General features: G+C 39.4%; 13 protein-coding genes and 1 pseudogene across 27 annotated transcripts; 5 read left to right on the top strand and 9 right to left on the bottom strand.

Moving 5' to 3' along the window:
- Window positions 1-13,517: 13,517 nt before the first annotated feature.
- Window positions 13,518-27,969, top strand: LOC108870504. 2 transcript variants are annotated; one of them, XM_033283577.1, is made up of 4 exons: window positions 13,518-15,349; window positions 24,552-26,758; window positions 26,854-27,548; window positions 27,628-27,969. In XM_033283577.1, exon 2 carries the CDS (start codon window positions 24,697-24,699, stop codon window positions 24,913-24,915), a length of 219 nt encoding a protein of 72 aa, XP_033139468.1. In that variant the 5' UTR covers window positions 13,518-15,349; window positions 24,552-24,696; the 3' UTR covers window positions 24,916-26,758; window positions 26,854-27,548; window positions 27,628-27,969. The 2 variants fall into 2 exon arrangements, with proteins under 2 accessions (XP_033139468.1, XP_033139467.1); XM_033283576.1 differs by having other exon boundaries at window positions 13,519-15,341.
- LOC103848968 lies at window positions 15,349-16,858 on the top strand. 2 transcript variants are annotated; one of them, XR_004454619.1, is made up of 3 exons: window positions 15,349-15,619; window positions 15,717-16,025; window positions 16,626-16,858. XR_004454619.1 is itself a non-coding variant. In XM_009125804.3 (2 exons), the coding sequence occupies exons 1-2, from the start codon at window positions 15,409-15,411 to the stop codon at window positions 15,923-15,925; spliced, it is 420 nt and encodes a 139-aa protein (XP_009124052.1). In that variant the 5' UTR covers window positions 15,349-15,408; the 3' UTR covers window positions 15,926-16,039. The 2 variants fall into 2 exon arrangements, 1 of the variants encoding a protein (XP_009124052.1); XM_009125804.3 differs by lacking the exon at window positions 16,626-16,858 and having other exon boundaries at window positions 15,717-16,039.
- On the bottom strand, window positions 17,132-24,557 carry LOC108870505. Its single transcript, XM_018655983.2, has 2 exons — window positions 22,329-24,557; window positions 17,132-17,331 (listed from the first exon to the last, which is right to left on the bottom strand). Exons 1-2 carry the CDS (start codon window positions 22,466-22,468, stop codon window positions 17,259-17,261), a joined length of 213 nt encoding a protein of 70 aa, XP_018511499.2. The 5' UTR covers window positions 22,469-24,557; the 3' UTR covers window positions 17,132-17,258.
- LOC117131436 lies at window positions 17,603-22,311 on the bottom strand. Its single transcript, XM_033283574.1, has 2 exons — window positions 21,912-22,311; window positions 17,603-20,395 (listed from the first exon to the last, which is right to left on the bottom strand). Exon 2 carries the CDS (start codon window positions 20,392-20,394, stop codon window positions 19,330-19,332), a length of 1,065 nt encoding a protein of 354 aa, XP_033139465.1. The 5' UTR covers window position 20,395; window positions 21,912-22,311; the 3' UTR covers window positions 17,603-19,329.
- A 272-nt stretch (window positions 27,970-28,241) lies between the features above and the next one.
- On the top strand, window positions 28,242-32,306 carry LOC103848967 (cytochrome P450 94B3). The gene has a single exon (XM_009125803.3). The coding sequence runs from the start codon at window positions 28,895-28,897 to the stop codon at window positions 30,371-30,373; it is 1,479 nt and encodes a 492-aa protein (XP_009124051.1). The 5' UTR covers window positions 28,242-28,894; the 3' UTR covers window positions 30,374-32,306.
- Window positions 32,306-34,674, bottom strand: LOC103848966. Its single transcript, XM_009125802.3, has one exon. The coding sequence runs from the start codon at window positions 34,157-34,159 to the stop codon at window positions 32,387-32,389; it is 1,773 nt and encodes a 590-aa protein (XP_009124050.1). The 5' UTR covers window positions 34,160-34,674; the 3' UTR covers window positions 32,306-32,386.
- Window positions 34,675-35,670: 996 nt separating this feature from the next.
- On the top strand, window positions 35,671-39,396 carry LOC103848965 (protein LYK2). Its single transcript, XM_009125801.3, has 2 exons — window positions 35,671-37,543; window positions 37,633-39,396. The coding sequence occupies exons 1-2, from the start codon at window positions 37,242-37,244 to the stop codon at window positions 39,128-39,130; spliced, it is 1,800 nt and encodes a 599-aa protein (XP_009124049.1). The 5' UTR covers window positions 35,671-37,241; the 3' UTR covers window positions 39,131-39,396.
- Window positions 39,397-39,863: 467 nt separating this feature from the next.
- On the top strand, window positions 39,864-41,993 carry LOC103848963 (transcription factor GTE11-like). Of its 8 annotated transcripts, none has more exons than XR_629281.2 (5): window positions 39,864-40,177; window positions 40,477-40,514; window positions 40,721-40,797; window positions 40,893-41,350; window positions 41,431-41,993. XR_629281.2 is itself a non-coding variant. In XM_033283575.1 (4 exons), the coding sequence occupies exons 1-4, from the start codon at window positions 40,078-40,080 to the stop codon at window positions 40,906-40,908; spliced, it is 240 nt and encodes a 79-aa protein (XP_033139466.1). In that variant the 5' UTR covers window positions 39,864-40,077; the 3' UTR covers window positions 40,909-41,677. The 8 variants fall into 8 exon arrangements, 1 of the variants encoding a protein (XP_033139466.1); XR_004454625.1 differs by having other exon boundaries at window positions 40,887-41,350; XR_004454621.1 differs by having other exon boundaries at window positions 40,721-41,350.
- Window positions 41,994-42,001: 8 nt separating this feature from the next.
- On the bottom strand, window positions 42,002-47,031 carry LOC103848964 (lysine histidine transporter-like 4). Of its 5 annotated transcripts, XM_009125799.3 has the most exons (10): window positions 46,221-47,031; window positions 45,192-45,721; window positions 44,283-44,469; window positions 43,968-44,113; window positions 43,413-43,802; window positions 42,950-43,340; window positions 42,769-42,874; window positions 42,559-42,650; window positions 42,398-42,466; window positions 42,002-42,276 (listed from the first exon to the last, which is right to left on the bottom strand). In XM_009125799.3, exons 3-10 carry the CDS (start codon window positions 44,316-44,318, stop codon window positions 42,160-42,162), a joined length of 1,347 nt encoding a protein of 448 aa, XP_009124047.1. In that variant the 5' UTR covers window positions 44,319-44,469; window positions 45,192-45,721; window positions 46,221-47,031; the 3' UTR covers window positions 42,002-42,159. The 5 variants fall into 5 exon arrangements, with proteins under 5 accessions (XP_009124047.1, XP_009124048.1, XP_018511498.1 ...); XM_009125800.3 differs by having other exon boundaries at window positions 43,971-44,113; window positions 45,192-47,031; XM_018655982.2 differs by lacking the exon at window positions 44,283-44,469 and having other exon boundaries at window positions 45,192-47,031.
- A 229-nt stretch (window positions 47,032-47,260) lies between these two features.
- LOC103848962 (classical arabinogalactan protein 11) lies at window positions 47,261-47,984 on the bottom strand. The gene has a single exon (XM_009125798.3). The coding sequence runs from the start codon at window positions 47,896-47,898 to the stop codon at window positions 47,482-47,484; it is 417 nt and encodes a 138-aa protein (XP_009124046.1). The 5' UTR covers window positions 47,899-47,984; the 3' UTR covers window positions 47,261-47,481.
- A 320-nt stretch (window positions 47,985-48,304) lies between these two features.
- LOC103848976 lies at window positions 48,305-50,913 on the bottom strand (annotated as a pseudogene).
- Window positions 50,914-51,559: 646 nt separating this feature from the next.
- Window positions 51,560-54,958, bottom strand: LOC103848961 (protein SIEVE ELEMENT OCCLUSION B). 2 transcript variants are annotated; one of them, XM_009125796.2, is made up of 8 exons: window positions 54,636-54,958; window positions 54,468-54,563; window positions 53,697-54,139; window positions 53,512-53,621; window positions 53,289-53,431; window positions 52,682-53,191; window positions 52,281-52,577; window positions 51,560-52,189 (listed from the first exon to the last, which is right to left on the bottom strand). In XM_009125796.2, the coding sequence occupies exons 1-8, from the start codon at window positions 54,885-54,887 to the stop codon at window positions 51,815-51,817; spliced, it is 2,226 nt and encodes a 741-aa protein (XP_009124044.2). In that variant the 5' UTR covers window positions 54,888-54,958; the 3' UTR covers window positions 51,560-51,814. The 2 variants fall into 2 exon arrangements, with proteins under 2 accessions (XP_009124044.2, XP_009124045.2); XM_009125797.2 differs by having other exon boundaries at window positions 51,815-52,189; window positions 54,642-54,887.
- Window positions 54,959-57,097: 2,139 nt separating this feature from the next.
- Window positions 57,098-60,635, bottom strand: LOC103848960 (protein SIEVE ELEMENT OCCLUSION A). Its single transcript, XM_009125795.3, has 7 exons — window positions 59,753-60,635; window positions 59,579-59,659; window positions 59,038-59,510; window positions 58,830-58,939; window positions 58,605-58,747; window positions 58,058-58,522; window positions 57,098-57,978 (listed from the first exon to the last, which is right to left on the bottom strand). The coding sequence occupies exons 1-7, from the start codon at window positions 60,395-60,397 to the stop codon at window positions 57,352-57,354; spliced, it is 2,544 nt and encodes an 847-aa protein (XP_009124043.2). The 5' UTR covers window positions 60,398-60,635; the 3' UTR covers window positions 57,098-57,351.
- Window positions 60,636-61,031: 396 nt separating this feature from the next.
- Window positions 61,032-62,380, bottom strand: LOC103848959. The gene is given in 3 exon segments (XM_009125794.3): window positions 61,032-61,428; window positions 61,506-61,673; window positions 61,676-62,380. Coding segments are annotated over 3 exon segments (843 nt in total). The 5' UTR covers window positions 62,033-62,380; the 3' UTR covers window positions 61,032-61,110.
- Window positions 62,381-66,118: the final 3,738 nt, after the last annotated feature.

Below are 66,118 nucleotides of genomic sequence, written 5' to 3'. Positions count from 1 at the left end.
ATAGATGTTAGCCTCTCATTCATTTCCGGAGTGACCTTTTTGGCGAGCAGACCCTGGATTTGTGAAAAGGATTCATTCCCATTCGTTGTGAATATTTGGGTGAAGTAGCCAGAGATAACCCGAGCTATTTGTTCTTCCTCATAAACTGCTCCTCCCTGCACATCCTCAATCACCGAAATGGAGTTGATGGTTCTTCTTGTCCTAGTCGCTGCATGGAAGAAGCCCGTATTCCTATCACCCTTTTTCAGCCACTGTATCCTACTCCTTTGCTGCCAGAATTGTTCCTCGGCCAGGTACGCTTGTCTTAGTTCAGAATTGAGCTTTTCAATCCGTTGAGTATCCGGGTTTGGACTTGATAGAGCAATCTCAAGCGCCTCTTGGTTCTGTTTGATGACCTTGTTACTCTGGATTTGTTTCTCCTTAGCCCAATGTATGATGTTTCTTCTGCAGTTATTCAACTTTCCAATAACAGAATCTAACGGTGATGAGTTCCAGGCTTTTTCGACCACCTCCGTCACTTCTTCTTGCTCTGTTAGTGCTCTGTTAAATCGGAATAGACCTCTTCTTTTGGTCTTATCGGCATTGAAGTAAGTTAGCAAAGGACGATGATCCGAGCCTTCAAACCGTAAATAACGGCATCTTCCCAGCGGGTAAGTTTCGGACCATGCGCAGTTGCTCATGGTTCTGTCTAACCTAGACCTTATGAAGTGCGTGTGTCTGTTACCTCGCCAGGACAGTTCTTCTCCCGAATGTTTAAGGTCCCAAAGACCGTTTTGAGCAACGAAAGACCGAAAGGCTGTGAAAGAACCCTCCGGTCGTGTCGGGCCTCCAACCTTTTCTGCATTGTTGAGTATGTCATTAAAATCGCCCGTGATCAGCCATGGATCGTCTCTTCCTTGTCCCACTGCGCTTAATTTGTTCCAGAATGCTGCTCTATTCTCCGCGGCAGGAGTACCATACACAAAGGATACAAAAGAAGAGGTGCCTTGATATATAATTCTCGTGTCAATAAGGTTGGGAGAGGACTCGAGAATTGTAATATCAGTATCATCATTCCATAAAAGGGAAAGGCCGCCGCTTAATCCTATTGGAGGGACCGAAAAGTAGTGTGCAAAGTGCAAAGGTTGTAGCTTCTTATTAATGAAATCATCATCGTTCTTCGTTTCCATGAGAAACATTACATTAGGAGCCATATGTTTATGGATCTCCTTAATACGCCGGATTGTCTGGACACTCCCAAGTCCTTGACAATTCCAGCTGAGAATGGCTAAGGAAGAGATTTTTGATGGGGCCGAAAATCCACCCCTCCTCTAGTACTGCCCGGTATGAACACCGTAGTTGGCTGACTGATCTTCTTGCGTTGCTTACTTGTTCCTGCCTTATCACAAGGTAAATCTTTTTCTTGTTCAACCACTAGCTTCCTTCTTGCAGATGTGGCGGAACGTACCCCTGAAGTTTTCCTTTGGGTAAGGCCAAGTAGAGGGCTTCTAACAACCCGCTTCCGAATAGGGTTAACCCGTCTTTTACTTGCCGGTTTGCTCTGAGCCGCAATCGGGATGTTGGCTCTTCTAGTTTTTGCTCCGGAAGCACTAGACCCTAGTCGATGTGTTGCTGGGATCCTTTCGGACTCAGTGGGAATTTCCCCTGGGGGATCCTGATCCATGGGGACTCCCTCATCTACTCTACCTTCGACCTCCTGAAGTCGTCCATTCTCAAAGCTAGGAGCCTGCCTAGTAGTCTGTTCCTTCGATTGATTTGATCCAGAGAGGCGTTCCAGTGCTGATCTGCGTTCCTTAGAACCTGATTTTGATCCAGCTTTGGTATTAGATGGCCCTCCGAGCCGTTCTTTGATGGTTCTCGTCGGAGTAGTTTCTGGTCTATTCTTGATCTTTTACGGTTTAACTTTCAGCAGGAAATGGAGATTGGATCCCATTTCAGCTTTCGTACTTTAAGCTTGTTCTATTCTTGATCTTTTACGGTTTAACTTTCAGCAGGAAATGGAGATTGGATCGACAACTTCATATCCAGGAGACTCAGAGATTCTTGATGAGGTTATTATACGAAGCAGAGGAGAATTTAGACACACAAGTAATCCTAAGGTCACAAGTTCAAGTAAGCCTGTTAATAACAGGAGTTTATCTCAAGTGCTTAGTCCGCGAGATGGTGAACTCAGGTCTGGTCAGATGAGTCCTCGTGTCATTGAGTATAGTCCAAACTTCAAACCCGGCTAGTTGTGAGAGGAGTCCCTTGAACCAGTCCTCGTCGAAGTGAGAGTATATATTCAAGAATCTCAATAAAACAAAACCCCAATTAAGATGAATATTTAGTTAGTTAATTTAATTAGATCGTTAGTTCTTATAAGAAACAAAAGCTTCTTGAAAATCTATCTTTAGTTTTTTATGTGTTTGTAGTCTCTGTCCGTGGTGTTTTATCTTTAGAATCTTTGTAAAATGGAAAATTAGGCTCAATAACCTAAAAAAACTAGAACCTAAATAACCAAAACCCCACCATCTTTTTTCTTTTCCTTTCATATCTATCTCTACTATCTTGTTATTCTTTTTCTTTTGGTTATTTCACAAATAAACCTTAGTAAATTCTTACTTTTTCGTAATATAGGTTGCTAAAAAAAATGTAACTCTGTGTTGCAAATATGTATAAAGACTTCAAATGTTAACGGTAAGCAAAGCCAGTTTACAAAAAAAAATGTTAACGGTAAGCAATTTTTTTATATGATCAGCTGTCACACTCTTGTTAATCGGTCAACTTTTACATTTGCTACATCTATATAACATTTCTTTGGGTGACAGAGTATGTTATATAGTTTTGTACGTAAATATTACTTTTGTTCAAGTTTGACAAAAGGAATTTAGAGCATTGCCAAACTACCTTTTGATGGGAATTTTCTTATATATACATTTTAAATTAAAAGTAGGTACTATTTTCATTTTGTGTGAGAAAAATCTTTATAAATAATATGATAAGAAAAAAATAAAAGAAAAAAAAAGATTAAGCCAACGGTAACAAAATTTGAAAAGGTTACTGTTGCTTTAAAATTTAAATGAGACCGTTGTTGTAATAAAGGTAATCTCCACCTGTCAATATATAGCTTTTTTTTTTTTTTTGCTAAATTGTAAATATCATAGATGAAAGAAAGATTTTACAAAGTAAAGACCTTAGTTCTGCACCGTCTTGGCAAAAAAGAATAAAAACAAGATGGGACAAAGGGAATAACATCAACAAAAGATAGCTAAGCTAATCTAGTTTTATCTCAACCAAAGGGTCATGAGAGGCCTGAAGCGCTTGTTGTGTCTCCTGGAGGAAATGATGTTTCTGATCTCCCTGTCTATACCCTGAAACACAATAGACGGTGTAACTGATTTCTGGTTGTGGACCATATTGTTTCTCTGCTTCCAAACATGGTAAATAACTGACTGCACAGCTATCTTCCTTAACAGAGAAAGGGGTGAGGAAACTGGACTTCGGATCCAAGAGAGGAGCTCTGCCCAATCCGTGATCATTGTTCTTGGCGGGTGGCATCTGATGAAGACCTCTCTCCAAATGTTAGCAGTAAAATGACAGGAGAGCATTAGGTGATCTCTCGTTTCAACAGATGATGATGAACATAGAGCGCAGTTAGGGGAGACCGGAATGCCCCATGATGCCAGTCTAGACATTGTTGGTAACCTGTCCGCGTTCGCTATCCACATGTTGAAGGCCAGTTTTGGGACAGCACCTTTGAACCATACAACCTCAAACCAGTCCTTTGCATCTTGCCTTGGTCTCATCACCTCCCATGTTGCAGCCGAGCTGAAAACATTCAAAGAGGAATCACCAGCAATCCAAATATAAACATCATCAATATCAGAGTTTAAAGGCAGAGATATAGTAGTGAGGTGTGTGTGGAGGTCCACTTCCTGCTGGGATCTCGGATGAGGCAGGGACCAAGTGGCTTCTCTGATCGTGTCTGCGACGTGTGCATCTTTACGGACTCTCAGCGCTCTCGGACCCGCAGGTCCAATGTAGGTGATAAGTTGCCCGAAAGGAGTCCAAGTATCGTACCAGAAGCTAGTCTTTTTGCCATTCCCCAAAACAGAGAAGCAGAATTGAGCGGCCAGAGGGCGAAGCTTGAGCAGTCGCTTCCAAACCCAAGAGTCCGATTGAGAGGGGCTTAAGGTCCAAAAGGATCGCGTCGACAGGTGGATGTTTCTATGCCAATCCGCCCATAGTGATGTAGTAGAAGATAGCAAAATCCATATGAACTTAAGACACTGAACCTGGTTCCACACCAACAAATTACGTAGACCAAGACCCCCTTCTTCTTTGGGTAGACAAACAGTTAGCCAGTCAACCTTTGCGATACCCCTCTTGTCTAAGTTGCCAGACCAAAGAAACTTTGAACACAAGGATTCAATAGCCTTAATACAGCCTTTGGGAAGCATGAATGCTGAGGTCCAGAAGTTTACAGTGCCAAAGATGACTGTTTTCAATAACTGAAGGCGCCCAGCGAAAGATAAAAGTTTGACAGACCATGCTCTCATCCTCGCGGTGATCTTGTTTATCAACGGGGAGTACTCTGAGATTTTAAGCTTGCGCGCCATAAGGGGAAGCCCGAGATATCGTATAGGGAGAGCACCAGAGGTGAAACCATAACAGGCCATGGTTGCGGTTTCACGTTGGTCTAATCCCGAGGTGAATAACTCAGTCTTGGACATATTCATTTGTAAGCCCGACCAAGAAGCGAAATCATCCAGACATTCAGAGATTCCATGTAAGCTGTTTCCACTTCCATCAAAAAATAGCATCACATCATCTGCGAACATAAGGTGAGAGATCTTCAGCTGCTCTGTCTTCGGGTGATAGCCTATAAGGCCTGATTCATAGCGCGCAGCTAGTAGACGAGATAGACTTTCCATGGCAAGGACGAACAGATAAGGTGATAAGGGATCTCCCTGCCGGATCCCTTTCGTGCTCTTGAAGAAACCACCAGAAGCCCCATTAACGCAGACCGAGAAAGACGCGGTCGTAAGACACTCGGAGATAAGGCTGATGTAAGATTCCGGAATCGCTAGTGCACGGAGGGAGGCCAAGATAAAATCCCATCTAAGGCAATCGAAAGCCTTTCGCAAATCCACTTTAAGCATACCACGGGGGGAGGAGGTTTGAGTGTTGTAGCCATTTACTAGGTCGGTTGCGAGAAGAACATTCTCCGCAAGGAGCCTCCCCGGAAGAAACGCCGATTGTGACTTTGAGATCATGAGTGGTAGAATGTCAAGCAGCCTTGAAGCCAGAAGTTTAGATATAACCTTATAGACTGTGTTGAGGCATGAAATAGGTCTGAAATCAGAGGTGCTTGAGGCGTTTGGGATCTTTGGGATGAGCACAAGAGAAGCCGAGTTCCACTGCTTGAGGAGGCAGCCAGACTCAAAGAACTCTAAGATAGCATCAGTTACTTCCGGGCCAATAATCGACCACGTTGCTATGAAGAATTCCGCAGAGTAGCCGTCAGGTCCTCCCGTCTTGTTTTTGGGCATTGAGAAGAAGGCGTTTCTAATTTCCTCTGGAGTGAATTTCTTCTCAAAAACCGCAGCTTGATCAGCAGTACACCTAAAATCAAATAGAAGGTCGAGATCTGCTTGTTGAAACAGGGGGTGAGACACCGGGCCTCCGAGGAGGTTTGAGAAGTAATCTACACACAACTGCTGAATGCCCATTTGATCCTCTATGCGGTTTCCTGAGTCTCCCACCAGGAAGTGGATGTGGTTAACAGCCTGTCTGGACTCAGCATATCTGTGGAACAGCCTTGAATTACCATCCCCGAGAGCCAGCCATTTAATGCTGCAGCGCTGGAAGAAAAAAGCCGCTTCAGCATTTGAAAGTTCTTCCCATTCTTTGTAGGCTTGGATCTCAGCAGCGGCATTGATCAAGTTTGGTAAAGTTAATGTTGCAGACTGGGCCAGGAGTAGCTTGTCATGCGCCTGAGCCGTCTTTTTTTCAATCCCAGAGTAGTTGCAGCGACTGAAATCCCTGATACACTTCTTGAGCAGCTTAAGTTTCCTTGACAGTCTAAACATTGCAGAGCCCGTGACATTGAAGGAGAACCAGTTTGAGCAGATCATCGGTAAGAACTCAGGGTTGAGCGTGAGGAAGTTGTAGAACCGAAATGGCTTTTTAAGCTTGGCACGAGTCGGCTCTAAGGAGACAGAAGCTACTGAGTGATCGGAGAAGTCCGGACTACCAAAAAATACCACTGATGATGGAAACAGAAAGTACCAATCATCGTTCACTAGACAACGATCCAGCTTCTTAGCTACTGGAGCATTCTTGCGTTTATTCCACCAAGTGAATGTTGAACCCCGGAAGTTGAGATCTTCAACATCAATATCAGATAGGCATTGGTTGAAGTCTCTGCACCTCTTATCCATATTCAAGGTTACCGGCTTTGAGTGCTCCAAAGGGTCCCTAATTTGGTTGAAGTCACCAAGGATCAACCAGGGCTTTGAGTTCAGATCAAGAGAGATAGCCAGGGAAGAGAGCTCCCTCCAGAGGCCCTCGCGCTCATCAACATCATTCGAAGCATAAACCACAGAGATGAAAATCTTTGAAGGAACAGATGGCCAAGAGACTTCAGCGCAGATCATCTGCAATGACTTAAAAACAACATTAACAATCAGAGAAGGGTGCCAAACGATCCAGATTTTCCCCAAAGGAGAAAAACCATAGTTTTCATCAGAAGACCACCCAGGAAATAAATCCGAAACAAACTTATTCATTTTCAAATGCTTAACATGTGTCTCCAAGAGACCACCAAAAAGGGGATAATTCTTCCTATACCATTTACGTAATCCGCTGCGGTGATTTAGTTTATTTAGACCGCGTACATTCCAACAAAAAAGGTCAGTCGACATATATAATTAATTAATATTGGGGCCACTGCCCCTCTTACCCTTTCTACCTGAAAAAACCTTCCTGGGGCGCACGACCTCAAAGTCAGGCTCGTGCATACTAAATTCCCCCTCTTCCAACTCAGGATCAGATGATTCAACGTCAGAGGAATCAGGCTGCACATCGGAGTGGGAAGCATGAGAGGTACGGGATCCACTTCTTTGCAATGCGGCTTTGAGGTGGGGAGTGGCTTCTGGGGGAGTAGCCCGAGCTCCACTGGATTCTCCCACGGCTCTATCCTCTCTAGTACCCAGTTTTGTCTGAAGAGAGAGCTCAAGGTGGCAATTCTGGATATGGGGATCGCCCTTGTGTGATACCAAAATCCCATCAGTACCTAGCTTATCAGCCTGATCTTGCTGCTGACTGGGGATTGGAGGGGCAGCCACCACCCACTTTTGTTTGCCTCTAGACTTGCTTCGCCTAGTTTTCCTTCCCCTCGTCTCCTGTTTGGATTTTGCCGGGCAATTTATACTAGCATGTTCCGTAGACTTACATAAAGAGCAGGCCTTAGGGAGTTGTGGGCACCGCTTGGAGATGTGACCAATTTCCTTACAGGTTTCACACACCGGTGGCATCCAGGGGCAGGAAACCAGAACTCTGCTTATTTCACCAGACTGGAATTGGACATTTACCGCTTCCGGGAGCGGTTTCCTCGGATCAATAATGGTGAAGACCTTTGCCACCTCAAGATTGGTTTTATTTGCAGTCGTAGGATGAAGGAACTTAGGATGCCCCACCAACCCTGCGATTCTCTCAAGTCCATCTTCATTGAAGAACTGAAATGGAACTTTCCGCAGCTCGAGCCATATTGGGGCAGAAGTGAGCTCAGGCTTCTCCGGTACAGTTCCTGGCTCCCACTTGTCAACAAACATAGTCTGGCCTTCTATTTGCCAGAGCTTTTGCTTAATCACTCTGCTCCTTGTTGCTGCGTGAGGAATCCGGAACAGAAAAGAGAACCCTTCCATCTTGGAGACCGCAATGTCACGATATTGCTTACTCCATATTCCATTCACTATATTATGCAAGGTGCCTTGAGAGGGCGGATCTGAATAGAACTGGCCGATCACAAACGGCTCCCAAGACTTCCTATGCTTCTCAATAACGGAGTTAGGGATTTGGATACAAGCTTCACCCGATGGGAGCGTGAAAGGTTCACCCTTTTTGGACAGACGTTTACCCACACCCTTGGCGTGGTCACACCAGGTGTCAGACGAAGTTGCCGTGGGCACTGGTTTGATTAGCTTGTCCTTATAAGAAGGAACCACACCCTCTTCAGGTACGACACTGGGGGTGACAGTGTTGTCTAAGGCCTCAGCAAGATGCGAGCACGAGGATTTCTTCTCGGCTTCAGCAATGGGAGCTTGAACCGCCGGTTCAAGGTGGGAGCCGTCGTTAGTGGTTTGAAGACTATTCGAGGGCAGAACCGAGGAGCAAGTGGTTTGAATCACAGAGCTCGACTCGAGTAGAATCATTGGAATCACCTCTTGAACAGAAGATGGATCAGCCGACGGGTCAGCGATCACTGTCTTGTCAGAAGACGATACTATTGGGAGGTCGACCTCTGTCTTACCGGAGGGATCTGTCAACGAATCAACGATCACAACTTGGTCTGATGGAGGAACCGGCGGAGAATCCAGATCTGAACTCACCAGAGGAAGTTGAGCAACCACATCGGCATGAATGTCGTTATGGGCGTCGGAAACAAACTCAGAATGAGGAGAATCAGAATCGTAGTCCACGGATTTGACCGGGGAATCCTTCGACGGAGAGGTCTTCGAGGCCGATTTCGAGGCCGGGGATTTGGATTTCTTGGGTTTCTTCTTCTTCATCGCCCTCGGAGGGGTGATAGCTTCGAGATTTGCAAGTAGACGACGCCGGATTAGGCGCCGGTGCGCTGCTGACGGAATATGCACGGTGTCGGCGGAATCTCCTAGAAAGTCGCCAGGAGAGAGAAAATAGCCGTTGTAAATCTTTTTGTCTTGTAATGAGAAAATAGCCGTTGTCAATATATAGCTTTGATGAGAAATAAAAGATGTTTTTCTCCTCTGCTTAGAGGGTTAATGTTCTTCTTTGGATCACCAGCTCCTTCATTTATACTTCCTCTATAAATCGTATCGTGACTCTCTCTCTCTCTCTCTCGATTCCATTATTTCTCTACTTTGTCAACCCAAACAACATTGGCGTCGACCTCTCCTTCAGGTACTGCTACTTTTTTTTTTAATTCGGTTATTATTACAAACTGGGGTTGGTCTTTCACTATGTTAGTGTGTGTCTTGCCACATAATTTGTCTGATTTAGAGATTTCTTAGTTGCTCTTTATTATGGTTTTGCAATTTTTTTCATTTTTGTAACTGATTTTGCAATATTCTTGCTCTGTATAATAAGTCAGTAAGTAGTCTCTGACTTGATTTATTTGGTTATCGTTTCGAAGATGAGATAAGAGAATAACCTCTCATATTGGGTAACCCTTTACTTATATATAAGCCCCTTAAATGTTGTTTTCTAATATCAGCAAGGAGGAAAAAAGATTCAACCGGCTGTGACGTTTCAAACAAAAAAGCTCCATGAGTCCGTATTCTGATGATCTTACATCAAAAAGTGGCAACGTGCTTGTGAAGGAGACCCTTTGCCTGCCACAAACCCTCACATAGAGACCCTTTGCTTCAGGGTATATTCTTATCTTTGTCTGACCATTCAATTTTTCTGCTACCATCTTACTTTATCAGATCCAATTCTGAAACACGGGGGTCATTTTTTGAATAGGAAGCTAGCTAGTGCTTTGACCAGGTCGTCGTGTCAAGCAAAAGACATCAACACACAAGGTGAGTTTAGTTTTTAGCCTTCACTTTATTATATGATATATTATATAATAATGCTACAGTTGTTTTCACTTTGCAGGATCCGACTCCATATGACTTCTATAGTCCACAACAAAATGCTTACGAATCATCAAGTCGTGGTAATTGCTCTTTCTAACTATCATATTATTTAACCATGACACAGATCTCAACATGTCTTAACTTGTAATCTAATTTTTTTTTTTTTTTTGCAGATTGTGAAGGATGATTACTTTGATCGGATGATGCCTTCCTTCTTCACTTGTTTTCTGTTAATCAGGTCTTCTCTTTTACTTTTAACCTCTTTTTAATTTTTTGTCAAACACTTGTTTTAAAAGATAGAAACCAAAACGTTTTTTTTCTTTCTCAAAACTCCTTTTTCAAAGTATTTAGAGAAAAATTTATATAACTAGTTTGATCATGAAAACCTAATTGCAAATTTGTGCTAACAAATAGAATACGATATTTTGTCATTAAGATCGTTTTAGACACTATGTTTCATTTGCTTTGACACTTACTAAGTTTATCCTAAAACATTCTAGCAACTATAAACAATTTTCTTTTTAGAAAAAAAAAACAATTTTCCTTTTATTTTTGTTTGTATTTTTCTGATATTTTTGGCAACAATTGTCTAAAAAACAGAAAAAGGTTTCTTTTCAAAATTTCTAACTTTTCAAGATTTTTTCTAAGAATAAAATTATATAACTAGATTTGATCACAAAGACTTTATGTGTAAATTTGTCACAAACAAATCTTGTCGTGGTGATCGGTAGAGAATATATTTTATTTGAGCTTTATCGACAACCATGCTAAGAACTTCACTTTAGACATGCAACCATCAACCATGATTTCTCCTTCTCTCGCTTCCATTGTTCTCTTTCTTCTCGTCTGCTTCTTTGCTTGACCTCTCCTCTTTAGTTTGACTTTCATCCCAATCGAGACATTATGGTTGTCGAAGCCAATAATAAAAATATTTTCAATAAAAACAATAATATATATTAAAAGAGAATAAACATATAAAAATATAACTTACAAAAATATTAATTATATAACAAGTTTATTTTTGCAAACAATATTAATTAAATATTTATCATTCAGTTATGTAACTATTTTTAAAATAAGATAATCAAATTACTTAATATTTTTGTCATAATTAAATAAAGATAAACCTTTTAACTTATTAATCATAATTAAATAAAAATAAACCTTTTCATTATAAACCCAAGTAATAAATGATATCTTCGATCTTTAAATATTTTTTGTAGCTCTAAACGAAAGTTTCATTTATTTACATTATATGACATGACAATGGAAACACCATTGTTTATCTTGGTTTAAAGTTTGAGTTTTACAGAAGCTAATCTCAGCATTACTTAACTTACTTCATTTGCTCCGCTCATTGCCGTCGCTTCACCTTCACAACTCCTCTCCGCCGCTCAGCTATCAATGGTTACGGGTTCGCCGGATCTGCTTATTTTAGAAATGGGTTCATCGGATCTATATCAGCATATATATGGTATATGTGTATGTATGTATATGCGTAGATATATTCATATTGTGTATATAAATGCATATGTGTATGTATATGCTTATACTTTTATCCCTAACTCTAAACCCTAACTAAGAGTTAACCCAAAACTCCATCCAAACGTAGAACCCTAAACCCTATCATAAAATTAAACTTTACCATGAGGCTAAACCCTAAACCCTAGCCTAGGGTTAAACCCTAAACCCTAACCTAAAGTTAAACCCTAAACCCTAGCCTATGGCTGAACCCTGAACCTAGCCTAGGGTTAAACCCTAACCCTAAACCCTAGCCTAGGGTTAAACCCTAACCCTAAACCCTAGCCTAGGGTTAAACCCTAACCCTGCCCTAGGGTTAAACCCTAACCCTGCCCTAGGAATAAACCCTAACCATGCCCTAGGGTTAAACCCTAACCCTAACCCTAGCCTAGGATTAACCCCTAACCCCGCCCTAGGGTTAAACCCTAACCCCGCCCTAGGGTTAAACCCTAACCCTGCCCTAGGGTTAAACTCTAACCCTAAACCCTAGTTTAGGGTTAAACCCTAACCCTGCCCTAGGGTTAAACCCTAAACCTAGTCTAGGATTAACCCTAACCCTAAACCCTGCCCTAGGGTTAAACCCTAACCCCGCCCTAGGGTTAAACCCTAACCCTACCCTAGGGTTAAACCCTAACCCTAAACCCTAGTCTAGGGTTCAACCCTAACCCTAAACCCTAGTCTAGGGTTCAACCCTAACCCTGCCCTAGGGTTAAACCCTAACCCTAGTCTATGATTAACCCTAACCCTAAACCCTGCCCTAGGGTTAAACCCTAACCCTAAACCCTAGCCTAGGGTTAAACCCTAACCCTAAACCCTGCCCTAGGGTTAAACCCTAACCTTAAACCCTGCCCAAGGGTTAAACCCTAACCCTAAACCCTGCCCTAGGGTTAAACCCTAACCCTAAACCCTGCCCTAGGGTTAAACCCTAACCCTAAACCTAGTCCTAGGGTTAAACCCTAACCCTAAACCCTAGTCTAGGGTTAATCCCGAACCCTAAACCCTAGTCTAGGGTTAAACCCGAACCCTAAACCCTAGCCTAGGGTTAAACCCTAAACCCTAATCTAAGGTTAAACCCTAAACCCTAGCCTATGGCTGAACCCTGAACCTAGCCTAGGGTTAAACCCTAACCCTAAACCCTAGCCTAGGGTTAAACCCTAACCCTAAACCCTAGCCTAGGGTTAAACCCTAACCCCGCCCTAGGGTTAAACCCTAACCCTGCCCTAGGGTTAAACCCTAACCCTGCCCTAGGAATAAACCCTAACCATGCCCTAGGGTTAAACCCTAACCCTAACCCTACCCTAGAGTTAAACCCTAACCCTAAACCCTAGTCTAGGGTTAAACCCTAACCCTAGCCTAGGATTAACCCCTAACCCTGCCTAGGGTTAAACCCTAACCCTGCCCTAGGGTTAAACTCTAACCCTAAACCCTAGTCTAGGGTTAAACCCTAACCCTGCCCTAGGGTTAAACCCTAAACCTAGTCTAGGATTAACCCTAACCCTAAACCTTGCCCTAGGGTTAAACCCTAACCCCGCCCTAGGGTTAAACCCTAACCCTACCCTAGGGTTAAACCCTAACCCTAACCCTACCCTAGTGTTAAACCCTAACCCTAAACCCTAGTCTAGGGTTAAACCCTAACCCTGCCCTAGGGTTAAACCCTAACCCTAGTCTATGATTAACCCTAAACCCTGCCCTAGGGTTAAACCCTAACCCTGAACCCTAGCCTAGGGTTAAACCCTAACCCTAAACCCTGCCCTAGGGTTAAACCCAAACCCTAATCTAGGGTTAAACCCTAACCCTAAACCCTACTCTAGGGTTAAATCCTAACCCTAAACCCTAACCTAGGGTTAAACCGTAACCCTAAACCCTAGCCAAGGGTTAAACCCTAACCCTAAACCCTAGCCTAGGGTTAAACCCTAACCCTAAACCCTGCCATAGGGTTAAACCCTAGCCTAGGGTTAAACCATAACCCTAAACCCTGCTATAGGGTTAAACCCTAACCCTAAACCCTGCCATAGGGTTAAACCCTAGCCTAGGGTTAAACCATAACCCTAAACCCTGCTATAGGGTTAAACCCTAACCCTAAACCCTGCCCTAGGGTTAAACCCTAACCTTAAACCCTGCCCAAGGGTTAAACCCTAACCCTAAACCCTGGCCTAGGGTTAAACCCTAACCCTAAACCCTGCCCTAGGGTTAAACCCTAACCCTACACCTTGTCCTAGGGTTAAACCCTAACCCTAAACCCTAGTCTAGGGTTAAACCCGAACCCTAAACCCTAACCCTAAACCCTGCCCTAGGGTTAAACCCTAACCCTGCCCTAGGGTAAACCCTGACCTAGAGTTAAACCCTAACCCTAAACCTTAGCCTAGGGTTAAATCCTAACCCTATAAATCCTAACCCCTTGGTATGTATATATATCCTTATATTATTTAATTAGTATAATGAGACAAAGATGTATTTCTATATCTAAGGGATTTAGACTAATCTAGTGTTTCTATTATGGGTTAGATTAGGATGATTATGTTGTACATACACCTTGTGGGTGAATGAATAAGATGCACAATTAGGCATATGATGTTTCAAACAAGATTTACTTCCAATGAAACTGACGTCTCCCTGTGTGGGGAGAAATGTTCGTCCTCTAGGCAAGAAAAATAAAAGTTACTTTTAACTGATTTTTATATATGATAGAAGAAATATTAAAGTTTACGATCATAAAATAATTGAGGGTTTTTTATCTAATGTTCTAAAATCTTATCCGGAGTTCTTAATTTAATGTTTTTAATATATGACATCTCCCCACATGGGGGAGAAATGTTTGTCCTCTGGACCCGTGATGTTATACTTACATGCAGAAGTTTCTTTTGTGGTTCATATACATGAGAGAAAAAAAACTCTGAATGATGATTACATACAATTTGAAGCAACATCAAATGCTTTTGAGCATGAAGAGAGTAGCTATCTGGTTAAAGGTAAGTCATCTGGATGAGCAGAGGCATTGGCGTTAAAAGTCATCTGGATGAGCAGCATCGAAACCATACTTGATTACTTGATAAGAACAAAAAACTAATCATAACTAAAGACCACATGTCATCTGGAATATTTTAATGTCTACGTAAGCAAATAAAAAACGCTACCTTTGGAAGGACCATGTGATAAAAAGCAAATATGTAACAGAATATATACATTTATAAGAATCTTCTCAAAAGATATGCCAAGTTAAGTTTTAAAATAAAATATGCCAAGTCTTTCTTCCTTTTCTATTAAAGTGTTCTAAGAAAACACTCATGCGGTTTCATATTGTATACTTTCTTATATAATCCAATGTACACATATTAAAAATAATAATTTAAATTATTTTATTTAATTATAATTTATAATTAGTTTATTTAATTATAAACATACATTAGAATACAATTAGTCACACAACACATTTAAAATTATTTGGAATTTTGTAATCTGAATGGAAGAAACATAGTTTTTCAGTTGAAAACGACATACTAAACAGTAGATATTAAATGTGATGTTGATACTGTGGTAAAATCAGCTCTCTCATTGCTAAACTCATCTTCTTCTAATGGAGTGTAGGCTATTTATTTATGAAATGAAATTGTGTGTTTTATCAAAAAAAAAAGCCAGTAGTAGATATACATCCATTGAGCAATAAAAATGTTGGCTGTGAACCGCACAACGATAACGTTATTCGCTTGGTTTTGTTTATAATATCCTTCTCGAATAAATTTGTCCCCCATTCTTTAACAATAACAGAAAAGCTATCCACATTTTTTTTCTTTGACGACACCGATATGGATGTATCGTCGTGGCTTGTCGAGCATGAAAGTTGAGAGTTATTCATCAAAAAATTGATGCTTCTGAGTGATATCATTTGAAAGGGGAAGGACCACGCGTCTTCGATACCTTATCTCCCTGCATGTCTTGGCTTTAGTATAACGAAACTCGACCCTTTTCCGTATATATATATATATATATATATATATAGATGCATACATGTGAAACGCCAACAACAGGAGAAAAGAACGAGTAGTATACGTAAGTCATTAATTCGATCATGGAGATGAACAGTTCAAGGAGATCAAGAGGGTTCAAGATAGCTAAGCTACTGCCCTTTTGCAAAGCTCTCAAGCCTCCAACTGCCTCCCAAGACCTTTACAATAATGTTCACTACACTTCCTCCACCACAACTTCCTACGCTCCTCAACCTGATTTCAATAACTACGTAACTCCTCTTCCTCCTAAAGTTAGCTTCCTCCTTCAACCATGTACGTAATTAACTTAAATCTTTTTCTCTCTTTATCTCTATATATTTGCTTCATATCATAAACCAAATGACCAGTGGTGTGGTGATGTGTTTGGCAGCCGTGGCTCATGAGGGGGAGGATATGGACAAGAAGCTTAACAAGATGAGAGAAAAGCTGATCGGCAGAGGGATTAATGGTATGGAAGATTGTGTTGACGCTAGAGCCGCTTCTTATATATCTTCGGTTCGAGAAAGGTTCAAGCTGGACCATTGTGAGAGACTGACGACGACTGTTGTTAGCTTAGATCATGAAGATGTTGACCGTTAGAATTTAGGTGACCTATAAATCTGTCAGAACACGTCAGAAAAAAAAACACTCGCCACAAAAGCTTAAAGCCAATCGTCAAGTTAAATACAAGTTTCGTTGGGTTGTTTTTTTTTTTTTTTGAACTATTTCTTGCATTAAAATAAAAAGAAGAGTAGCAAAAGTGACAATAAGCCAATTTTAATACAGACCCAATAGAAACCCATTAGAACCTAATTGCCAAAGGGGAAGCCCAAACAAGGAGAATGAAACAGAGGCCCAACCCCCCTAGTTAGAACAATCGTAGAACGAGATTAAAAACTAGTTAGAACCCTAGTTAGGCTGACGAGAGATGAAATGGAGAAAAACAGAGGAGCGATCAGGCTGGGAACAGAACAAACCAGAGTTGGATCAATTTGCTAGCCAGTGAGTTGCGTTCGGGCCTGAGGGAAGAGATGCGATTCTTGATGGTAGAGGAAACTTTGGAGATGATCCGGTGAGGGGATCTAAAATTGCCTCGATGTAGTCGGTCGTTGCGTTCCCACCAGAGATCATATATCGTGGCTTGCCAAGTCAGGATAGAGAGGTAGATTTTGTGCTTGCTTCCGGTTTGAGACAGGAGAGAGTGAGCTGTATCGTCCCAAGAAGAGGAGATGGGGTTGATGCCAAACCTCACGGAGAAGTGAGTCCAAACCTCAGCAGAGTATGAGCAGGAGAAGAAGAGGTGGTTATGACAGCCTTTTTAGGTTTTTACTGATTTAAAGAGGGAAAATTGAAACTTTAGTTCATACGAGATATGAAGCAATCAGATTTGTGTACGTGAATTATGGGGGAAAGCAGAACACGTCATTTGTTATTTGCTGAATAAAAATAAATAATAAGAGGAATTGGTCAAACCACTAATTTGATTGTAATTAGCGATGTGTTGACTCATTAATACATACACTTCAAGGTTCAGCTCTAATTCTTGAACTGCGTGGTTTATTCTTATGTAACCTCATCTTTCCAACTTTCTGTACCACACTTTATCATGAATAAAGAACATGGTCTTTGATTCAGCAGTTGACCATGTTCTGACTCGTCATATATATATCACTGACCCTAGAGCTAAGAGCTTGTATAACGCACTTATTATATTTTTCCTATGTTAATTAAGTTGTATCAGCCCATCTTCCCATGCATATGTATGTATACGTGGAGTTTATAAAGTTAAATTTACGGACGAATTCATGATAGAAGGATGAATAACATGATAAACCATTAATTAATAAAAATTCGACAAGGGAATCAGAAATCAAGAAGACGCAAATATTGAGAAATTAAAGGAACTAGACGAAGTGAAGCTGGGTTTAATTAATTAGGCCGCGTAGATGTGGATGTTAAGGGCGATGAGAGAGATGGTGATGAAGGCGAAGAAGAGGAGAGTGTGTGTAACAACCCGATCCCCCGGCGTCCGACCGGGGTTATCGAAGGGGCGTTATGGACACGTGTCTACTCATTTAGACAACCCTACGTGTCCCGTTACTGGTCCCGAGAGACGAGCGCATAACCTTCTTTGAAAATACCGTCACACCCACATCCATATACTTCTACTTACAGTCCTGCGCACAAGGAAAAATGGAAATGGAGGGGGTGAGCAACAAGTTACTCAGTGAAGTGGCTCTAGACCAGCCTGCCCGCATGACACTCTATACTACTCTATGCGGGAACTAGGACTGACTAGCCACTACAATCAGTTAATGCATTTTATCATTTCCTATCACCATCTGTAATTTCTACACACACTTCCATTCACTTCTAACAACCTAGTAATCAATCGATACAATGATCTCACTCATTGCCACACACGCCATCCCTAGACTTAACCGACTCATCTTACCAGTCCGACTAAATCCTATGACTTCTTTAACTTCCTGTACCCGACCATGAGCTAAAACCCTACAATGCATATCCTTTTCGTCTTTTCCTCTTTTCATCTTTTCCTCTTTTCCTCTTTTCCTCAGTGGGTAGCCCCCCACTAGGCTTCTACCCCATACTCATGTGGATTCGCCACATCTCCTATGGGTGCCTCCATATTCATGTGGATTCGCCACATCTCCTATGGATACCTAGCGTGGACTACTTACCCCACCTACTTTCCTTAGACTCTCTATATGCTTTCCCACCCATGCTTAACCTTAACAACGTTCTTTCGTACTTTTACTTATCCTTTCACTTCCTTATCGCTTTCACTTAACCCTTTCCATTCCCAATTACTTCCCCTTTTCATTTCTACTTGTACTTGGACTCAATCACTAGACGCCACCCGTTATCGGTGTCACACACAATACACATCGCATTCAAGTTCTACTTCAATAACTTTTATAATCATTGTTCATCTATCACCCTAGCATTTATTTCTCTCTAGCATCCTAACTTCAATCGCAACCACACATGGGACATCACAACCAAGCAACCAAGTATCAGCTACCAATCAGCCATCACCACAACAATTCAATTCAGTTCATCAAGTCCCATTTATCAATATGAGGGTTCTTATGCATCATGATTCATTCCTCTATCATCCTAGCAATACCATGTACTATCAACCTAACTCCCAAACAGGGTCTAATCAACCCAACTCCAACATATAGGAGTATACAGAACCATGAAAGAAGGTTGGGTTCGAAACACTCCACCTTAGTCTTAGATCTGGATCTGGATCTGGAAACGAGGATTGAGAAGGTTGAGATCTGGTCAGCACCACCACTTCACGGCGCCGGCGAGAGGGAGAGAGAGAGAGAGCGTGCGACGGCAAGGAGAGAGAGAGGGTGACGGCGAGGAGAGAGAGAGAGAGCGACGCGCGGGAGAGAGAGAGAGGAGAGAGAGAGGCGGCGCAGGAGAGAAGGAGAGAGAGCTCGACGGCTAGGGTTTTCGACCTCCGGGAATTCTCTGCAGAGCTTCGCTTCAGATTTGTGATGAGGCAGGAAGGGAGACTGCATCTCTTTTTATAGTAAAGGGAAGGGGAAGCCCTAGGGTTTTGCCAAATGGGCCGTAGAGAAGCCCATATTCTTTGGGAAATTTTATGGGCCAGGAACCGGGCCGTTACAATCCTCCCCCGTTAATCGGAATTCGTCCCCGAATTCCAAAGTCCACATCTTTCAGACCAATCGTTCGTTACCAAAATGGATTCACACATTCACACAACAATCAAGGGAGGCATACATGACACGATAACTCTACTGGAATCTTTAAAACCAACGAAGGAATGTCATAAATAATAAAAGGAGTAGGACTACAATAGTTTGTAAAAGAAAACTCAGCACATCTGCACAAATACAGAATACCGTAAATAAGGGGAAAAACACCAACCCCCATAACCAATAAATGAAATAAAACCAATAGCGGAACACGTGTCCTACTCCTACGAATCGTCCCTAGGATCTCGTCTAGCCACATTGACATGGCGAGGGGCAGCGGGACTCGGATCCCAGGTCTTCCTCGCCCTCTGCGACGCGGTCATCCTCGGCCTCCGCCTCCTTTTCCGCCAACCACTCCTCCGCATGCAGTGCTTGGTTAGCCATCCTTCTCACCAGTGCAAATTCCAGAGGCTCCAGGACTCCCACGAGTTCTTCACGAATATCCCCACGTAGCCCAGCCCTAAACAGATGACACCACTCCTCAGCTGGCTTCGGTTGACACATCTTGGCCGTATCCAAGAACTCCTCCAGGTAATCTCTCACCTTGCGTGGCTTCTGAACCATCTGGACCAGTACGTCACAATCACATGTCACTGTAGGTAGTTTTCGCGGACGCCCCCGCTTTCCCTTAGCGGGTGCCCCTACCGGCACCTCATGGCCATCAACGTCCCTACCTGGGTTTCCTCCTTCCATGCTCGAGAGAGCGGCCACATCGGCTGCAATCTTCTCTTCTGCCTCCATGGCGAAGCCTGCCATCCGCCTCACTAGCGCGAACTCCAAGGGCTCCAAAACACCCCTCAACTGCGCCTGGAGTTCCTTGCGTAGCCCGTTCTTATACCATATGCACCACGTCTCTGCATTCTTTGGTTTGCACAGCTTGGCTTGGTTGATGAAGTCCTCCGTGTATCCAGCGACTGATCGGTCCTCCTGAGCATTCTTGCTCAGCACTCCACACTGGCACTTCCCGGTGAACACCCTTGAGGGTCCCCCTGCTGCACTTGGCGTCCTGCATGGACGGCCACGCTTCCTCGGGGGTCCCTCTTCGGTTGCCAGCTGGAACCTCGCATTGCCCTGCAGTAGGCGTTCCTCCATAGCCATCCTCTGGAAATGTGGCATCAACACCTTATGCTTCATAGTCTGCTCGTGCGGGTACCTGAATGGAAACTCCCTGTACTGTTCTTCAGGATCCGGAAACATGGGTAGCACCAAGTTACCCTCCCTGTCGTAGTGACGCCTTTGGGCGTACTCCCTGGTGTTCCTCCGTCCGTAGTGCATACGCGGCATCCTCCACTCGTAATGGTCAAGCGAAAACATCCTGCAATAAAATTTCAATCAGAACCATAATAGAAGTATGGATATAGTGGGATTTTCAATTAATCTTTCACAATCCGAAAATACTCAGTAATTTTGCAAAGAAATTTTTTTTTTTTTTTTTTTTTTTTTTTTTTTCCGAAAACGAAATATATAGAAATGTTTTTTTTTTTTTTTTTTTTTTTTTTTTTTTTTTTTTTTTTTTTTAAACGTCGGAAATGCCGATCCCTTAGGACAGAACTAAGGGATCTTAACCCGCTCTGATACCAATTGTAACAACCCGATCCCCCGGCGTCCGACCGGGGTTATCGAAGGGGCGTTATGGACACGTGTCTACTCATTTAGACAACCCTACGTGTCCCGTTACTGGTCCCGAGAGACGAGCGCATAACCTTCTTTGAAAATACCGTCACACCCACATCCATATACTTCTACTTACAGTCCTGCGCACAAGGAAAAATGGAAATGGAGGGGGTGAGCAACAAGTTACTCAGTGAAGTGGCTCTAGACCAGCCTGCCCGCATGACACTCTATACTACTCTATGCGGGAACTAGGACTGACTAGCCACTACAATCAGTTAATGCATTTTATCATTTCCTATCACCATCTGTAATTTCTACACACACTTCCATTCACTTCTAACAACCTAGTAATCAATCGATACAATGATCTCACTCATTGCCACACACGCCATCCCTAGACTTAACCGACTCATCTTACCAGTCCGACTAAATCCTATGACTTCTTTAACTTCCTGTACCCGACCATGAGCTAAAACCCTACAATGCATATCCTTTTCGTCTTTTCCTCTTTTCATCTTTTCCTCTTTTCCTCTTTTCCTCAGTGGGTAGCCCCCCACTAGGCTTCTACCCCATACTCATGTGGATTCGCCACATCTCCTATGGGTGCCTCCATATTCATGTGGATTCGCCACATCTCCTATGGATACCTAGCGTGGACTACTTACCCCACCTACTTTCCTTAGACTCTCTATATGCTTTCCCACCCATGCTTAACCTTAACAACGTTCTTTCATACTTTTACTTATCCTTTCACTTCCTTATCGCTTTCACTTAACCCTTTCCATTCCCAATTACTTCCCCTTTTCATTTCTACTTGTACTTGGACTCAATCACTAGACGCCACCCGTTATCGGTGTCACACACAATACACATCGCATTCAAGTTCTACTTCAATAACTTTTATAATCATTGTTCATCTATCACCCTAGCATTTATTTCTCTCTAGCATCCTAACTTCAATCGCAACCACACATGGGACATCACAACCAAGCAACCAAGTATCAGCTACCAATCAGCCATCACCACAACAATTCAATTCAGTTCATCAAGTCCCATTTATCAATATGAGGGTTCTTATGCATCATGATTCATTCCTCTATCATCCTAGCAATACCATGTACTATCAACCTAACTCCCAAACAGGGTCTAATCAACCCAACTCCAACATATAGGAGTATACAGAACCATGAAAGAAGGTTGGGTTCGAAACACTCCACCTTAGTCTTAGATCTGGATCTGGATCTGGAAACGAGGATTGAGAAGGTTGAGATCTGGTCAGCACCACCACTTCACGGCGCCGGCGAGAGGGAGAGAGAGAGAGAGCGTGCGACGGCAAGGAGAGAGAGAGGGTGACGGCGAGGAGAGAGAGAGAGAGCGACGCGCGGGAGAGAGAGAGAGGAGAGAGAGAGGCGGCGCAGGAGAGAAGGAGAGAGAGCTCGACGGCTAGGGTTTTCGACCTCCGGGAATTCTCTGCAGAGCTTCGCTTCAGATTTGTGATGAGGCAGGAAGGGAGACTGCATCTCTTTTTATAGTAAAGGGAAGGGGAAGCCCTAGGGTTTTGCCAAATGGGCCGTAGAGAAGCCCATATTCTTTGGGAAATTTTATGGGCCAGGAACCGGGCCGTTACAGTGTGCATGACAATGGAAGGACCGCTTGTTTGAAACCCACCGAACTCAACCGCTTTGCTCTTTCCAGGCAACTGAAACAGAACTCCAGGGCTCAACAATATGAAAAAAACCACCGACATCAACACCGGTCCCCAGTCCAACCCCATTTCGATCTCTTTGTTTTCCTACGTCTCTCCTTATTCTCTATATATATACGTGTACTGTTTTACTTATATGTTTATATATAATGCATGTGTAAATTAATTGAATCTTGGTGTAACAGTTTATTGATGTGGCTTGAGCATAAATAAAAATGCAAGGAGGGTTCTTCTCAAGTTTGGTGGATGAAGGAAAGAACTATTCTTTGACTTGAATTTCAAAATTATATCTATAAACCGTACTTTAAATATATCTTTATATATAATGGCATTGCTTGTTTGAAACCTAAGCATATGATTCTCGTCTTGAGGGAATCGTGTCTCGCAAGAAGACGACACCTTTTGCGATTCTAGGGGTTTAATATTGCTTTGTGGTGCAGATGTACTTAGCCTCTAGTTTAAGCTTATTGTTTGTTAATATACCCGAAAGTTTGATGTTGCCTTGGCTCTTTTCGTAAAGTATTGCAACTAGGGGTGGGCACTTCGGTTATTTTATCGGTTCGGTTCGAGTTCGGTTCGGTTTGGTTGGTTCGGTTCTAGAACTTTTCCAGCTGAAGTAAACCATAGTTAGTTTGGTTTGGATCGATTTCGGTTCAGTTATGTTCGGTTCGGTTTATGTTCGGTTTGGCTTGTATTCGATTCGGTTTGTACTTCGGTTCGGTTCAGTTTAATCGGATTTCTCTTAGTTTATTTATTGTACAAGAAATCATGTTTTAATACATACATGTATGGTTGTCATGAAATAATCACGTTGGACATAACAAAAAATTAAGTATGTAAATTAAATTCAATTTAATTAGACTTGGCTTAGGTTTTAATTTTAGGGTTTAAAAGTATACGCTATTGAAAAAAACTTAACATGAAAATTATGTGGGCTTAATGACGAATATTACAAAAGTTAGACGAAGTGTTATGGAAATCAAATTATATTAAGATTTACTTCGTGCAAAAGAAAATTACATGGGTTTAATCTTAAGATTTTAATATCTTGATATTACTAATATTTTTAATTTAAATAACTATAAAAACACTTCGGTTTATCGGTTCGGTTCGGTTTAAACCAAACTGAACTGAACCGTTCGGGTTGGAAAAATCTCAACTGAAAGATTTGAAATGGACTTTGGTTTGGTTCGAATCGGTTTTGGTTCGGTCGGTTCGGTTCGATCGGTTCGGTTCGGTTTTTTTGCCCACCCCTAATTGCAACCGTCGTCACTCGTTCCTATACGACCAAAAATTCAAACCTAGAACAAATGATCGTCTTGAGGCATTTTCATGCATCCTTTCTGGGATTAGTCCATAAGCCTAAATATAACAAGTACTGTATATGTTGAACTAAATCTTACTTTTTTTTTTAATATATATAACAAATAATTGTTGCTTCTATGTATTTGGCGTAAAGCAACTCTAAATGACATACGAAATCATAAAATTTATAAAGAGAATATAGGGGAATTTGAGAACGTTAACTCTTTTTTTTTTCTTTGGACAAACCTCAATTTTATAGAATCTTACTCTCTAAAAATGGAGAAAGTGTTCACAAGACATGATAACATAGCCATCATGGCCAAAAAAACAACTATTACAAGGAAGCAAATACAACAAATAAAGATAGGGGCAAACACCACGTTTAAACAACCAATGACGTACAGTAGTCCTCTAAACTCAACGACCATCAAGCTGAAAAGTGAGACGAAGCCTTGGGAATTAACGACCACAAAAGTGAGAACGTTAACTCTCTAAGTCAGAAAATATATGTAATCACTAGAATAGACCCAAAACCACATTAACGCTGATATTTTTAATCATGCACTAAACGCGGTTATACCAATCAAATCAAGTAGTTCTTAATTATGAAATGAGGTTAAGACGCAGTAGAAAAGCAAAAGAATCGAAACCAACCCAATATATGCAATCAAGTATATTTCAACACTTTTAACTTTACATAAAGAAATGTATATAGTGGCAATCAAGAAACCACAGACAAGAAGAAAAGAAGATACCAATCAAGCCTTCTGCCTTTTTCTGTCATCCTTAAATAATCCCAAATATTACTGAATTTGAGCAACGAACACCTATTCACACACGTTCATAGATATATATATATATATATACCAAGCAAGTGCAGTAGTGTGTGTATATGCTATACAATAAATTTTGCCTCTAGTTAATTAGTTCTTTGATATCAGATAAAACGATCGAATAGTTTGGAGCGCTCCAACGACTTGAGATCGGTAGAAATGGGAGGAGCTGACTGGGGTCCAGTGGCGGTAGCAGTGGTGCTGTTTGTAGTGTTATCTCCGGGACTTCTCTTTCAGCTGCCGGCGAGGAGACGGGTGTTGGAGTGCGGCAACATGACCACGAGTGGCATATCCATACTGGTTCATGCCGTCCTCTTTTTCGCTATTATCACCATTTTGGTCATCGCCATTCAAATTCACATCCACATCCACATCTAGTTTGTTTATTTCTCATATAATTATAAAAGGTCTACAAGTTAGGCTGTACAAATTCCCCTCATGTGATTTTGGTGTAAAATTATCGGCGGAGATATTGCCTACTATCTATCATGTAATAACAAATAAATAAAAAATATATAGTGCATGATCAAATATTATTATGGTCATCTCAAGAAGAAGAAAAACACCATATGTGGAAAGCATATGTGGAAAGCATCGGTGAATGCTCTCCCAGTGGGAACAAATCTGAGACGCCGTGGAATTGAAGTCGACATCAACTGCACGAGATGCGGAGCCGTGGAGATAGATATCCATGTTCTACTCCACTGTCCTATTTGCCACAAGAGTCTGGAATAATCTCCCGATCTTACATCCTCCAACGGATCCCTCTAGAAACGTCTTCTTTGTCACCTCCTTACTAAATGACTGTCAGCGCACGATCAACTTGCCACCCACCGGACTAGGAAAGGTCCCGCTGTTCCCTTGGGCCGTATGGACACTGTGGACCAACAGGAATAAACTCCTATTTGAAGACCAAGAATTCACAGCCGAAGAAACGGTCCTCAAGATTGTACAAGATGCTAGAGCTTGGAAAGGAGCTAATGATGAATTGTTACCAACTAAAGTGCCACTCATTGTGGAACATGATAGGTCCAGTAGGAATAATGAACACCTGCCTATTGCCTCTGTTTTTTCAGGTCATCAAACTTGGCGTGTGGCATCTGATGCAACCACTGGAAACTGTGGCCTGGGCAGGCACTTTCATGACGCTTCCGCGAAACTGGCAGGCGACTTCCTTTCAGAACGCCAACATATCCCCTCTACCCTTGTAGCAGAGGCCTTGGCGTTGAAAGCTGCTATCTCCACAGCAGTTCTTAAAGGCGTACCCTCTCTACAGGTCTTTTCAGACTCGAAGACGCTCATCACTCTCCTAGTGGCAAAGGAGAACTATCTGCAAATCCAAGGAATATTGTTTGATATCCATCAGCTATGTTCTAAGTTTAATTCTGTTTCTTTTCATTATGTACCGCGAGCTAGAAACTCTAAGGCAGACTCTCTGGCCAAATCGGCTCTTTTCGCTTTGAAAAACTCTCCACTTGTGGATGAGTAAACTTATGTCCTGTTGATTTTAGTAATGAAAGTTGGTTTGATCAAAAAAAAAAAACAAAAAAAAAAAGCTGCAACATCACCACCAAAAGAAGAGATTAGGGCCACAATTTGGAGCTAATTAGAGGGGTGAGTCTAATGGAGGAGTTAAGTGTTAGTACCAAAACAATATGCATGAAGAAGAAGAAAAAAGGAGAGTCAAGAAGCAAAATGTTGGAGGCACTGACTTGCCCAATCGAAAGTTGGTTGGGCCGTAATAGAAGCCTTTTGGGATATTTGGGCTGAGACTCTTCTTTGACAAAGTAACAAAAGCCTTCTTACTCTGACCACCACAAAGACAAGCAAAGGAAGCGTCGTGGTGGTGGTTTATGGATATGCCTGATATTCGCGGGCCGTCGGAATACTAACTATCAGGAACCATCTCGTGACCTCTGTCTCAAAGTCAACACAAAGGAAAGCTCTTCTTTGCTTTGTTTCTGATCTGCTATGTTATGTATTCATTCGATTGACAGGAGAGGAGCCCTTCAATGCGGAGCCTTCTCGCTCTGCCTTAGTGTTTCTTATGTCACTCTTTTCTACAAGCGAATCATGGCCCCGCCCGCTCCCATTGTTGATCACATCGAAAGGTCCTCATCTTCTTCCATTTCTTTCAACTTTGCCTCCCTCTCTCATTCTGGATCTCGTTTCTTCTAACCAGCTACTCCGTGGCCGTCACCCTATTCATCAAATATATCAGGTTTATTATTATTATTATTATTATTATTATTATTATAATATGTGTTTTTTTGTGTAAATATTAAATTCATACCAAAGGTTTTTCAAATTTTACAGAATTGTTGCCTAGCAACTTATTTCAAGAAGGGGGAGGAGAATATTTATTAAAAAAATAAAGAAACCTACGAAGTAAAACTAAAATACAAGCCAAGAAGGGAAACAGAGGCATCCGAGGGAGTGGGAATGGAGAGAAGCCTATCCCTGATAGCTCGATCCACAAGAAGGAAGAAACCTGGTTCTGACAGATACTCATTTCGGAAGATCATAGCATTTCGCTCCTTCCAAGTGTTGTAGACCATTACCTGGAGTATAAGCTTCAGAACGGAGCAGGAAGCGGACTGAGAGGCCTGACTTCGCTGTTGAATGATGGTGATGGCTGTGTTTATGTCGCAAGGAGGTGCAGTAAGGAGGCGTCCACAGAATCTGAGCCACACGGACAATGGAAGAACAGATGCTGATGTGATTCGGTTGCAGCATCGCATAAAACACAAGCATCTGGCACTTGCATTCCCCAAGAGATGAGCCTATCCTTAGTTGGAAGTCTTTGGTTAATCGCCAGCCACATGATGAAGGAACATCTTGGGATCTGCTCCTTAAACCAGACCGCATTTGATATATCTATGGATGGAGGCAGAAGCTGGGTGGAAGGCTTCTAGAACACAGAAACCAGGAAAGCATTACGTACATCTCTGAACACAACTCCAGTGCTGTTTGAAGCCACCATTGATGTCTCCCAGGTCATCGCCAAAGCGGTAAATCCTCTCAACATTATTCTCAGATAATTAGTGGATTATTGACATCATCTCGTTTAACAATTGTGGGGATGGGCAGGTGGATTCGGCGGCCATTGTTCAGCCGGAAAACGTAGAGTCAGTGTGGAACCTAAGAAGGGTGCTCAACACTTCGTGGCACCGTGTCCTGCTCCATCTAGGCCACACTCTTAACTTGTAGACCAAGTTACCACCGCTTTGTATGTCCTTTTTCGACCTTGTTTTTTCGCTTTCAAAAAAAAAACACTCCTTTTATTAAAAAAAAATGTATCCACCTGTGATTACTCTTTTAGCTTTTGGTCGTCGTTTGGTGCATTATTTTTGTATACCACTGTTTTACAGATTTTGATGCATTATTATTATTGTTATAATAAATGTGCATGGAATCATATGGTTGAGCACATTTATCTATAGTGTATGCTCCTTGATTACTTCACAGTCCACTTTCCTCCTAGTCAAATTTGGAAGAAGGCCGGAATGTAACTATTCCTTTACTGAGAAGGAAAAAGGATCAAACTTCTTTAATGATGTATGATCGCTATTTATCCTCTTTTCCTGGGAAGAAAAAACAATAAAAATAGTATCGAGAATAGAAAGATTGGCTGACTATTGTGATGCAGTATTTCAAAAGAAAAATATTTCTCTTTTAGCTGCTCCATGTGTTTTAGATTTGGCATTTTTTCTAACCAACCCAATAGATTGATTCCCTGATTATTTAAGAGTTACGATATAGTGCCACAGCTCGTTTCCTATGTATTTTTATTGATCGTATACCTTGTTTTGTCGGACAATAATCTACGTGTGCTCCTCCTATAGCCTTACTCGTATGATAATATGTACATGATCCTTGCATGTATAACATATTATATTATTCGTCCGTCCCTAGGACCGCAATTCTCGCGTCAATTTGCAACACTTGGTAAAATATCGAACATGGATGTTACACAACCTAAACCACATTATCATTGGATGAAATAAAATAATTTTAGTTGTGTAGAAGATTGAAGAAGCAAGAGGATTATTAAATAATAAGATGATGTCGGGGTAAAAGTTAATGGAACTCCACTATGGGTTATATACTTATATATTTATATTAATGGAAAGCAACTATAAATCATTGACAAAAGTCATACCAATAAACAAATAAATAAGAGAGCAGCATAGATAAATAATATTGCGGGACTGGGATCCGATTAATTCAGGCTCGTGCGTCAAATCTCTATAGACTAAATTTTTGTTGCTTAAAAAAATGAGAAGAAATGGTCTCTTGACCGTTTCCTAATTGTCGTATCCTTTTTTAGAAAAAGTTTTGAAGCTCATCATCAACAATGGAAGCTTTAACTCTTGTTCTTCTTCCTTTTCTCTTCCTCGTGGTTTGGATACTCTCTACTGGAAAATCTCTTTGTGTACGTAACTCTATAACGCCGAAAACATACCCGGTTATCGGATGCTTACTTTCCTTCTATACGAACCGGAACCGGTTGCTGGACTGGTATACCGAGCTCCTAACCGAATCCCGAAGTGGGACAGTGATCATTAACCGCTTGGCTGCCCGGAGAACCGTGGTGACGGCCAACCCATCCAACGTCGAGTATATCCTCAAGACAAACTTTGATAACTACCCGAAAGGCAAACCCTTCACGGAGATTCTTGGAGACTTTCTCGGCGGCGGGATATTTAACGTGGACGGAAAGCTCTGGGTAAAGCAGCGGAGACTCGCTACTCATGATTTCACCCCCAGGTCGCTGAGAGAGTACGTTGACGTTTTGAGGAACGAGGTCGAGGACGAGCTTTTGTCCTTCTTGGACGCTGCCGCCCAAGATTATCAACCCTTCGATCTCCAAGAGCTTCTCCGGAGATTCACTTTCAATATTGTGTGCATTGTTTTCCTCGGGATCGATCGTTGCAGTTTAAACCCGTCTTCACCCGTTTCTGAGTTCGATCGAGCGTTTCAGACTGCGGCTGCCGTTAGCGCTGGACGTGGTTCCGCACCGCTCTCTTTCGTGTGGAAGCTCAAGAGACTGGTCGGTTTTGGATCTGAGAAAGACCTCAGACACGCTGTCCAAAAAGTTCATAGCTGCGTCAATGAGATCATTCGAGACAAGAAGATCAATACCAAGAGCGATTTTCTGTCGCGGTTGATCGTCGCGGGAGAAAGCGACGAGGCTGTGAGAGATATGGTAATTAGTGTTGTAATGGCCGGGAGGGACACGACCTCGGCGGTCACCACGCGCTTGTTTTCGTTAATCTCCAGTCACAAGACAACCGAGTGTGAGCTAGTTAATGAAATCAGATCGGTTAAGGACATAACCGGGGGCTTCGATTACGAATCACTCAAGAAACTGAGTCTGTTGAAAGCGTGCTTGTGTGAAGTGATGCGATTGTATCCTCCGGTGCCTTGGGATTCCAAACACGCCCTAACCGATGACCGTTTACCAGACGGTACCCCTGTGCGTGCGGGAGACCGGGTTACGTATTTTCCATATGGGATGGGGAGAATGGAGGAGCTTTGGGGGAAAGATTTGGATGAGTTTAAACCAAACCGATGGTTTGAGTCTTATGATCATAAGACCAGAGTTTTGAAGAAAGTGAACCCTTTCAAGTTTCCGGTTTTTCAAGCCGGTCCGAGGGTTTGTCTCGGGGAAGAGATGGCGTACCTGCAGATGAAGTACGTTGTGGCTTCCATGCTTCACCGTTTTCAGTTTGAACCGATCGGTATGGACAAACCGGTTTTTGTGCCAATGCTCACGGCTCACATGGCTGGTGGGATGCGAGTCCGCGTTAGCCGGAGAGATGGATCTCGATGAAGAGAACCAGATTTGCATTTTCTGTCAAAATGGTTACTAACAGTCCGAAGAAAGTCAATGATCACTATGGTTCTTTTGAATGTACGTAAAATGTTTCCATGATCGTATTATTTCCTTTCTTCTTTGGGTAAACCAACCCCACATTTTAATTTTTGAGATTTCAATAAACATCAGTAAAAAACTATTACTATAATATTATTGTCTGGAAAATAAATTTAGTTGAGAAGAAATTAAGCACTTATTACATCTTTATTTTTCTTATGAAGTCATACGTATATTAAAAGCAACGTGAGAGTACATTCGTTAGTATTTTTATATCTCAATTAATAATACAATACTATTACACATTAATATTGATATTAAATACTAGATCCAATCAATTCTTTTTAATATTTAAATTTTATACCGTTTGGATTGTCAATTTGGAGTAAAACAATCAACAAAACAAAATAAGTGATATTAAATTTCTGAAAAAGTGCTGGAAAAATTAGAACAAAGTAAATATGCACTTTACAAAAAGAAGGCAAGATATTAATATTTTTAATGATGCACCCGCAGTTAGCACATACCAAAAGTTAAGTATCCATAGCTGATGTTTGATGGAAATAACTGACAAAATAACCTAAAAGAAAGAGAAGCTGAACAGCCATATTAACTGACTTGCATAGTGAAAATAAGGAACTCCTTAGTGATTGTTGGCTTCTGGACCAAAAGTAACGTATAACTGAAAGCAAATTTTCAGTGAGTGTATTAGTATTTTGATGGGGCGACTTTCTTTCTTTCTCAGCATTTCAATCTACTTCTCTGTTGCAGGCTTTGGTGAATTCCAACCGTGAAAACGACCCTTCTCCATGTCTTTTTTCTCTTCAACATGGTACTGGAAAGTCCCTTAGGATCGGGGAATGATACCTCCACCAGCCAGAGCCGGCCCTTGGGCCAAGCCAATGAAGCCCATGCTTCCGGCCGACAAATTTAACAAGATATTTTGGCCACAAAATTACTAAAAACGTCTTTAGTCTAGTGGTATAGCGCAGAGATAATAGACTTCTTTGCATCATCCCGGGTTCGAATATCCTGTAGTATGTATTTTTTTATTTTTTTGTTTTGATAAGTGGCCACACTCTTTTTTTTTTGCTTCTACCCTTCTAAAACTTAGGACCGGCTCTGCCACCAGCACATCATAACACGCTAGCTCGTTGGCGGGATTGCTCCCCCATAGCTTAATCATGTGTTCTAGGTGGATGGTAGGAGGGGATATATGTGCTGAGGCCAAAACTCTATGGAAAGCTGCATGGGCCATTAATTGTCTAACCCTGACATGGCAATCAGAGAAAGAAATGAACCGGTTTACGAGCTTTGTTTTTTCTTGAAACAGACACACACAACAATGCCATGCCTTCTTGATTATTAATTGGGTCTAACCCCGATATGAATGCAATTAGTTTTCTCTTTGCATACCACAAAACACATTTAGATTATGCGACTGAAATCAATTTGAAAGAATTTTTATTTTGAAATAATATTTACTATGTTTTAACAAGATGTATGCTTTGGTGTTTTTATATATATTAAACAAATTATAATAAATTTTGATTATAAATACATTATTTATCAACTATTTTCAGAAAACCTAAGCTAATAAAAGTTTGATAAACACACTTTTTTATTAAAATTTACTGTTTACCATATATTTCATAATAATAAAAGTGCACAGAAAATATACAAAATAAATATGTTTGAAACAATTTTTTTTTCTCTAAAACACTGATTTTCAGAAAGAATAACATTTTAGTTTTTAATACATATTTAGGTAATTTTTTTTTTTGCTAAATTATAATTTTACGTAAAGTTTCACTAAATAGCTTTCTTTCTTTTATCCCATCAAACTGAACTGACTCATATGAAAAAAAATCCACAGAAGGAAAAATCAAAATCAAATAGCCAATGTAGTTTGTTTATTTATTTTAGTTTAATTAAATATGAGGATCCGAGACAGGAATGAGTGAATGAATATTATTCATCAGCGTTCCAAGACTGTTTGACTTTGGGTCCAGTGGGACCCTCTTCTTCAAGGACTTCATGTGGTATTTTGTCAGTGAGCTCACGGAATTTCTTACGCAAAAATCCGGGCAATGTCTTGGCAAAACCGTCAATGGTCTTTTCAAGGTCATGTTGGACGGTTGGTCCCCATTTCCTAAAATAATTTAGCCACGGTGGCTCCACGATTCCTTGTCCTGCAATCACCTCATAACCAGTACTAGTATCAAAGAACTTGTCACTTCTCGCCATGTCATTCCTTATGCCGTTCCCGTCTTGGCCTTGCAACACGAGTCCGGGTCTTGAGAACATTGCGTGTCCGTGAAAAGACGCGTAAGCCACAGGCTTGTTTCCACCTTGGAACTCTAGATCGCATGCCTCCACTAGACTTCCTCCACTGTGCTCAGAGAAGTAGACACGCCACAATTCGCCGTTGAAGTTGCTGATCCGCAAGGTAACGTGTTCCCAATCTCCAATATGTTCACCGACATTCCCTAGGGAGAGGCTCTTCATGAATAAAATCTTGAGGTGGGCATTGCCGTTGAAAGGAAGGAATATCCAGACGACAATGTCAGTGAAAGTGCCTCCAAACATTGGCTTGATGTGTAGATACACTTTTGTGTTTCCTAAGTCTCCCCTCTTAACCCTTTCCCTGGCACTCTCATCGGCTGGATAATCCATCCAGTATAAGCCATCGTCCGAGCCGCCTTGAGGAAGGTTTGAACCGTTGGGTTGAACCGGGACGGGGTTAGATTCGTTACCTTTCTGGTATAACAAGGCACCGTTGGAGAAAACCCAATCGACAGAGGAAGGAAGGAACTCCTCATTCGGATGAAAATAAATCAAAGGAGAATAGGCTCGAAATAAATCTCTAGTCTGATCTTGGCTTGGCATGCTAGACAAGTCAAATTTTGTATTTCTCAGGCAGGACAAAGACGGAAGAGGAAAATTTAGTTGCTGAAAGCTGAATGTCCCTGTGTACACACCAGCTGCCTCTGTTCCTCTGTTTGCAGGTCTCAAACTAGAAACAGTAACTCCTTCTATCCCCCATACCCATGCATCGGCTTCGCTCATCTGTTCCGTATGATCCGATCTGACACAGCTTATTGTTTCTTGTCTTAAAGATGGCTTCACCGGAGAAGTAGTGACAAACACGCCAACCGCTCCATACCCGTTGGGACATAAAGGCTGCCAAAAATATGCTGGCCCCTCTTGCTTGACGACGACTGAGGTAGTGTTACCGAGTTCCATGTAGTCAACTGGTGGTCTCAAGTTATTCCCGGATACGTCTTTTGCAACAAGAACCCAACCGAAAAGCATACGGTTGTTGGGTTGTGCATAGAAACCAAGTGTGAAGAAACCAGCAGGAAGATTGATGGGTTCAAAGATGCTGACTCCCATGTTGTCGGGCCCTCCCTCGAATGCTCTCCATACCCTCTGTGACGTTGACTCTGAGATGGAGACTTGGATCACCTCAAGACCTCCAAGATCTATCTTTCCATTCCCGAAGTTTTTCTCACCACCCGGAGGGATAACAGGCAACGGAGAAGGAAACTTGAAACTTGTCTCTACAGGTAATGGAGAAGGAATCTTGAAGCTTGTCTCTACAGGTAATGGATGCGGAGATATGCTAACTGTGAGATTCAAATCGGAGATGGTTCCATTTCCGTCGCAAAATACATGGTTAACAAATACTATAATCAAAAGAAAACTCAAAAGTTTAGAGGCTTTTTCATTAGACGATTGCATTCTTCTCTCTTACTCTTGGTCAGTAATAATGATAACAGGCCACAAAACTATACATTTACGTTTTGAAACCGTTTGACCTCTATTCTCCAAACAATTATACTAATATAGTGTAAACTATTTTTTTTCTGGTCAAAGTGTTATTAATAAAACGTGTATAAATTGGTTGACTGTATGCAGTCAGACATATATTTATAGACTTTTTACTATAACTTATCAATTTATTTTGGAAATATCTTTTTAAAACAACATAATTTTAGGATGTAATATCCAATTATAGCATAAGATTTTCAAGTTCTTAATCTCACCAATTTTAAATTCCTGATTTCTTGATAAAGGAATCTAGGATTTTAGAGTCAGTCTTCAACTTTTTTTATATATCATAAAAGAAATTTAGTTATTTTCAAAAGTAAAGTATAAATATCTCTGTGTGTTTTTAATTTAGAAAAGTGCTAAATTTATCTTTTGTTAATTAAAAGTCTTTGGGATAGTAAAAGAGACAAATAATTTAAGTGAATCCATGCACGAACCCTTTAATTATTTTTTTTATTTTAAACTTGATACTTAACGTAAGAAACAGTATTGTGTACTATTATAGTTTTCTTAAACATGCATGATTATGAGTATCCGGTTCTCAATGTTTTCATCTAGATGTTTTCTTGAAATAGATCTTATATATTTGAGTCCAGTAGTTGTGTCAGTCATAATTGTTGTGCACTGATTTGTGGGATCTTTCAAATATTGTGCCAAATTTTATTTATTTATTGAAGATTTTTGAATAGATATATTTCCCTTGAACAAATGTTATAGGATTCTAACCCATATCACGAAAACCGTGGAGCCTGGTTTTGGAAGACAAGAAGTTCATGCCTAGAATGATGGACGAAATCCCCTCGATAAGACTAAGGCCTCTCTCATCCTACACAGACAGAGGATTTATCTTTCCCTTACAACTTACTGGTATCGTCGCTGGAAATTCAGTGTTTGGCGCTTTTTTTCTCAATGCGGGCCACCGTTGAAAAAGCCCAACCCACCACTTGAGAGAAGTGTCAATTTCTAAATATTCATTTATGCAATAACAAGGGGATAGTTCTAAAAGTATCTCCAACACATTGTTATTTTTTCCCCTCCAAATATTTCTTTGAAATAGAAATTGCTATTTTTTCTCTATTTATAGGGAAAGAAATAACAATCTCTAATTTTTTTATTCTTTATTTTGAAGATTATTATTATAGGGGAATACTTTTTTTTGGTCACAATTATAGGGGAATACATTTGAGTAAATTTTATCTCTATCATAAAAAATTTCTATTTTAAAGGTAAAAATAGCAAAATACATTTGAGATGGTCTAAGATAAACATTTCAAGTCCTTTTTTCAAAAAAAACTCAAGTGCTTTAGCTAATAAAGTAATAAGTAGTTTTTTTTTGGTAAAAAAGTAATAAGTAGTTGTTTCTGTCTTTGTTGAATAATTGGAAAATATGGAAGCTGCATGTGTTGGGGACCTTGGGGTGGTGCTTAGACGGCACAGTATTTAAAATGTTATATCGTGAATCGTTTAATATAGCCTTGGTTTCAAGAGCTAGAGTGGTTATAATTCTCTTAACACAAGACTATAGTATGTATGTATTTACAGGGACTAGGACATCATGATAATTGTTTTTAGGATTCTATTTCTTCACTCCATAGTATAGGAATTGGGTGATGAGCTTATGGGTAGTATACAATGTATTCGATCGTTTTACTATTGTAGTATTAAGTGTTTTTTTAATAAAAAAGGTAAAATCTTACATTGTTAAAAAAATGCACACTACTCCTAATTTTGTAGTTATCTGTTAAAATTACCCTTTTTGATCTCGTTTCTTCTTTATTTATCTTTTTAGGTCAACTTAGGTGTATATTGCAAAATAGACCTAAGAGTACTTAGCTTTTTGCTCCTAGATGCCTTTGTCGTTGCTTTGTTTTGCATGTCTTTTCAATTTCTTGATAATGTTTTTGTGCCTACCTGTTTTTGTTTCCTCCCCTACTATCAATTTCCACATCATTATTCTCTACACACTACGTTTTGGATTTTACTCGACCAAACCATTGGATCTTAAAAAATCAGTCTAGCTTTTTATTTATTTAACAATATTTTTGTATGAGTTGGCTTGAAATCTTTTTGCAACTAGATATGTACTTGCGGCATTTTGGAACGATTTCTCAATATCCGAATGATATTGGGGCAAGACAATATACTAAAGTCTATTGTCGGTACGCCAAAAGTCCAAACTAGTGTGAACTACAATGGGCAAGTGTGTGCTTGGGTGAAATGCTTATCAGGTCTCAGCCAATAAGGAAGTGTTACTAGATTAACACAAAATGGATATATACGTGTTTGCACCTGTGGTTATTATTTTGCAAGCTTACATACAGTAGATTATAAAGTTTAGGTATGAATCAATTCTCAGAATCTTAGATATCCGACTCTATAAACTAGTGCACATGCTATTGACCCAAAACTTTTTTAAAAAAATTGTAAAAGAAACATGGGGCATGAGTCTAGGATGATGATACCCCCAGCAAAATCGAAAACAGTGGGACCGAACACGGCCTAAACCTTGTTCTTAAACAATATAATCTTCTTAGGACAAAGCGAGAGTGTACCATTGAGATTCACTTAGCTTGGACTTTGCACACTTTGTGAATGTTGTTGAGTTTACGAAGAATAAGGTTCCAAGCACAAGAAGATGTCCTTTCTAATAAATTAATTAATTAGAGAAACTTGAGTTGGGATTCACAGCCACCCCTGCTGTCTGTCGACAAAAGTCACAAAACTCAGAGCCAGGCTCCGATACTCGTTTCTGCTTTCCAATAAAATATCAAAAAACAATACTAGAATGCTTTACGGGTACTTTAACCTTGTAATTAATTTATTACTAGTATATGTATATATCCAAGTGGAGGTCATGTGTACAAAATAATTGATCAAATATTTACTTGCAACAAATCAATCAATTAAAAATCAAAAGTTGTCCCACTTTCTTTTGGCCAATATATACAGACACACCTAAACTGTAAAAGCCGAAGCTAGTCTAAACGTCAACATGGCTGGTTCAGTTAGTAAAGAGTGCATGATAAGTCTTATAATGATCTTTTTCACATGGTCTCTCTGTGCAACTTCAAATGATCTGCTTAGCTGCGACCCAAAAGAATCCTCTTCCTCCTCCTCAACTAGCTACGTTTGCCACTCAAACCTCCAAAAGTGCCGCACTTTCGCCACTCTAAGAGCCAATTCTCCCTTGAGGGGCCATGAGTTACAATTTATCCCGATTGACTGCACATGTAATGGAAGGTTCTACGAGGCTCATCTGTTCAAAACTTGCGTTAAAGGCCTGACCACGTGCCTGTGAGCCAGCCCATACTTGATTTTTCAATTTTAAAATTAGACTTAGTTCTTTTAAATTAATTCCGGATGTTCCCATTTTCATTTTGCAGGTCTATAAGAGACAAGAATCCTCAGGTATCAGAGGAGAGCCTGGAGGAGAAGGTTAAGTTGCGGTTGGGGGTCAAGTGTTGTTGTCCAGAAGAAGGCGCCGCAAGGTTTCTCGTCACATATCCGGTGAGTGAGGGGGAAAGCGTTTCAAGCTTGGCAGACAAGTTCAACACAAGAGAGGATGCTGCTATTGTCTCTGCAAACAACAATTCTGGAGTGGTTCCACGCACCCCTGCTCTCATACCTCTTGATCATAAACCCCAGAACACCCTGCCGAGTCGCCAGAAGAAAAAGCGGTCAAAGATGAAGAAGCTGATGATCGCTGTGAGCAGCGCGATTGCTGGGGTTATGGGTCTTATCACTCTCATAGTGTTGGGTTACTTGCACTGGAAGAAAGAGACGCGTCTGCAAAGCTGGATAAGCAATAAAGATCCAGAGACGCGGCAGCTGAGCCTGAGCATCCGCACCACCAGTGACAAGAAAATCTCCTTTGAAGGGTCGTCACAGGAGGGTTCCATATTGGATTCTGTTGCTGTCGTTGGCACCACAACTCCCCGAAAGCCCGTTGTGGAGATTTACGCGTTGGAGGAGCTGGAGAAAGCCACTGAGAATTTCAGCTCAACCAATCACATCAAAGGTTCCGTTTATTTCGGTTCTCTCAAAGGCAAAGACTTGGCTGTCAAGCAAGTGAGCGCCGGTGTAATGAAAAGATTCGACTTCGGGCTTCTCAACGATCAGTCACACTACTACAGTCACAACCTGGTGAGGGTTCTTGGGACATGTTCCCCCCCGGGCCCGGATGAGGGTGCTTCTTATCTGGTTTTCGAGTACGCAAAGAATGGGTCTTTGTGGGATTGGCTCCAGAACAAATTGGCCATCAAGAATCAATTCATCGAGTCTTGTTACTGTTTCTTGGCATGGAAACAGAGGATCAAGATCTGCCACGATGTCGCCATCGCCTTAAAGTTTATGCATCGGATTAACTATGTTCACGGCAACATCACGAGCAGGAACATTTTCTTGAATGAAGATCTTAGAGGTAAAGTCGGAAACTTTGGCATGTCGTCGTCAAAGGATGACAACATTGGTTCTTCCATGTCTCCAGCTACTGACGTCTTCTCTTACGGGATCATCCTAATGGAGGTTTTGTCTGGACAAACCCCAGAGATGTTGCTTGGACCGCAAGAAGAAAATAGGGCTAATCCCGAGTGGAAGAGACTGAGAGAGTTTATGATGGGGGAGAAGGAAATGCTAAGGGAAGTGATGGATAGCACGTTTGGGGAGAGCTATTCAGTTGATTCTGCCTATGAAATGGCAAGACTTGCAACAGACTGTACAGCAGAAGAAGCAGAGCTAAGGCCGAGCGCGGCTGAGATTGTAGAGAGGGTTTCGAGATTGGTGGATGAAGATGAGTCAGTAACAATAATAGAGAGAGATAATACCACCTTGATTTCAGAGAGTTCTTACAAGCCTTTGGTAAGGAAAGGAGATGAATGCTAAGTTATATATTATTATTGCATCATGACCCTAAACTCATCAAACTAATAATTCCATCCCTATTAATATCAAATTGCGAGATCATAAACTAATAATTGCTAAGTTCTTCATAGATTACAAGGAAAAGAGGGATGCGAGTTTCTATCTTTCTTTTCTTGAATTTTTTGGCTTTAGAAATGTGTAATACTTTTTATAACAAGAGAGAGAGAGAGAGAGAGAGAGAGGATGGGGGAGCATAAATGTTGGACTTGTTAATATATTCTTTAAAAGACGAGAAGAAACGCTTGAATTAATAAGTTTCCGCGGGTTTTAATTTCTGTGTTGACAAAGTTGGTTTCCCATATATTTGGTTAATAAAGAAATTGCTTAGGTGATTTCGAAACTAAAAGACGATGTTGTAACATTCCGGTGGCTTTTGACTATTCTTCTTCTTCTTCTTTCCAGTAAAGAAACTTGGTCATGCGTTTACCATGCTCCTAGTCCTCGCTTTTTATTAGATATGACTTTCTCAAAGTAAGCTCTCTTACCGGTTCTATCCATATTGATTTGGGTAGATCGAAGGTTGTGGTTAAGGCTTATCATAAGACCCAGTAAAGGCCCAATATAAAGTTAAAATCCTTTGACCTTGCGTTTATTGTTCCGCAAATAGGACACGCGCGCTTGTACTGCAACCTAGGGGGGTGGTGGACACTTGAGGAAGAGAGAGAGAGAGGATTTTGGGTATACTGTCTCTCTCTCTAGGGTTTAACTTTATCTTCCTCATACTCTTCAGGGGAGGAGATATACGATTCCGCCTCGGTTTGATCGAATACAGCCAGAATTTCCTTGATGTAGCTTCTGCATGGGCCTGCTTGACCCAACACTATGATGGTGTTAGCCTACACTTTTGTTTGCTGTTTGAGAAAGGTCTCATGTCCTGCTGTATGATTTAAATTCTCACTTGGAGTGAAATGGAGGACGAGGATGTTGACATTGGTTATAATGAGCAACCTATATCCCGCATCTCTCCTGTCAGGACACACAAGGATAAGGCAGTGGGGAACTCTACTCGTGAGTTTTCTTCATCTGATTGTTCCCACTTCTTATATGTTCCTTCTTTCACCCTCAGAACCATCTTACTAGTCTCTTGTCAGAAGTGGTCGACACTCTAAAATACTTGCTCTTCTTATTCCACTGCCCTTTTTACTTTCAGTTGAGAGCAACTTACACGCCTAGTTTGATAGTGAAACCTGTTACATTCTCCGTTTGTATTGCTCCCATATCGCTGTTTTCTTTCTTCTTTAGTGCTCATATTATTATTCCTTGTACTTCTCTAACCTCTATGGTTTTTGGTGCATGTAACCAATCAGACGTGAAGAGTGTGCCAAGACTATTGAGTTCACCAGAGGTAAATATCAGTATGGATCATAACTGATACCTCTGAAAAGGTCGTAGATACCTTGCCACAGTCTGATGCTGGCGAACTATATTGACTGGGACCACAACATTATGAAAACAATTGTTGTTGTCATGATAATATATACTTTAACCAAGTCTTAGATTGGGTCAGACACCAATTATTCTGATTGGTTGTTTTCTTGTTCCTTTCATCAGCTGATACAGGGGCCCTCAATGCGTGGAATTGGAGTCGCATTTGAATGGAGCGACAATCAATTCCCCAAGGAGAAAACGTGAGCAGATACTCTAATTTTGTTGCAGAAGAGGCTATAAGTTTCTGCTGATACTGATTTTGATTCGCTTATTACCTTTCTAAAAGAAGCTCCAGCCAGTGGATTGGGTGAGCTGGAAGATGCATCAACGAGAAGCAAACTTGTGTGGAGGGGGAAGATTGTCGTCGAGATGGAGGAGTGTGGCAGGAAAAAATGTATGTGCTCTAATGTCTGGGGGTGGCATCTTACTTCTTGAACCGTTAATAATCTAGGGAATAGTGCTCATCAGAATGAGAGGCAAGTACCTCCAGAAAAGCTTCACAGGGCTGCTCTATTGAAAAATCAATATGCAGATTTAATCTTGAAGGCTCGAGAGAGAAGTTAGCTTTGTTTTGTGGAGCTCTGTTCTGGTGACCTTCTAATGGCAGCAACAAACTCTGTTTCGAACGTTTGAATTAATATAAGTAGTGCTTCAAAAAAAAAAGAAACTAATTCTTCTGAGACGAAAATAAGAAGGGAGACCCAGAGAAAATGAGACGAGAGAGGGAAGAAGTCGAATTGCAATAGAAGAAAGGTATAACTGGATTTGCTAGTTGTAAGTATTCGATTTTGATGATACACATAAGAGTGATGTTTTTTTTTTGGGGGTACCAGAAAAAGCACGGTTACAAGCAGAAGCCAAGGAAGCGGAAGAAGCTAGAAGAAAAGCTGAGGCTGAAGCTGCAAACTGGAACTTGAAAGAGAAGCAGCCCGCAAAGCTTTGCTTGAGTTAAAGAAGAAGCTAGCTATGAATGTTGGTTGTTATGAAAGACGGAATGAAATATTAATAATGATAATGGGTGAACAACAAACAGATGGAGAAGTCGGTAGAAATAAACGAGAACTCAAGGTTTTTCAAGGACTTAGAACTGCTGAAAACAACAACACAAACAAGGGAGCAAACGAGAATAACAAGAGAGGAGGAGGATGGGTTAGGGTGTTTTGGGGTTTGGAGGCAGCAATCCTCTAGAGCAGCTGGGGCTATTTATGAAACATGAGGATGACGATGAAGAAGAAACTGAGCCGATGGTTGCTTTGCCAGATCATCTTGGCATAAATGAAGAAGTGGAGGAGGGTGAAATCGATTGATTCGGTTGTTGCGCCTTAGTGTGGTGGGTTTGTAACATGTATGATATAGTTTGGTAGGTAACAAATTTGAGTCTAAATTTTGGTTTTAACTGAATGATGAACCAAACCGGAAGAGATATCATAATCTTGTACAATACAAGAACTGAAATTCGTGGAATCCAAACAAGTGAGAGAAACACAATCAGTGAAAACATGAATAGGTGAAGAAGCACACATTGGCAAATGAAACGAAGAAACGTTCACCTTTTTTGTAATTTAGGTGATGGTGCAGTTGGAGTTAGGTAGACGCTTGTGTTTGATCTGATATCTTAATTTAGCGAGTCCTCCAATAGGTGCAATGATCATCAGTACAACCCCAAGAATTATGCAACTCTGAGAACAACAATCAAGAAAAATTTAATGATTTGCTCACATCTTTCCTTGTTGCTTTCTTTATTAGCGCTACTATTGTATAAACAGGGGACTAATTTGAGTAAGAGAATGAAACACATACCCAGTTGATACACCATGATAGACTAAATCTCTTTGGTTTCTTCAGGATCAACCATATGATGCAAGGTATCTGAAACACAAACAAACAAACAAACGGATTGTTTTAACTCTTCTGAATCATCATAAGAATAGCAAAGTATATATATTCTCTTGGGGGCTTACAAAGTATGTGGTTGGGGCAAACACGAATCCCCCAAAAAATGATAGCAAAGCACTGAAATACGGTAATGCCACTGCAATACCCATCGTGGCAGCTACGACCATGATTTAATATTTTTTTTAGAGGACCACCACCACATACGTATTATTAATTAATCTTGAACAAAACACCGATGTAAACTATTCTTTATTTTATGATTGTGTTGAACTTACCCACAAATGTCCATCGGATGCTAAACCTTAGAACCCTTGTAGGCCTGAAGTGCCATTTCCTTATCATTACAGATTCGATCATGTCAAACACGGGCATTGCGTACACCTTTTTTTTTTCAATACAAAAACATAATTAGTTTCCCTGGTGTGTGTCTGGTTTTCTATTCATATAAGTGTATACCTGGTAGCTTCCGAGGAGGTGTACGACCACAAACATGTTGGCAAGAATGATAAGTGCCTTGGGATCATGGAGTGATGTCAGAATATTTTCTTCGACATTGTTCCCAAAGGTCTTAAACCCTATAAGAGCCACAGGGAAGTAGCAGAAAGCTACGATGAGATAGGCTACGATGGCTCCCTTCCACATGGGTCGTTTCGACGGATTCTCTGGTGTTGATGGGATCGTTGCTTGAATTTCTAAAACTACGTTATGACCTGCGTACGCAAAAGCAATCTCTCCCAATCCACCTAACAAGTCTAACGGAACCGAGTTTGTTCTTTTTTTGTAACCGTACTCGACACTCTCTGGGGCTTCCCTTGCCAGTGAGGCTACCCAAGCTATCGTGGAGTAGCTGCATGCATGCAAAAATATTTGATTATTGGTTCTCTCTTTTTTTTCCCAATAAATAATATCGGCCCCTTACCTTACAGACATGACGGCAGCCACCAAAGAGACACCGGAAATGGAGTTGAAGTTCTTTAGAAGGGAGAGCACAAACTGTGAAGAGGCAAATATCAAAATGAAGTATTCGATTCTCAGCTTTGTGCACTTGTCATCTCCCACAGAAAGTTGATGAACCTTTTTCAACGATTCACCTCCGGTCACCATATAGATAATGCACGCACTGGTTTCAACAAGAAGCTGTAGCGGCACGATGATATACAAACCAAGCTTCCTTCCAAAGGCTGCCTGACCCAGCTCGTGGTACCTATCAAACCGTTGCCCTTCAAACATCTCGTGCATCTCAATCATTTGCCAGAGGGTGTACAACGTGATCACCCATGACAGGATCAGCACCGCAACCCCAGGTCCCCTGATATTTTCAGTACAATAACAAATCAAGTTTATAATATGAGTATATATGTTTTTTTTGTAATATGAGTATATATGCATCGACAGAGTTTATATATTTATATGTAAAAAAAAGATGAGTTGGTGTGTTGAAATTTCACTTGTGAGAAGAAGAAGAGGATTATACCATCCAAGCTCTGACATGGCGTAGGGAAGGCCAAGAACTCCAGCACCAACCATTGCAGTTACGTTGTGGAAAGCTGAATAGTACCAATTTGCATTTCTTGATGCTGTTATTGGAAGCCAATCTTCCAGATCAAATGATTGATGATCCTGCAAATGCATGATTTATCATTTTACAACACATCATTCATCAAAAACTAAACACTTTCAAGACCAAAATTAATTAAGGTTTTCTAAGATCGTATTACTGTGTTACAAAGCATATCTTTATATATATATATATATAATCATGATTATATCATAAAGAGAGCTTAATTACCTCCACATGATCTCGGTTTGGTGGACTTTGGATCATTGCGGACACAAACTTTGGGAATGTTGTTGTGACTTGTGAGGCAATAGTTGTGTTATCTCCTTTTCTATGTGGTTCCAAAAGTTTGTATACAAAGAGAGATCGAAGTTGACTTTGACCTATTGGAAGTGCCTTGAATGAACTGTGTTCCTCCCTGATATTTTGTTTGTTTGAAATTACCAGGAAATTTATTTATAGTGTTGTTCAACTCTTTTATTATTCGTATTAGAAATGGTCGTCGATTGGGAATTGGGATACATGTCAATAAGTAAATAACTCCAATGGTGTTATATACTGTAATTGTTTTTAAATTAATGTCACTATTGGACAGTTTTATAATCCTAAATTATTGTTTTTATATACAGTATAATAATCTGTGACTCTTGGACCACATTATTATTTTGTCATTTCAGCAGTTCTTCTTGGGGTCAACGGATCCCCCTTGAGGATTATACGGTTGAAATTAGCTGGAAAAATTAGAGTACGAGGAAGGATATACATAATAACTATATTACACATCAATCACTCAACCGGCAAGGAGTTCCCTAGAGTGCTTGATGCTAGAAACAAAAAACGGCACGTAGTTTAATTTCAGGATACGAATTCCTATTAGCGACATTTAGGTGGGGGTATTGGATCTAGAAGTTTGATGAAATTTGAATGAATTATAGTTTACATTAAATTCTAGTGTTATTCAATTAAAGATTTCATCAATTCTTTCAAAATCTTGTGTTATTAGATTAAAGATTTATAATCAATTTTCTAATTCTTTTAAATTCTAGTGCTATTCAATATTTGTTAGATTTTATAAAAATGTTATTTAAAAAGAATTTAATGGAAAAAGTAATGTAAAAATGCGAAGAACCAATTCCTTACTCTTATGAAGAGAATTCGTTATTCTCCCAGACATCGTCCAGCACGACAGTACTTCTTCCCAAACAGATTCGAGTTAAGAGCATGCAATAACTTAAAAAGCTCCTTCTCTTCAACCGTCTCTTCATCTCTTCTCCCTTCTTCATCGTTTTTTCTCTTCTCTTCGTCTGCTTCTGTTCTGATGTGGTCAAGCGCATCAACTTTAACTCCAAGTGATCCCAAGATCCTTTTCAGAACAGCTACCTTTGGATCTTCTTCACTTTCTTCACTGTACATAGACACCCATACCCTCAGGAGATAAGCTTCTTTCACGTCTTTGTCGTTGAACACATCCTGACATAACGTCGTTTTCCCAACTCCGAACTTCCCCACAATCGCCAGCGTCTTGAACTCTTCATATCCCTTACGCTTCAGCAAGAAGTTCTTTAAGAACAAGGACTCGTTTACAAAACCACAAATAGATTATTCCGGAAGGCCAGGTCTCGTCTCCACTCGGCTCGTCTTAGATCTCCCTCCTTTACTGTCGGGAGTTGCTGATGAAAGAATTTGGAAAGAATTTGTAATCAATTTTCTAAACTAATCTATCAACTTTGCAAGTAAACAAATGGAAAATCTTACCATTTGTTCGTAATCTGAAACTAATCTATCAACTTTTCTCTGGCTTATCTACATCATTTTCATTGTTTTAAATTGGATCTCAACAAACTTCCAAATTCAAATTTATATATGGTGCTTTTTATTTATTATTTTGTTTGATTTAGTCAACAATATCATACTATCCCATGAAAATAGAGAGAAAGCTGGTTTACAAGACACAAGATTCATATCTATCATAATGTGCATTCCTTTAAAATCCTTAAGAAAAAGTAAACATGAGAATTACGTAAATGCATTAAAATATCAACGAATCTTTTAAATTACTACAAAAATTATTATTAATGAATTCTCTCAAATTCTATTAAATTCATGGATTGAATACCAGCGAAGAAGAAAACCGAAACATTTCTATTAGCGAAAAAACGTTCTACGCACCACATGCTTGGATCCGGAGGCAATCAATCCTTGGATTCAGTGGTGGTTGTTCATTTCTGAATGAATGCAGCCAACCAACGACTTACTGACAAAAACTAATGAAACAAAAAGGAAAAAGGTTTCTCAAACGCCGGGAAGCTTATTTTCCTGGGCGGCGGAGCGCGAGCGAGACAGACCAATCAAACAAACGCTTTCTCTTGTCACTGAGTAGCCGGGCCCTAATATTTCTTTATTTAGGGGCTTGGGCCGAAGACAAAATACCTTTAAAAGGCCTAACTTCACGGCAGCCATCCCCCATCTTTAAGCCTTTTTTTTAAGGAATGATGGTAAAAAAAGCATCTTTTACATGAATGGAGATACATGATATTTCCTTGGTGCGATTTGCGACGGACTGTTATGGGAGATTATGACTATTTGTTTTGCTTTTAAAAATCTGATGAGCATTGTATTGTATATACGTACAATTAAACCAGGTGAGACGTTTTGCTTGATAAATGATAATCTGGTATCCCCCCCCCTCCCCCCATATGTTTTTTTTTGTATTCTTAGTGGTTTGTTTTTTTTTTTTTTTGTAATAACTCTAAATTGGCATTCTGTTTTCTCAAGCATGCAAAGGAACAATCTCTTAGTTCAAACTCATGAGAGAACACCATTAGGGATGAGCTGGAGGAAGTATCCAAGATCCTTTTGACAAAAGATCACAGTGGTTTAGTAGCCAAGGTGTGCTCCTACTTCCATCTGAATAATATCTGCTATAATTCATATCTAAAACATATATATTGACCTAATAAAAGTCTAATATATATATAGAATTGAGCTTCAACTGCCATAAACAAAAAATGTGGTCTCAAAACAAATAAAAGTAAGCCAATGTGTCAGAGAACTATGCTTCACGTCACTGTGTCTGTAAGGTTCAGTTTAGAAACTAAACCAAAAAAGTTGGAGTTTGTGTGGTGCAGTTTAGAAAAAGAAAAAAAAACAAAATTAGAAGGTGGCATTCCCAAAATTGAATTTGAGACCTCTTAAGCGAGAATCATATATACCACAAGACCAAATGCTCATTTAAAAAAGAAATCAGATTATGTTTCAAAATTTAAATAAAAGATCAACACACAAAAATTAATCAAAAAATGTATATATATAGTAATTAAAACTCCATTTAATATTTTAGGTATAATTGCATGCAGTAGTTAAAGAAGATTCGGCCTCATCTCACAAATGTTAAACAAATATGATTCCGTCCTCCAGGTTTAAAGAAAACTTAGAGAGAGAAGAAGAAGAATCCAACGGCGGTGACAGTGCCGGCGATAGAGAGCTTCACATTGGTTACGGCGCCGCTTTGGGGTGACTCGGCGGTGGGTGCGTCAGATGATGGTCCGTCGGCGGAGGTGCTTTCCGGGGTAGGAGCCGGTGGGGAGGATACGGTGGGTCCCTCGGCAGAGTCACTGGGGCTGGTTGCCGAGTAATCATCTTCGGGGGTTGGTTCCTCTGCGACAGGGGACGATGCTTTGGGTGCGGGGGCGGAGGAGGAGGTTTTGGGTGCGGAGGCGGGAGCCTTGGTTTGGGTGGTGGGTGCTTTGGTCGGAGAAGCAGAGGGTGCAGCTGAAGGTGCGTCGGCAGCGAAAGCGGTGGCCACAGCCAAAGCCAAAAGGGCAAAAACGATAAATTGACGTGCCATTTTTGTAAAGATTAATAATGTAATGAGGTTGTGTTCCAAAACTAAAGCAGTATTTTATTTATTTTCTCAATACTGCAAAAGCTTTAGATGAAGAAAATAACAGAACCATGAGAGATATTTATATGCTTTTTGAAGATGAGATATATTAGGAAAATCGATGGATTTGAGAGAAAAATGGAGATCCAATTGCCTTATTTAGAAATGTTTCTGTATTTGTAGCAAAACTTCCTATAATTAGAATACATACCAAAAATTGACTTCTAGAAAGAGAACCCAAAAAAACTGAGGAAATTGTAGGCCCTAATTTGTTGAAAAAATGTTATTAACTGCATTAAAAAAAAGTTACAAATCAATATCATTATGTACTTGAATCATCATCTATACATATTATAATCATATATATTACTCAGGAATCCGAGGGTACTCTATCAACATTCTCAATCTCATGGGAGTGGTCAACGCTCTTCCGAGTCTTGTCATGGCAGTCAACACTCCTTCTAGACCGACGACCAAGATGATGATCAAAAGAGATCCTGAGCTTGCTGCTGCTTGTTTTCTTCGACTCATGACTCTTTGGCGGTGCCTTACACTCTGCTCTGTCTAGGCTTCTCTCTCCTGTCCACACTCTTCGGCTCTTCCTTTGAGGTAATCTCTCAACTGTTGTGATGAATTTTTTGAGGTGTCTTAAGGTCACAGTGGTTCCCTCCTTTCATCCAAAGCGGCTCATACTTGTTTTTGCACAGTTCCCGTAGTTGTTTCCCATGACAACAGTCCACTACTTCATCCGCAGTCCCCTGCACATATATATTGTTATAAACACAAAAGTTATGGCCCAAAAGGTATATCAGAAGCTTTACTAATAACTAACATGAATGGTGAGAATTGGGCAATCCACATATGTGATTTTTTCGATATTCTGCAGAGATATACAAGGAAAAACCACATACACACGTATGTAAAACTGTTTTACGATTTGAAGAGTGCCCAATATTGAAAAAAAAAATGAAATGAGCTGCGTACCTTGTAGATATCGAACCAGTAGGTTTTCTTAACGGCGTACATTACTCTTAAACCGGAGAGGATGAGGCTGTGAAGTACAACGGCTCTCAATAGAGGTAGCAAGATCTAACGTGGGACCGCTACCTACAGACTGGCCGTATAGGATAACATCATCTTGTTTAGAGCCGTAGATTTCTTCAAGACACTTACGTGTTAGAGCATGAGCATCAAAGGTTCATGGAGAAAGCTCTCACACATCCTAAAAAAATATTATAATAATAGAATCTGATGAACTCGTCTCGCAGGGATGCTTTCGGATGAACCCGGTTCATCACTGTTTCGCGGACCCCACGCCACGTGGCGGTCCGCTATTGGTCTGCGTATTTTTTTTAAATCAAACGAAAAAAATAAAAAAAAATTAATAAACAATTAAAGTTGTGAACACCCCCGGTTCATTGATACGCATGCTCTTATTCTCCTTCGTCTTCAATCATAAGAAGAAACAAATGTTTATTCCTAACTGAAATAATGTAATCCATTCACTTGTGGTAAGAAAAGGACCAAACCTTTCCAGTTGATTGTCCATACCCCGTGTAATCGTATCTGCAGCAAGAAGCATTATCGCAAAGGCTATAAAACAGAGCTAAGATATGAAGTTTAAGTATCCCAAACACTTTTTCCGGTTGGGTCGTGATTTTAACAAACACACACACACACACACACACAAATGAGCTAAGAAAATCTTACATGGACTTAATCAAAATGAAGAAACAAATCATGGCAAATAACACACAATAATAAGAAAGAAAGGAAGGAAGATACCCCATGAGATTAACCTTGAGATGGATGCTAAGCTCGATGAAGAGCTCATACATTTGTCCCAGATCGGCGGCGTTTCCATGCGAGTAGATCATCGTCGAGTTTGCCATCGGGTGCCTCACGTACATGGCCATTATCTCGGTGCCTCTTCGGGTCTGAAGCTTGTGGATTTCCACGTTTTCTCGGTGTGGGAATGGGGCGAGAAGCAACAGTCTGTCCCGTCACCTTGTCTGTTACCACCTTGTAAGACGGCGGACTCGGCGGGAAGAAGGCTAACTTCGCCGCCACTGAAGATGTCATCCCTCCCATGTTCTCTCTCTCTCTCTCTCTCTCTCTCCCTCTCTCGTAGATTGAGATTGAAGCTTCTTTTTAACTTTTAATTGTTGTTCTTGAGAACAGAGAGACAAATAGTTGACTAAGCAATAAATAGTTTACATTCTTCTATGTTTCTTTTCATGATTCCAACGCTAGAAAATACTCCCTCTGTTTTTTATTGTAAGTAGTTTTAGATGAATGCACAAATATTAAGAAAATTATTAATTTTTTCAAAAGTAGCATTTGATATATAAATTAGATATAGTTAAACCAATCATAAATAAGCATATATTATTTGATTGGTAGCACTATACCCGATAAAGGTAAAAGTTACTTAAAATTATGAAAACTACTTATATTTTGAAACAAACAAATTTTGCTTAAACTACTTACAATAAAAAACAGAGGGAGTAAACAAGAGATTCAAAACTTTCGACAAGATAGCGTGACTCTAGTTTATGTAGGGTTTGTGTAACGTATCATGTGATTTCACGTACTTTCATTCATTTATTTTTAGTATATACACTCTGGATACTGTGTTAACTGAGGGATTTGTTAGTATAATGACTAGATATCACATTAATAAATTACTTACCACGGAATAATAACACATCTCATAACTCCTTTGAAAACTATAGGTATCTACTTTTCATATAAGATTCATTCATTGCAGATGCCAGAAACTGGAAGTATATATCAAATACTCGTTAGACAGAGAAGAAGGACAATAGCATGAGAGGGTCGGTAATTAGATAAAATCATAGACCATGTGATCAGACACTTTTGTTCTGTTAACATTTTTGCCTTGATTAGACTAATCCAAGGTGCATAAAAAAGATCAATCATATTACTTAGTGATATACTGATATACACTAAAACAAATGAAAGTGTTTTTTTTTATAATTGGTTTAACAAATGAAAGTTTCCTTATTAATTATGGCTCACATCAAAAGAAGAAATTATGGATTTGTATTCTAAGCATAACAATACGATTATTTATAAGTAAATAATTCATGCTTTACTGGGAATAAAAAAGAAAGAAAAGAAATATCTGAAATTAATAAGATGGACCACACATGAGCATATGGCCCAAAACAAGGAAAATAAAACATTAAATTGACAACATGAGGGGCACACTGAATGCTATAAATCAATGGACAATAAAATGAGATATCAGCTTACATAGAAGAAAACATTTAGAAGAAGATAAATAACCCAACAAATTAGATGATAAGAGCATGATTAACAGGAAATTCTTATGATGGGGTTATTAGCGGAATATAAGAAGCCGTCTCTTAATTTTTAACTAAAAAAACTAAGAACCACCTCTTAAATAAGATAAAAAAATAAAATTTTTTAATTTTTTTAATCGGACAAAAAAAAGAAACTCTTATGTGAGTTTCAGGGATAATCATGGTCTAAAAGTGTATGTTGGGGTCCTTCATGGAGGTCCCGATAAACAAAATGGAATCTAGAACTATTGAAAAGAGGGAAAGCAAAAAGTTATTTTGAAGTGAAAAAAAACAAAGGGACAAAATGTATTATATATATATAAATTAATTCAAGAAATAATGAAATACTTTATTATGGAGAATTATTAGAAATAAATCAACGAAACATGGTCCTCAAAGGACAAACCACACACATGGACAGGGGCAATTCTGTTACACAAACACTGAAATTATTGAAACAAATAAAGGAAATGAGAGAATTTCCAAATTTGAAGTAAAGAAAAAGAACCGCGAAGAGGGTATAGTATAGGTTTTTTTTTATAATTATTTATCTAGAAGTTGTAGTTCTCGTCTTGGTCAAGGAGCTTCTCATCGTGACAACAAGCGAAGCTCATGTACTTCTCCATGGGACGGTGGCATTCGAAGCAGTTCATCTTCTCTGGAATCCGACCGCTCCGAGCAGTGATGTGGAAATCAAAGTGAGCACATGGATGTCCGGTTTCCCTGAGAACCTCGTCATGATGGTGGTCGTACATTGCCTTGCTGTAGCCTTTGGTCGGGACGTGAGTTTTCCAGGTTCGGTCGTAGACGGTGACAGTCCTCTCAATGACACCGTGAGTTATCATCACTATCTCAGCTCCTTTGCTCAGCAGTGCCCATCCTCCAAGCTTGTCGTAGCTCAGTATCTTCTTGATTCCTTGCATCACCTATAATTTGATAGATAGACCCACACATTTTAAACCATTCCCAACCCTAGTCTACACTCTTGTTTCAGTATTTTGTTTTACGAGTACCTACCTCATCGTGATCATCGGATTTACCGAGTTGAATTTTGGAGTAGAGCATGCTCTCGAGCCTAGCCCAGAAGAACCACATCAATGCAGGCTCGGCCCAGCTGTGACTCAGATTTTCAGCCCTGACGGCTTCACTGATCCGCCTGATCTGTTCTCTGTGGCTGTGGTTCCGTTTACCAACATAAGCCATCTCCAGCTTCACGTTGGAATCTTTGGCCGTTGCTTTGGCCGCCATTGTGAACCTTCTTATCCAGTCCAAGTCATCTCCTCCGTACAAGAATATGTAATTTCCCGGATTTATCTGTAAATCAAATCGCAGCCATCATTAATTAAAACATATTATTTGGATGGTAGCCAAAAATGGAAAGTTTCCATGCATATATCTTTTTTTTTTTTTTAATTTACCCAGTTGAAAATGATAGCGTCGATGCCATCGACGATGAGGTTAAGGGTAAAGGTCTCCCTCCTCCAGAGCTCTTCCTCACGAGCTCTAGTGAAAGGGAAAGCTTCAGTCCCCCAAATCCAGATCATGTGAAGCGCATTGAGACTAGCTTCGTTGCCTTGTGGGTCAAGCACCACAAGTATTGGCTTGTTCATGAAATGCCATCTCTCTCTCATAAACTCCACCACATGTCTCTCTACCAGCTTTGGACTATCCACTGTGTACCATGGCATAGGTGCACGGAGAGCCTCGAATTTCTTCTGCAGACTCGGTGATCTTTCGTAATCTTCGATAGGGTCCACTATCGGAACCCACACAACCTCGTACGGCATATGACTCTTACCATCGGCTCCCAACAAGCTGCTCCTTGATTCTGTGTAGATTTGCTCGAATATCGATAGCTCGTCTTGCAATATGTTGAGGTCAGATATTAGCAACAACACTGTCTTCCTCCTCAACACGTCCAAGTGAACCTACAATTTATTCTTACTAGTTTAGTACTTTAGATTGATTGAGCAGTTTGTTTACATGAACGGCCTTTTTTAAATAAAAAAAAAGAAATTTAAAAACCTTTCTCTTGGTTAAACCATCTTGCAATGGCATGGTGTGGTTTTTAGGATGAATGAGGGCCGTGAGAATCTTCATGTTATCAATGTGTGTTGTGTCGAATAGAGAATGCAACATCTTTAAGGATTCTGAGCTCCTCTGCTTCTCTGTTAAATTCATCATCTCTTTATTTGTCAGCAAAGAAACAAAGAGATTAGTGTATTGATTTTGAGACCGTACTACAAACCTATGTGACGGTAGCAAAGCCTCAAGGTCTCAGCGAGATGGTCATGAATGTTCTTGAGCTTGTTAGCTAACATGGACGTTTCCCATGAATCCATTTGAGTGTTCATCATCCTGGTATAGTAATATTATCGTTAAGAGTCACAGCTCAAAAGCAATAAAAGATATAAATTAAAATCATCATCGTACTCGTGTCCCATGGCAGTGATCATGTTGATTTGAGAAATGCAAGCCACGATGCTTCTTATGGTCCAATAGACAGCGATTGGGATGGTAGAGATGATTCTCGACAACTGAGGATCGTCCAGTGTAATGTAGCGACCAGGTAACTCACTGAGTTCCACTACACATGCGGTGACGCTCTTCATCTCACGGAGGAGATCGTTGAGCCCTTGAGATACAGACTCGAGGGTCACTCTGTTCTGAACAGGGACGAGCTTTAGCATAGCTAGGGATTTAGCCAGCTGATTCTTTGAGTAGAACTGCACCAGAAGCCAAAATTCTCCGTAGTTCAAGGCGAACGCGGCTAGAGTCAGTACTAGCTTACCGTCCCAATGGAAGCTCGAGAGGTGTTCGAACACTGACATTGTTATTTCATGTGCGTCTGATCCTGTCAGAGACTTGTAGGCTATCTACAGTAATAATAATTAAAAACAAATAAAGACAGTGCATGCAAAATTAAATTATCCTTATATTTGCTTGTTTCACAAGTTATTTCGCAAATTAGGTTTTGGTGGTAAAGTGTATAACAAAATTTACAGGGTATGATGGCTAAAAATTTGGGTTTCCCATTCAAAACAAGATAATTAATTATATTTGCTTGTTTCACAAGTTATACCGAATGTTTCTAAACTGATTAGTTCTATATATCATGAAAGTAACCAAACACACCAAATCCTTATATTTGCTTGTTTCACAAGTTATACCGAATGTTTCTAAATAAAGAAAAACCGAGTTCACCTCGCAGGCGACGCGATCGATAGCATATGAGACGCTATCAAGAACGCTCATCATGCTTGATTGCATCAGTTTATCATCCGTAGGCAATGGGAGCATCTGCGAATTCAAACAAGTGCTTAACATTTTATATCATACGGATAAAGTAATTATGAAACGTGTTATATGTACACTAACGGAGGCGTTGGAGTCGTCGGAGTCAAGAGTGGCACGATCGAGAATATCTTCAACGAGAGAGAGAAGGCCACGCACTTGGACTTCACGAGCATCAGGGGAGTGTGTTTGTTGGATCAGCTTCAGCATCATGCTCTCGTCCGATGACATCGTTAGTCCCGTCGTCGCTGGTATGATCTCCGTCCCCGAAGTTTTACTACTGTGGCCAGCCTGTTTCTGAGCGTGCTGGGACTTGATCAGTGACTCCATTCTTGGTTTGGTTGCTTCTGAAGAAGAGCTAGCTAGGGAGTTTTGAATTGGTGTGTGTTATGTGAAATCAACCACCAGCCTTTAAATACTCCATTTTCCAAAATGGGAATCAACTACTTTGCTTCGGCAACAATTAAATTAAATCTGCAAGAATGTTTCTTTTTTTCGTTTCTTTTTGGTATCGTACTTTAGAAGAATGATTTTTAGATACAGCAACCGTCCACGTGAATGTCGCTAGTATAAAGTAGTATTAACCTAAAGTATAAAATGTACGCCATGTATTATATTTTTTACTACATTTTTTTTTCTGTTTATAGTAATATTCACGGTTCACCGAAGCTTGAGCGTTTATTGACTCCGATTCATATAGACCAAATATAGATTAAGAGCGATTAATTTTTATTTTTTTGATAACCGAATGTCCTGGCTTCATCGAAGTGGTCTAGATTTGAGACCGACTAAGAATCTAACTTGCGCTGATCACCGTGAACAGTCTTGGTCTCGGATGCTAGAGTTCTGCACGTGAATTTCCCAGTTGTCGGAATTTGAACCGACTGGTAGAATTCACAGCCGTGAATCCTTTACCAACTGAGCTAGAAGCTCGGTTAAGAGCGATTAGTTTACACTTTAATATTTACTATTACACGATTGATTTTATACACTATCACCTTTGATCGTCTAATCCCTGTATATTCATTTAAATATTTTTATTCTGTATATTGATAATAATGATATCAAAAATATATTTTCTGTGTATTTCGGTTGTATCATCAAATATTCCATATTGGTCATAGCTAGTAACCAGTCTTATGTTTCATCCAAGAAAGAATTCATTCTTATATGTTATATAACCAATACAACGGTGATCATTTGGACAACCATGTAATTTAATTTCGCAGTTTATATTACTAAAAGAGATCGAGAAAACAAACCTAGAACAGATGGAATTTAATTGCTACTTTGCTTTTATTCTTATGTTGCTTCCCTTATGCTATATAATTTTGTGGATTCTGTCATTTACTTTTATTTAGTTTATTTTTTATAGTACGTATATATTACTCGTGTATCACAAAATAGCATTAAGAGTGAGGTGAACAAAAGGTGTGAAGTGATTCTTTGCTCTTTTTGGGGTAAAACTATGGAATTTCTACAAGTTCATATATATAGGATAAGGCTAGAATAAAAAAAGAAAAACTAGAGTAACCAAGGATATACGAATCAAATGCAATTCCTTTTATAAAAGTGATGTTTCGTTAAATATTTGGTAGTATCCAAAGGTAATGTTGGTATGTTTGGAATTAAATCTGCATGACTTGTTCTTTTTTTTTTATTTGAACACTGCATGACTTGTTCTTCTCAAATTTTACCACAAGTTCGTAACTTGGATTGAATTTGAATATACAGTTTCCATACAAAGCAAATGAGTATTTCTTGGTACCTTTTGGTTGCAGTATCTAAAAAAGAGATTATTTAAGCAACAATTTGAAAAAGACCGTTGAGGTTTTGGAAAATTTTAAACTACAGCTGGCTAGTAATCGTTGCTTTCCCCTTTAATTTGTAACATCAATTAGTTTTGTTGTTGACAAAATGTAATACTGCCACAACACTTATATATTGTTCAAAAACTTTTTGCTCAAGCGATATGAGTCGTTTAATAAAATTTCTTAAATGTGAGCGACATCTAATAAAAAACAGTTGAACCCCAACAACACACATATACTATAACAAGATAGACTATTATTATACATGTATTACAAAAAGTTTGTCTAACTCATAATCAAAAGTTAGTAAAAGATTGCCACATCACTTGTATATTATCCCAAAAAATCCTCTTATCCAAGCAATGTGGGAAATTTAATGTCAAACTTTATTTGGAAACCTTAAATATATCTCATGTATGTTACATTATTCTTTTTGTTGTCAACATTCATCTATGTACTAAAGATCCACGAGAAAGTGAATGTCCAAATTTTATTTATATGCCAGAAATTGTTCATCTTTTGACTGTTTATTTATCATCTAGTTAGTCTACTTTGTTAGCTCTAAACTAATTTAGTTTCAGAAAGCTATATGTTCACTTTCTACTAATCAAATTCATAAAGAATGTGGTCTAGTGTTCAATAAAAAAGTTGATTACGGACAACAGAAGAAGAAAATCAATTATTTTTGTAAGCTAACCAGTGTTATAGAAGTTTAGGACTCAAGAAATCAACAAAGGAGAACACTACTCAGTCGGTTTATTGTTCTAAAAGCTTCGAAATACATAAATTCTTTGTACTTTATTTTTCAAATCACAAATAAACAAATTTTAGTACAAATATATTGCGTTCATAGACCAGAAGCAACAGCAACAACAACAACATGAAGTAGAGAAGCACGAGAGAAATTATTCGAAGGAGAAAAAGACGCAAACGTTGGTTTTATTAGAATGTTGTAGAAGCTTCCAAACCAATATTGTGGGATCTCACTCAAGGCAGCATTGGTATAAGTAATACTTTTCCATGGTCCTACGGCACTCGGTGCACTCGACCTCATTGGGTATAATCCCAGCAGTCTCTGGAAGCATGAACCTTGTGCAGTGGTGGGGTGGGATACGCATCAAGAGATGGTCATTGAGCGCTTTCAGAAAACCATGTGCGGGAATGTTGACTTCCCACTCGTTATATTCAGCCAAAGCATTCGAAAACAAGTTACCTTTGGCACGAACCATCAAGTCGGAAGTTTTACTCACCAGTCCCCACCCATCTCCTTCCCCTCCAAAACCCAACATAGCAACGATTTCTTGCAGAACAAGGTCTTTTTCTTTGGTTCCGTGGGCTTTTAGCATCCGTTGCTTCGACTCCCACATGCTCTCGATCCTCGTCCAGAAGAACCAGATCTGGAACAAGTCCGGGAGTGTGTGGCTGAGGTTGTCTTCTCTGATTGTGTTGATTATCGGCTGGATTCCCTTCTTAGGGTTCCTTTTCCCAACATAAACCATCTCGAGTTGAATGTTTGCGGCTTTTGCGACACTACGCCACAGACTGGTGAAGTTTCTGATCCATTGCATGTCTTCTCCCCCATAGAGACATATGTATTTTCCTTCAACAAGCTGATAATAAGAAAAATACTCATCTTCTTTAGGTTACTTGCTACACAAGGAATATGATTTTATAAATACTCAAGAAAACCTGGTTAAGGGAGTGAGGATCGGTGCCATCAATCAAGAACTCAAGATTCCACTCCTGCTCACCCCAGAGATCACGTTCCCTTGAGGTCGTGAATGGATGGGCGAAGGGTTGCCAGATCCAGACCATGGGGAAAGCGTTAGTGGACATAACTTGACCTTTGGGATCAAGTGCAATGAGTATAGGTCTGTTCTTGAATCCCCACCATTGTCTCATAAACCTCACAGCAGATCTCCTCAACCTCCGAGGCTCTCCAAGAACGTACCACTTCATGCTGGAATGAAGTGACTCGAACTTAGCATCATCGGCTTCTGTCCAGAAATCTTGAACTGGGACCCATAGAATCTCGAATGACTGCTGCCATGCTTCTGTGTAGAGCGATTCCAGGATGTAGAGCTCTTTTTCGATGTTTTCTAGGTCAGATACAAGAAGAAGCACGTGCTTTTGGGTGAGCACATTGATCCCAACCTAGGTTAATAATGGTTGAAAACATAATCAAAAGGCAGAAACGGAGGAGCGGCAAAGAGATTTTGAAAGAAAAATAGATTACGCGTCTCTTGGAAGCACCATCTCCATGGTAAAGAAAATCAATGGGTCTGAGAAGACGAATGAGAGGAGGAACAACGTCAACGTGAATGATAGTAGTGAACGTCTGAATGAGTTCTTGATACTCTTCTTCCATGATACCATCCTCTGTATACAGAGAGCTCCAGATGAGAGAATCAAAGAGAAAGAGAGCTTAAAACGAACTTGAATTATGCATATATAATCTCACCTATGGTCAGGTGACTCTTCTTGAGTTGTTCTAGCAGATAAGCATTGATCTTCCTAAGCCTTTCACTATTCTCATGTATCTCCGAAACTTCCATAAACGACATGATTTGGCTGCACACCCCAAATATATTAAAAAGAAATTTAAAACAGATTTCTTCAAGGACAAGAAAGCTTCGAAATAGGAATATATATTTTTTTTGTTAACGTACTCCTGCTTGAAACCGCTGGCGCCACTGATATGAGAAGCGCAGATCAGAACACAGCGAACAATCCAGTAAACTGCAGTGGGGACATGATCCGTAAACGCGGGTGTGATGTGGTGAGGTGGGAGTTGGTGGATATGGATGATGGTAGTGGTGAGATCAACCATGTCTTGCATCAGAACTCGGGTCTTGTCGAGACGCTGGTGTAGCGCGTTCTGCCTAGAGAAGATGCTAGGCAGCTGTTTGATGAGTGCCAGAGATTTAGTGAGCTGATTTGTTGCGTATGTCTCCGCCAGGAGGAGAAAAACGCCGTATTTCACGGCCAAAGCGGCAAGGATAAGGACCAGCTTAGCATCCCAGCGGTATTTGGAGACCATGGACAGAACAGAAAACGTCGTCGTATTGCGACTGTCTAAATGAAGCCCTGTTGTCTTCATACCGTGAGACGACTCCCCTCCATGAAGACACTTGCACTCGATCTGTGTCAGAGACATTGATACTTTTTAGAAAAATAAAAGCTTCATATGTGATGGCTGTATGTAAATACCTCGCAAGAGATCTGATCGATGAGGTCCGCGAAAGTTTCAAAGGAGACATGGTCAGCATAGTCCTTGAAAACGAGTGACGGCTACACAATTTTGAATTTGAAAGAAAAATAAAATCAGTATTCAATATATATATGAAATGCTGGGGATTGATTGCGGAGCAAGATTCAAAAAACCTTAGGAGCAGAGGAGTCGATGGATGGGACATGAGACTTGAAGATGTCGTCAACAACGGAGAGAAGTGATTTGACATCAAAGAAGATCATGTCTGGACTATGAGTCTTCAAGACTCTATCAGCCATCACTCTGTCATCAGAGAGTGAAAACATGGGTCTCCCATTTCTATGGAAAGCTTGTTTCTTTCCCGGTCCAAATCTTCCACCGAGAGAGTTGTCACCCAGTGATCTCGGCACCAAAGAGTGTCGACTATTGGCATCGACGATATCCTCAGATGAATGAGGATGATGTGCGGTATTAGGGGTAATGGAACCCTTCTTCTCGGTCTCATGATCCATCACCTTAGTAGGTTCCACAGTTTTGAGAGGAGGAGCAACATGGTGACCATCTGATTGTTCACCGTCTTCGTGAGTTTTCGCGGCTACGGGACGCCTCTCACCTTGGTTATCAGTCAGCTTCTGCTCGGCGGATCTTGGGATCAGAGAGACCCTTTTGAGAGGATCGGCTGGTGGGTCAGTACTGAAGGGCTTTGGGTTCAACTGGAAGCGTTTGGCCATACTCGCCGAGGAGGTAGGGGTTGAAGAAAAATCGATATGTGAAGGATATGATGGGTTGAGGAGGTGAATGATTGGGTTAGTACACATGCATGTATATATATACAGGGATTAAGAAAACAAGTGGTAACTTCGAATCAACTTCTTTGCTTCATCTATGGTTCAATATTTGTTTTGTGTCTTTGACACTTCCGTAGACGTTTCCTTTGATAAAAACGTAACCAAATTTGTTTGGTTGGTAACTTCATAGCTACTTAACATTACTAATTAACTGTACATCAGTAGTACGTACTACATGCAATTAACATAATATTACGCATTTTTAGTAATGTCATAGATAAAATTAAAAAAAGTTCATTATATAGACAACTCGTGATACTCGTGGAAAGGGACAAAGCTACCTTGCTTGGATATTGTTAAAATTGTTCATGAATCTACAAACAAAACGAATCACACACAAACACATGCATGCTATTGAAAATTATGTTATAATATATTATAATTTCCACAGTGTGTGTGTCTGAATTTTCTTTCAGTTAATTCTTTTGTATTACAGGTTCCTCCAATCTCATTGGTTTCTAAAAATCTAATTTTTTTTTTTTACTGTTTTTGAATTTGTCTTGTAAGTTTCTCCAGCTGGATTTGGTCCTCTAATTCAAAGCTTCTTTTTCTTTCTTATCTATGTTTCAAACTTGTTATTCAAGATCAACTTCTTTTCTATATATTTTCCATTCATAGTAATATTAGAAAAAATGTGACAATGCATTTATACTCTCAAATGAAATAATAGACTATTTGTTGGTTTACTCATACAGAGGTTTGAAATTCTTATAAGCAATCACAGCATTAAAAGGGTCCGGCCTAGAAGCTAAACCAATTAAACCCATAAACCAATTCAAAACCGGTTTCTCAGCTCCTCCACCAAGAGGAGGCTGTTGCCGGATGGTCTCAGGCTGAGTAAACCCTTGGACAGACTGAAAGTACTGAACCACCAGTTGCACCCGACCGTACTCGGTTCCATCTCTCCAAACCCTGATTGCTTTCTCATAAAACATCCGATTGCTAAAACTCACTATCAACGCACCTCCCGGTTTCAACACTCTATACACTTCCGCAAACACCTACGCAGCATTAATACGCATGTCCGGTTTAGGAAATAGACATATGTACATATACATATTATTTTAATGTTAGGTACCTTTTCGGGTTGTTGTAGATACTGTACACCGACAGAACATAAAACCGCATCGAAATATTTGTCTTGGAACTCGAGTTTCTGATCCTCGTTAAGATCCTTGACGAAGAAGTAATCGAGTCTAGGGTTTCTGGCAAGCTCCTGTGCGTTAAGACCATGTCCCACTAGGCCACTACTTTCTCGTACTTCACCTCTTCTGGTAGATGGCTAACCCATGAGCTCATCAGGTCTAATACGATCGAACCGGATCTTAACCGGTTTCTGTAGAGATCCGTTAAGGAGGATATGAAACCGTCGTCGACGTGGTTCACGAATCGTGGGTATGAATAGAATTCGCGGTCAGGACCGGCGTTGAGTTTAGTACGACCTTCATTGTTGAGTACTAACCGTTGGATCTTACCGGCCGAGGATGGTGGTCGCGGATCGGTTTCTTCGGTTTGGTTCGAAATGTTAGTGATTCTTGGTCGAATAGTTCTTCTGGGTCTCAACTGAAAGGGAGATTGCTGAAGGTTGAATCGAAGAGAATCCATAAAAAGCTATATATTCTCTCTCTGTTTTGGATTTTGTGGCTACAAGCTAAGAATCTTTAGCAGAAAAAAAGGTGAGCAACCCCTTAGATGTGTCTTTTTGAATTATATAATTTTTTTTACAAGGAGTGGATAATTGATGAGTGGTGGATATTGCTTTAAGCCCATTTCAGTTTTAATAGGCCTTTATTGGATAATTTACTTCTACCTTTTTCCTCTAAGAAATGCTTAAATGTTTTGGATTGATTGGAGATGTTTTTCTTGGGCTTTCTATTTTATAATGGTTAATCCATTAATTTAAAAGGATTATGGCTCCGAATGGTAACTGCAGATTGAACGGTGTAAGACAAATGGTTCAACTACGGTGCAGATTTAACAGTTATAAAAATGTTTAGATATATAATATATGTAGAGATTTTTGTTACTGTTAACTGTGGTGCGGTTCGTAACAATCGAAGTCTATATGAAGTTTTGCAAAATTAATTTATAAAAAAATTAAACGCTGCTCATGTACCATGAAAGAGAGTTTAGCATACATTAATACAAATGTAAAATATTGTTAAATTTTTTAAAACAACAATAAAGATTATAGGCTTCAGTATATAAAACATTTACCAAAATTTCATGGTACATGGACATCGTTTTAATTTTTTGTCAAGTAATTTAGTCAAACTTCAGAATACTCCATAAATTGGTGGACTAACCACGATAAAATCGTTATTCTCTAGAGAAACAGAGACAACAAAAGTTCCAAACTACTTTGACCTTCATCATATGTTAGTTAAGGATGCAAATACGCATTAAAATAATATTTTCATATTTTTGATTTTTTCTCAAAATCTATGGATTAATCCCTACGAAAATATTGAGTTTTCGGTAAATTCTCTATATACTGAAAACCTATGATATTTAGTGTTGTTTTAAAATTTTTAAACACATTCTACATTTGTGTTAATGTATATTAAACTTTCTTTTATGGTACATGAGTATCGTTTTAATTTTTTGTCAATTAATTTAGTCAAACTTCATAATACTCCCTAAATTGGTGAACTAACCACGATAAAATCGTTATTCTCTAGAAACGGAGACAACAAAGGTTTCAAACCTCTGTGACCTTCATCATATGTTACAGAAGGATGAAACTATGCATTAAAATAATATTTTTATATTTTTTAATTTTTTTCAAAATCTATGGGTTAACCCCTACGAAAATATTGAGTTTTTTCGGTAAATTCTCTATATACTGAAACCTATGATCTTTAGTGTTGCTTTAAAATTTCTAAACACATTCTACATTTTTATTAATGTATATTAAACTCTCTTTCATGGTTCATGAGCATCGTTTTAATTTTTTGCCAATTAATTTAGTAAAACTTCGTAATACTTCCTAAATTTAGTAAAACTTCGTAATACTTCACGATAAAATCGCTATTCTCTGAAAAAACGGAGACAACAAAGGTTCCAAACCTCTATGACCTTCATCATATGTTACAGAAGGTTGAAATTATGCATTAAAACAACATTTTCATATTTTTGAATTTTTGTCAAAATCTACGGGTTAACCCCCCTCCCCCTCCCCCCCCACGAAAATATTGAGTTTTTTGGTAAATTCTCTATATACTGAAACCTATGATCTTTAGTGTTGTTTTAAAATATCTAAACACATTCTATATTTGTATTAATGTATATTAAACTCTATTTCATGGTACATGGACATCTTTTTAGTTTTTTGTTAATTTATTTAGTAAAACTTCATAATACTCCCTAAATTGATGGATTAATCCCTATAAAATCGATATTCACTAGAGAAACAGAGAAAATAAAGGTTCCAAACCTCTTTGACCTTCATAATATGTTACTGAAGGATTAAATATGAATTATAACAGTATTTTCATATTTTTAAATTTTCCTAAAAATCTATGGGTCCCCTACGAAAATATTGAGTTTTTCGGTAAATTCTCTATATACTAAAACCTATGATATTTAGTGTTATTTTAAAATATCTAAACACATTCTATATTTGTATTAATGTATATTAAACTCTATTTCATGGTACATGGGCATCTTTTTAGTTTTTTGTTCATTTATTTAGTAAAATTCATAATACTTTCTAAATTGGTGGATTAATCCCTATAAAATCGATATTCACTAGAGAAACGGAGACAATAAAGGTTCCAAACCTCTTTGACCTTCATCATATGTTACTGAAGGATGAAATATGCATTATAACAGTATTTTCATATTTTTGAATTTTTCTCAAAATCTCTGGGTTAACCCCTACGAAAATATTGAGTTTTTCGGTAAATTCTCTATATACTGAAACCTATGATCTTTAGTGTTGTTTTAAAATTTCTAAACACATTCTTCATTTTTATTAATGTATATTAAACTCTCTTTCATGGTTCATGAGCATCGTTTTAATTTTTTGTCATGTAATTTAGTAAAACTTCATAATTCTTCCTAAATTGGTGGACTAACCACGATAAAATCGCTATTCTCAAGAGAAACGGAGACAACAAAAGTTACAAACCTCTTTGACCTTCATCATATGTTACAGAAGGATGAAAATATGCATTAAAAAATATATTCATATTTTTGAATTTTTCTCAAAATCTATGGGTTAACCCCTACGAAAATATTGAGTTTTTCGGTAAATTCTCTATATACTGAAACCTATAATCTTTAGTGTTGTTTTAAAATTTCTAAACACATTATTCTTTTTTATTAATGTATATTAAACTCTCTTTCATGGTTCATGAGCATCGTTTTAATTTTTTGTCATGTAATTTAGTAAAACTTCATAATTCTTCCTAAATTGGTGGACTAACCAGCATAAAATCGCTATTCTCAAGAGAAACGAAGACAAAATAGGTTACAAACCTCTTTGACCTTCATCATATGTTACAAAAGGATGAAAATATGCATTAAAAAAATATTTTCATATTCTTGAATTTTTCTCAAAATCTACGGGTTAACTAACCCCTACGAAAATATTGAGTTTTTCGGTAAATTCTCTATATACTGAAACCTATGATCTTTAGTGTTGTTTTAAAATTTCTAAACACATTATTCATTTTTATTAATGTATATTAAACTCTCTTTCATGGTTCATGAGCATCGTTTTAATTTTTTGTCATGTAATTTAGTAAAACTTCATAATTCTTCCTAAATTGTAAATTGGTGGACTAACCACGATAAAATCGCTATTCTCAAGAGAAACGGAGACAACAAAAGTTACAAACCATTTTGACCTTCATCATATGTTACAGAAGGATGAAAATATGCATTAAAAAAATATTTTCATATTTTTGAATTTTTCTAAAAATCTATGGGTTAACCCCTACGAAAATATTGAGTTTTTCGATAAATTCTCTATTTACTGAAACCTATGATCTTTAGTGTTGTTTTAAATTTTCTAAACACATTCTTCATTTTTATTAATGTATATTAAACTCTCTTTCATGGTTCATGAGCATCGTTTTAATTTTTTGTCATGTAATTTAGTATAACTTCATAATTCTTCCTAAATTGTAAATTGGTGGACTAACCACGATAAAATCGCTATTCTCAAGAGAAACGGAGACAACAAAAGTTACAAACCTCTTTGACCTTCATCATATGTTACAGAAGGATGAAAATATGCATTAAAAAAATATTTTCATATTTTTGAATTTTTCTCAAATTCTATGGATTAACCCCTACGAAAATATTGAGTTTTTCGATAAATTCTCTATTTACTGAAACCTATGATCTTTAGTGTTGTTTTAAAATTTCTAACACATTCTTCATTTTTATTAATGTATATTAAACTCTCTTTCATGGTCATGATCATCGTTTAATTTTTTGTCATGTAATTTAGTAAAACTTATAATTCTTCCTAAATTGGTGGACTAACCACGATAAAATCGCTATCTCAAGAGAAACGGAGACAACAAAAGTTACAAACCTCTTTGACGTCATCATATGTTACAGAAGGATGAAAATATGCATTAAAAAATATTTTCATATTTTGAATTTTTCTCAAATTCTATGGGTTAACCCCTACGAAAATATTGAGTTTTTCGATAAATTCTCTATTTACTGAAACCT

The sequence above is a fragment of the Brassica rapa genome, unplaced genomic scaffold, assembly GCF_000309985.2.
Source record: "Brassica rapa cultivar Chiifu-401-42 unplaced genomic scaffold, CAAS_Brap_v3.01 Scaffold0923, whole genome shotgun sequence".
Taxonomy (NCBI): domain Eukaryota; kingdom Viridiplantae; phylum Streptophyta; class Magnoliopsida; order Brassicales; family Brassicaceae; genus Brassica; species Brassica rapa.
This window is presented reverse-complemented; position numbering and strand designations above follow the sequence as displayed.

What these genes read in the sequence shown, in the direction of transcription:
- LOC103848968 (XM_009125804.3), top strand. Translation starts at nt 15,409, where the DNA reads ATGGAGATGAACAGTTCAAGGAGATCAAGAGGGTTCAAGATAGCTAAG. An exon ending in TAGCTTCCTCCTTCAACCAT is followed by an intron (nt 15,620 to 15,716) that starts GTACGTAATTAA and finishes TGTGTTTGGCAG; the next exon opens with CCGTGGCTCATGAGGGGGAG.
- LOC117131436 (XM_033283574.1), bottom strand. Translation starts at nt 20,394, where the DNA reads ATGTTTTCGCTTGACCATTACGAGTGGAGGATGCCGCGTATGCACTAC.
- LOC108870505 (XM_018655983.2), bottom strand. Translation starts at nt 22,468, where the DNA reads ATGGGGTTGGACTGGGGACCGGTGTTGATGTCGGTGGTTTTTTTCATA. An exon ending in AGCGGTCCTTCCATTGTCAT is followed by an intron (nt 17,332 to 22,328) that starts GCACACTGTAAC and finishes TCGGGTTGTTAC; the next exon opens with ACACACTCTCCTCTTCTTCG.
- LOC108870504 (XM_033283577.1), top strand. Translation starts at nt 24,697, where the DNA reads ATGGGAGGAGCTGACTGGGGTCCAGTGGCGGTAGCAGTGGTGCTGTTT.
- LOC103848967 (XM_009125803.3), top strand. Translation starts at nt 28,895, where the DNA reads ATGGAAGCTTTAACTCTTGTTCTTCTTCCTTTTCTCTTCCTCGTGGTT.
- LOC103848966 (XM_009125802.3), bottom strand. Translation starts at nt 34,159, where the DNA reads ATGCAATCGTCTAATGAAAAAGCCTCTAAACTTTTGAGTTTTCTTTTG.
- LOC103848965 (XM_009125801.3), top strand. Translation starts at nt 37,242, where the DNA reads ATGGCTGGTTCAGTTAGTAAAGAGTGCATGATAAGTCTTATAATGATC. An exon ending in AAAGGCCTGACCACGTGCCT is followed by an intron (nt 37,544 to 37,632) that starts GTGAGCCAGCCC and finishes TTCATTTTGCAG; the next exon opens with GTCTATAAGAGACAAGAATC.
- LOC103848963 (XM_033283575.1), top strand. Translation starts at nt 40,078, where the DNA reads ATGGAGGACGAGGATGTTGACATTGGTTATAATGAGCAACCTATATCC. An exon ending in GACTATTGAGTTCACCAGAG is followed by an intron (nt 40,515 to 40,720) that starts GTAAATATCAGT and finishes TCCTTTCATCAG; the next exon opens with CTGATACAGGGGCCCTCAAT. An exon ending in CAATTCCCCAAGGAGAAAAC is followed by an intron (nt 40,798 to 40,883) that starts GTGAGCAGATAC and finishes CCTTTCTAAAAG; the next exon opens with AAGCTCCAGCCAGTGGATTG.
- LOC103848964 (XM_009125799.3), bottom strand. Translation starts at nt 44,318, where the DNA reads ATGATCCAAAGTCCACCAAACCGAGATCATGTGGAG. An exon ending in GCCATGTCAGAGCTTGGATG is followed by an intron (nt 43,803 to 43,967) that starts GTATAATCCTCT and finishes TGAAAATATCAG; the next exon opens with GGGACCTGGGGTTGCGGTGC. An exon ending in GCTGCCGTCATGTCTGTAAG is followed by an intron (nt 43,341 to 43,412) that starts GTAAGGGGCCGA and finishes GCATGCATGCAG; the next exon opens with CTACTCCACGATAGCTTGGG.
- LOC103848962 (XM_009125798.3), bottom strand. Translation starts at nt 47,898, where the DNA reads ATGGCACGTCAATTTATCGTTTTTGCCCTTTTGGCTTTGGCTGTGGCC.
- LOC103848961 (XM_009125796.2), bottom strand. Translation starts at nt 54,887, where the DNA reads ATGGAGTCACTGATCAAGTCCCAGCACGCTCAGAAACAGGCTGGCCAC. An exon ending in ACTCCAACGCCTCCGTTAGT is followed by an intron (nt 54,564 to 54,635) that starts GTACATATAACA and finishes TTGAATTCGCAG; the next exon opens with ATGCTCCCATTGCCTACGGA. An exon ending in AATCCGATGATCACGATGAG is followed by an intron (nt 52,190 to 52,280) that starts GTAGGTACTCGT and finishes ATCAAATTATAG; the next exon opens with GTGATGCAAGGAATCAAGAA.
- LOC103848960 (XM_009125795.3), bottom strand. Translation starts at nt 60,397, where the DNA reads ATGTGTACTAACCCAATCATTCACCTCCTCAACCCATCATATCCTTCA. An exon ending in TCGATCAGATCTCTTGCGAG is followed by an intron (nt 59,511 to 59,578) that starts GTATTTACATAC and finishes TCTCTGACACAG; the next exon opens with ATCGAGTGCAAGTGTCTTCA. An exon ending in GAAGAGTCACCTGACCATAG is followed by an intron (nt 58,748 to 58,829) that starts GTGAGATTATAT and finishes CTCTGTATACAG; the next exon opens with AGGATGGTATCATGGAAGAA.